The sequence below is a fragment of the Hordeum vulgare genome, chromosome 3H (genome assembly GCF_904849725.1).
Source record: "Hordeum vulgare subsp. vulgare chromosome 3H, MorexV3_pseudomolecules_assembly, whole genome shotgun sequence".
NCBI classification, from domain to species: domain Eukaryota; kingdom Viridiplantae; phylum Streptophyta; class Magnoliopsida; order Poales; family Poaceae; genus Hordeum; species Hordeum vulgare.
Window position 1 is genome coordinate 595,413,025 of NC_058520.1, and position 72,089 is coordinate 595,485,113.

At 43.2% G+C, this 72,089-nt stretch overlaps 1 protein-coding gene and 1 pseudogene across 1 annotated transcript; one reads left to right on the forward strand and one right to left on the reverse strand.

Annotated features, from left to right (window-relative positions):
• Positions 1 to 36,886: 36,886 nt before the first annotated feature.
• Positions 36,887 to 39,486, forward strand: LOC123445480 (annotated as a pseudogene).
• Positions 39,487 to 42,254: 2,768 nt separating this feature from the next.
• LOC123440929 (F-box/LRR-repeat protein At3g58940-like) lies at positions 42,255 to 45,279 on the reverse strand. The gene is made up of 3 exons (XM_045117467.1): positions 44,369 to 45,279; positions 43,229 to 44,080; positions 42,255 to 43,102 (listed from the first exon to the last, which is right to left on the reverse strand). Exons 1-3 carry the CDS (start codon positions 44,402 to 44,404, stop codon positions 42,881 to 42,883), a joined length of 1,110 nt encoding a protein of 369 aa, XP_044973402.1. The 5' UTR covers positions 44,405 to 45,279; the 3' UTR covers positions 42,255 to 42,880.
• Between the last annotated feature and the right edge of the window lie 26,810 nt (positions 45,280 to 72,089).

The following is a 72,089-nucleotide window of genomic DNA, read 5'->3' on the forward strand; positions in this document are numbered from 1 at the left end:
ACTTTTTGTGTGTTCAAAATGCACCATTCTAAGGCACATCATAAAATTTCAACAATTTCTGATTTCATTTGGTATTCTTCATGCATTTACTTATTTTTTTTGAGCTAGTTGCCCCTGAAATTGAAAAGCACTACAAATGAACTATGAAAATGTTGAAAGTTGGCATGCTATCATCATTTCACCCACATAGCATGTGTTAAAAAGTTGAGAGGGCTACGACAAAAACTGGATGCACTTCATGTACAAAACGGACAATCTCTCTCGAAGTATCAGGGTTTCGAACGAGAACTCATCTCTTACAAAGGGATTTCATTTTTTTGAACTTATTTTAACTCCATACTTTTTGTGTGTTCAAAATGCACCATTCTAAGGCACATCACAAAATTTCAACAATTTCTGACTTCATTTGGTATTCTTCGTGCATTTACTTAATTTTTTTTGAGCTAGTTAACCCTGAAATTGAAAAGCACTAAAAATGAACTATGAAAATGTTGAAAGTTGGCATGCTATCATCATTTCACCCACATAGCATGTATTAAAAAGTTGAGAGGGCTACGACAAAAAATGGATGCACTACGTGTACAAAACGGACAATCTCTCTCGAAGTATAAGGGTTTCGAACGACAACTCATCTCTTACAAAGGGATTCATTTTTTTGAACTTATTTGAACTCCATACTTTTTGTGTGTTCAAAATGCACCATTCTAAGGCACATCAAAAAAATTCAAAAAATTCTAACTTCATTTGGTATTCTTCGTGCATTTACTTTTTTTTTGAGCTAGTTGACCCTGAAATTGAAAAGCACTACAAATGAACTCTGAAAATGTTGAAAGTTGGCATGCTATCATCATTTAACCCACATAGCATGTGTTAAAAATTTGAGAGGGCTACGACAAAAACTGGATGCACTTCGTGTACAAAACGGACAATCTCTCTCGAAGTATAAGGGTTTCGAACGAGAACTCATCTCTTACAAAGGAATTTCATTTTTTTGAACTTATTTGAACTCCATACTTTTTGTGTGTTCAAAATGCTCCATTCTAAGGCACATCACAAAATTTCAATAATTTTTTACTTCATTTGGTATTCTTCGTGCATTTATTTATTTGTTTTGAGCTAGTTGACCCTGAAATTGAAAAGCACTACGAATGAACTCTGAAATGTTGAAAGTTGGCATGCTATCATCATTTCACCCACATAGCATGTGTTAAAAAGTTAAGAGGGCTACGACAAAAACTGGATACACTTCGCGTACAAAACGGACAATCTCTCTCGAAGTATAAGGGTTTCGAACGAGAACTCATCTCTTACAAAGGGATTTCATTTTTTTGAACTTATTTGAACTCCATACTTTTTGTGTGTTCAAAATGCACCATTCTAAGGCACATCACAAAATTTCAACAATTTCTGACTTCATTTGGTATTCTTCATGCATTTACTTATTTTTTTTTTGAGCTAGTTGCCCCTGAAATTGAAAAGCACTACAAATGAACTATGAAAATGTTGAAATTTGGCATGCTATCATCATTTCACCCACATAGCATGTGTTAAAAAGTTGAGAGGGCTACGACAAAAACTGGATGCACTTCGTGTACAAAACGGACAATCTCTCTCGAAGTATAAGGGTTTCAAACGAGAACTCATCTCTTACAAAGGGATTTCATTTTTTTGAACTTATTTGAACTCCATACTTTTTGTGTGTTCAAAATGCACCATTCTAAGGCACGTCACAAAATTTCAACAATTTCCGACTTCATTTGGTATTCTTCGTGCATTTACTTATTTGTTTTTTTGAGCTAGTTAACCCTGAAATTGAAAAGCACTACAAATGAACTATGAAAATGTTGAAAGTTGGCATGCTATCATCATTTCACCCACATAGCATGTATTAAAAAGTTGAGAGGGCTACGAAAAAAATTGGATGCACTTCGTGTACAAAACGGACAATCTCTCTCGAAGTATCAGGGTTTCGAATGAGAACTCATCTCTTACAAAGGGATTTTTGTTTTTTGAACTTATTTGAACTCCATACTTTTTGTGTGTTCAAAATGCTCCATTCTAAGGCACATCACAAAATTTCAACAATTTTGACTTCATTTGGTATTCTTCGTGCATTTATTTATTTGTTTTGAGCTAGTTGACCCTGAAATTGAAAAGCACTACAAATGAACTCTGAAAATGTTGAAAGTTGGCATGCTATCATCATTTCACCCACATAGCATGTGTTAAAAGGTTGAGAGGGCTACGACAAAAACTGGATGCACTTCGTGTACAAAACGGACAATCTCTCTCGAAGTATAAGGGTTTCGAACGAGAACTCATCTCTTACAAAGGGATTTCATTTTTTTGAACTTATTTGAACTCCATACTTTTTGTGTGTTCAAAATGCTCCATTCTAAGGCACATCACAAAATTTCAACAATTTTTGACTGCATTTGGTATTCTTCGTGCATTTATTTATTTGTTTTGAGCTAGTTGACCCTGAAATTGAAAAGCACTACAAATGAACTCTGAAAATGTTGAAAGTTGGCATGCTATCATCATTTCACCCACATAGCATGTGTTAAAAAGTTGAGAGGGCTACGACAAGAACTGGATGCACTTCGTGTACAAAACGGACAATCTCTCTCGAAGTATAAGGGTTTCGAACGAGAACTCATCTCTTACAAAGGGATTTCATTTTTTTGAACTTATTTGAACTCCATACTTTTTGTGTGTTCAAAATGCACCATTCTAAGGCACATCACAAAATATCAACAATTTCTGATTTCATTTGGTATTCTTCATGCATTTACTTATTTTTTTGAGCTAGTTGCCCCTGAAATTGAAAAGCACTACAAATGAACTCTGAAAATGTTGAAAGTTGGCATGCTATCATCATTTCACCCACATAGCATGTGTTAAAAAGTTGAGAGGGCTACGACAAAAACTGGATGCACTTCATGTACAAAACGGACAATCTCTCTCGAAGTATCAGGGTTTCGAACGAGAACTCATCTCTTACAAAGGGATTTCATTTTTTTGAACTTATTTTAACTCCATACTTTTTGTGTGTTCAAAATGCACCATTCTAAGGCACATCACAAAATTTCAACAATTTCTGACTTCATTTGGTATTCTTCGTGCATTTACTTAATTTTTTTTGAGCTAGTTAACCCTGAAATTGAAAAGCACTACAAATGAACTATGAAAATGTTGAAAGTTGGCATGCTATCATCATTTCACCCACATAGCATGTATTAAAAATTTGAGAGGGCTACGACAAAAAATGGATGCACTACGTGTACTAAACGGACAATCTCTCTCGAAGTATTAGGGTTTCGAACGACAACTCATCTCTTACAAAGGGATTCATTTTTTTGAACTTATTTGAACTCCATACTTTTTGTCTGTTCAAAATGCACCATTCTAAGGCACATCAAAAAAATTCAAAAAATTCTAACTTCATTTGGTATTCTTCGTGCATTTACTTTTTTTTTGAGCTAGTTGACCCTGAAATTGAAAAGCACTACAAATGAACTCTAAAAATGTTGAAAGTTGGCATGCTATCATCATTTAACCCACATAGCATGTGTTAAAAATTTGAGAGGGCTACGACAAAAACTGGATGCACTTCGTGTACAAAACGGACAATCTCTCTCGAAGTATAAGGGTTTCGAACGAGAACTCATCTCTTACAAAGGGATTTCATTTTTTTGAACTTATTTGAACTCCATACTTTTTGTGTGTTCAAAATGCTCCATTCTAAGGCACATCACAAAATTTCAATAATTTTTTACTTCATTTGGTATTCTTCGTGCATTTATTTATTTGTTTTGAGCTAGTTGACCCTGAAATTGAAAAGCACTACGAATGAACTCTGAAATGTTGAAAGTTGGCATGCTATCATCATTTCACCCACATAGCATGTGTTAAAAAGTTAAGAGGGCTACGACAAAAACTGGATACACTTCGCGTACAAAACGGACAATCTCTCTCGAAGTATAAGGGTTTCGAACGAGAACTCATCTCTTACAAAGGGATTTCATTTTTTTTGAACTTATTTGAACTCCATACTTTTTGTGTGTTCAAAATGCACCATTCTAAGGCACATCACAAAATTTCAACAATTTCTGACTTCATTTGGTATTCTTCATGCATTTACTTATTTTTTTTTGAGCTAGTTGCCCCTGAAATTGAAAAGCACTACAAATGAACTATGAAAATGTTGAAATTTGGCATGCTATCATCATTTCACCCACATAGCATGTGTTAAAAAGTTGAGAGGGCTACGACAAAAACTGGATGCACTTCGTGTACAAAACGGACAATCTCTCTCGAAGTATAAGGGTTTCGAACGAGAACTCATCTCTTACAAAGGGATTTCATTTTTTTGAACTTATTTGAACTCCATACTTTTTGTGTGTTCAAAATGCACCATTCTAAGGCACGTCACAAAATTTCAACAATTTCCGACTTCATTTGGTATTCTTCGTGCATTTACTTATTTGTTTTTTTGAGCTAGTTAACCCTGAAATTGAAAAGCACTACAAATGAACTATGAAAATGTTGAAAGTTGGCATGCTATCATCATTTCACCCACATAGCATGTATTAAAAAGTTGAGAGGGCTACGGAAAAAAATTGGATGCACTTCGTGTACAAAACGGACAATCTCTCTCGAAGTATCAGGGTTTCGAATGAGAACTCATCTCTTACAAAGGGATTTTTGTTTTTTGAACTTATTGGAACTCCATACTTTTTGTGTGTTCAAAATGCTCCATTCTAAGGCACATCACAAAATTTCAACAATTTTTGACTTCATTTGGTATTCTTCGTGCATTTATTTATTTGTTTTGAGCTAGTTGACCCTGAAATTGAAAAGCACTACAAATGAACTCTGAAAATGTTGAAAGTTGGCATGCTATCATCATTTCACCCACATAGCATGTGTTAAAAGGTTGAGAGGGCTACGACAAAAACTGGATGCACTTCGTGTACAAAACGGACAATCTCTCTCGAAGTATAAGGGTTTCGAACGAGAACTCATCTCTTACAAAGGGATTTCATTTTTTTGAACTTATTTGAACTCCATACTTTTTGTGTGTTCAAAATGCTCCATTCTAAGGCACATCACAAAATTTCAACAATTTTTGACTGCATTTGGTATTCTTCGTGCATTTATTTATTTGTTTTGAGCTAGTTGACCCTGAAATGGAAAAGCACTACGAATGAACTCTGAAAATGTTGAAAGTTGGCATGCTATCATCATTTCACCCACATAGCATGTGTTAAAAAGTTGAGAGGGCTACGACAAAAACTGGATGCACTTCGCGTACAAAACGGACAATCTCTCTCGAAGTATAAGGGTTTCGAACGAGAACTCATCTCTTACAAAGGGATTTCATTTTTTTGAACTTATTTGAACTCCATACTTTTTGTGTGTTCAAAATGCACCATTCTAAGGCACATCACAAAATTTCAACAATTTCTGACTTCATTTGGTATTCTTCATGCATTTACTTATTTTTTTTGAGCTAGTTGCCCCTGAAATTGAAAAGCACTACAAATGAACTATGAAAATGTTGAAAGTTGGCATGCTATCATCATTTCACCCACATAGCATGTGTTAAAAAGTTGAGAGGGCTACGACAAAAACTGGATGCACTTCATGTACAAAACGGACAATCTGCCTCGAAGTATGAGGGTTTCGAACGAGAACTCATCTCTTACAAAGGGATTTCATTTTTTTGAACTTATTTGAACTTCATAATTTTTGTGTGTTCAAAATGCACCATTCTAAGGCGCGTCACAAAATTTCAACAATTTCTAACTTCATTTGGTATTCTTCGTGCATTTACTTATTTTTTTTTTGAGCTTGTTGACCCTGAAATTGAAAAGCACTACAAATGAACTCTGTAAATGTTGAAAGTTGGCATGCTATCATCATTTCACCCACATAGCATGTGTTAAAAAGTTGAGAGGGCTACGACAAAAACTGGATGCACTTCGTGTACAAAACGGACAATCTCTCTCGAAGTATCAAGGTTTCGAACGAGAACTCATCTCTTACAAAGGGATTTCATTTTTTTGAACTTACTTGAACTCCATACTTTTTGTGTGTTCAAAATGCACCATTCTAAGGCACATCACCAAATTTCAACAATTTCTGACTTCATTTGGTATTCTTCATGCATTTACTTATTTTTTTTGAGCTAGTTGCCCCTGAAATTGAAAAGCACTACAAATGAACTCTGAAAATGTTGAAAGTTGGCATGCTATCATCATTTCACCCACATAGCATGTGTTAAAAAGTTGAGAGGGCTACGACAAAAACTGGATGCACTTCGTGTACAAAACGGACAATCTCTCTCGAAGTATTAGGGTTTCGAACGAGAACTCATCTCTTACAAAGGGATTTCATTTTTTTGAACTTATTTGAACTCCATAATTTTTGTGTGTTCAAAATGCACCATTCTAAGGCACATCACAAAATTTCAACAATTTCTGACTTCATTTGGTATTCTTCGTGCATTTACTTTTTTTTTTGAGCTTGTTGACCCTGAAATTGAAAAGCACTACAAATGAACTCTGAAAATGTTGAAAGTTGGCATGCTATCATCATTTCACCCACATAGCATGTGTTAAAAAGTTGAGAGGGCTACGACAAAAACTGGATGCACTTTGTGTACAAAACGGACAATCTCTCTCGAAGTATAAGGGTTTCGAACGAGAACTCATCTCTTAAAAAGGGATTTCATTTTTTTGAACTTATTTGAACTCCATTCTTTTTGTGTGTTCCCCTTCAACTAATCAAAATTGTTTCACTACAACTATTTGAAGGGAACCAACTTTGATTGAAACAAATAAACTTACAATGTCATTATCTTGGATCAAAGAAAGCCTCAAAACTTACCTCGCCCATTGGAAGATCAAGACATGGCGTGCGAAGCATAGTTGGATGACGGCAACACCGTGTTGATCGGCCGCGTACTCCAGATCAAGCCCCAAGAACTTCTCATGCTCCATTGCGTCGTCAAACCATTTTTCCTTCAACTGTTCAAGAAAACACGTCACCTCCCTGCTCTCGTTCGTGTACACGACATCGAGCTTGGTCGTGCCATGTGCGAGCACCTTAAGAAAGCGACTTGGCATGGTGGAAGAAGAGAAGGGAAGAAGAGAGGAGAAGAACAGAGAGGGAGAGCGAGAGAGAAGAAGAAACAGAGAAATGGCGACTGTGCTTCGGTTCGTGCTTTTCATCGCCCGAAACGACGCGGGATGCAGACCGTTTGGGTCTTTAGTCCCGGGTTGAGCCACCAACCGGGACTAAAGGGGGATATGAACGGTTGCCACCACTACGGCAGGCCACGTGTTAGTCCTTTAGTCCCGGGTTGAGCCACCAACCGGGACTAAAGGGGGATACGAACGGTTGCCACCACCACTGCCCGCCGCGTAGCCCTTTAGTCCCGGTTTGGGACACGAACCGGGACTAAAGGCTCCTTACGGGCCGGGACTAAAGCCTCGAGGGAGGCATTGAGAAATGGGCGACGTGGCCGGGCCTTTAGTCCCGGTCCAGAGGCAGGCCGGGACTAAATGGTCCCGGCCAAAGGCCCGTTTTCCACTAGTGTACTACTCCTTTCCCGACGCAAGTGTGTGGGCAATAGCCAGATAGCCCAGTTTCTCTCGAGAGACGCTCGAGTTTAGTTCACTAAACTAGCCTGAGAAACAGTGCCTCCGGGAAGGGAGTTTGAAGCTGAAGGATGGCCCGGTTGAAGCCTGGAGACTAGACGTATCATGATAAATTACACCGGAAGCATAAATTAATTTTAAGACCAATTATGGATTGACGCCAAAAAACTTGATTCTATTTGGACACAGAATTTTTATGTAAGTTTTTTGGTTTTTCTAAGCATAACTCTCGCAATACAACGCCAAATGCCTTTAAAACATCGACTATATTAATGTGGGGCTGTGACTAGAGCCGAAACCACCGAAAGCCAATGTAATTCATGGAGTTCTCGACAAAACATTCTGGGATATTGCTTTTATATGCATCGGTTTCGAATCGTGTCTTTATCAATAGTTGGGTCGTCCGGCTCCTGTGCTTACGCCTTATGTTCCTGATTGCTCGACTAATGATAAAGGGAGAACCACTACGATTGTATTATCGGTTTAACTGGTCAAGTACGTGAGGAGAAAGACGAAAACTGTTACCATTTTTGAAGATATAGAACAACACTAGCCACATTCATCCTCTTACCCCAAATTGACTGGAACGGAGGGGTGTGGTAGAGCCGTAGAGGTATCGTGAAGGAGAGTGGATTTTTAGCTCCCGGGTGCCTAGGCACCCATATGAACAGTAAAATCAAAAAATTAAAAATCAAAATCAAATAATTCTGAAACTTTGCAGCATTAATGATGATGAAACTTTGTAGGTATTTACAAATTTTCATGCGAAAAAACTATTCGTGAAGCTCTACACACGAAAAAGATTTCAGTGCTTGAAGTTTTGAGTACTTTTAGTATGAAAATCTGAAATTTGTTTGTACATTTTTCTCTACAACATATTTTGGCATGATAATTTGCAAAAATGTACAAAGTTTGATCATCTTTAATTCTGCAAAGTTTCAGATTTTTTTGATTTTGATTTTTATTTCTTTTGATTTTACTGTTCATAGAGGGTGCCTAGTCACCCGGGTCGAGGTAGAGCCGCCCGGATATCCCCGTTGATCCGCGTCATCAAAGTGTTCAGTGGCGCGATTGCGATAACTTCAACGTCCATGAACATAAGGGCACCAACGTATTCGACTGAACTTGTTGTTCGTGTTTGTTTTCCCATATAGGTTTATTTATTTTCCCATAGTTTTAGTAGGTTCATGTTTGTTTTCGAGTGAACTTGTTGCATTCTTACGCATGTGCCGTGTCTGTTAGTCACTTAATGCATGTGTGCCTTCGCATTTTGGATCAGATTAGCACATAGAATTTGGCAGGAATGATGGAGTGATCAGCGGATTGGATCGTTTGGCCGTTTATCCATGCATCTAACTGTCTATCCAACTTCCCATTCAATCCAACCGTGCGGAAAGGGGCTGATTGCATTTGATGAAAAGTTGATAGAACACACATGCAATCAGTTCCTTATGAGTTACGCAACGCTTCTGAGCTTACTGGCTGACAAGCTGATCGAGAGCCGGTGATTAATGGCGTTGCGAACTCTCTTGTTCCCGGCCTCTCCTTGACGTGGAAAAATATTCTCCTTTCTTTTTACGGAAAGAATGGGACTGCGGGATACTTCTCCTTTCTTTTTTTAAACGGAAGATTGCCCCCGGCCTCTCCTTGACGTGGAAAAATATTCCGGTCAAGAGATTTAAGTTTTTGTTTGACTTAAAAGCTCTTTTGTACAATCCAGCTCTCGGGTTAGCGGGAGAAATTGTTAGGATTACTGAACTTGCATGGCATTGCCGCCGTGGCACATATCAGAGCTTTCGCTCTGTTTCTAGAATTTCTAGTTTCCTACGTTGGGAAAGTCACGCATGGTTTTTCCAAGGAGAAGAAACTGGTAGAGTGGAGATAAACTTTGTTATCTCCTGATGTCTCACGCATAAATGATCCTGTCCCAGCAATATTTTGGCAGGTTCGTCCATAATCACCTTGTGAGTAATCTTTGAGCTGGACACTTTGCATTCAATAACTGCTCCAATTAGTAAACAGCGGAGGAGTATCATCTATGCTTGGTTCCCCATCTTATGATTCCAGATGAGGCAATAGGTGGCAATGGAAACATCCAATCGTTTGTAGGAAGCCAAAGTTGCTGCCTTCCTCTTTTGACATAGAGTGACGACTGAATCCACCGACAAATGTATCACACCCACTGTACTACATATGTACAGATGTGCTAGTCTGCTTATAGCCTAATATTGTAGTTGAGTCCTCTTTTTTACTTAATGGATAAGTTCTTGTGACGAAGATAATGGTCAGAGTTTGTATCATTGAAGCTAGCAACCTAAATGCAAGGCAGTGAATGAACCACACTCATGTGAAAATCATGTGTCTAACGAGTATCGGTGTAAATGATAAGGAGGACCAACCATCAGCGAAATGATTTGAAAGAGCTAACTGTGCATGTTCACCTTGAGAACTAGATTATATATATTATGTCACCATGCACATGTAAACCATCACCTCTGGGAAATCTCAGCTCTACTTTCTCTATGAAACGAAAAGATGGGCGGTTAATCATTAATATTCACACAAAGATCACACAACAACCGGCCCATGAGTCGCTAGGGATTAATAGGTATCGGGATTTAAGTTCAGATAGTGGTCTTGTGTGTTAGACTTTATGGCTTTGCACCGATTAGAAGGTATCACTGGGATCACAATAAGATCTACGTTTCTCACCTAGTGGTGTATCAAATTGCTCACGAGAATCGGTTATTATGACATCAAGGTCCACAATGAGTAAGTCAACATCTACAATTATGAGGGAAACTTCGTGCTCTCCTGGCAGGATCGCACCTTCTTACCGCCTCCGCATGGCGCGGCCGCTGGTTCGACTAACTGTCTGTAGTCCTGTGTCATCGCTCGCCAAGGAAACATAAACTTATTTTATGATTTCAGTTGGACACTTTGGAACTGTTAATTACTGCTCAAATTAGTGCATGGTCAACTATCATCTATGTTTGGTTCCCAATGTAGTTGTTCCAGAGAAGGCAACATGTTCACCAGTTAGTTCGTAGTCAGACATAGTTGCTGCCTTTCTCTTTGGACATATGCAATGTTTGATCCATCCACGGAATTCTCCTTTGTATTGTCCTTCCTCTTGGAGTTCTCTTGTTCCGGGAAGTTTTGGAACTGTAGTTGACAGTCATTGAGATACGTTCCTTCCTTGCTTACTCGTGACGATCTTCATGGTATCACATATACGAATCCACTGTGAGGTAGTAGCCATGTCGTATCCAAATTCACAGGGAGCTCAACTAGGAGAGAATTCACCTCGGCATTTATGGCACGTGCTTTTCTTAATGCTCCACTTGAAGCTTGTGGGGTTGATGATGAGTTCATGATGATGTCTATTGGCTGCTCTGCACCACCCCTATTCCGGCATTCCCAGTGGGGAGCTATGGGGCTGTATGAAGGGCATGCAATGTGGGCCTACCACTGAGTACGTTGTTTAGTGAAGATATTTTTCTAAATTTTAAAATACTGGTAAAAGGTACACTTTTAGTTGATGTTGTAGCTCAAATAGAAGTGGCAACCACCTAAAATACCCCCAACAAATGATTTTTCTAACTACCACACGTGAAACATGGTTTCGGAGTAACACGTAAAATGACATTGTGTGAACAACCCAGGCCACTATTGCTGCACTATAAATGTGTGCATGTGCTGAAATTGAAGTACACAAACGGGCCGATAAAATGGCACGATATGAGGTGCCTTCACTCACAATGCCCAACTATACATGCAAGTCCGAGATGTCTAATCCGCCTAGTCCTGAACTCCTGATTCCTCTAGAGACGATGGGCATGCTTCATTCAATAATGACGGAGTGGGGACTCCACCAGATCTGCATTAGACACTTAGGCTTCGACGGCATATGAAACTACTCTTCCGCGTCTAAGAGCGCCGTTGGATGTTTTCAATGACCCCATAACCCTGGAAGTTGCTTATGTAGTGGTTGCCAAGGAACTGCAGCCTATGGCGTCAAATTGATCGGCCTGTTTCAAAGTTTGCATTTGTTCGTATAAGCACGTTATCCACGAAAGTGAATAAGTTAAGACATGAGTTTGCTGCAAGAGTGAGGAGCCAAGAGAACACATTGATTATTGCGGATGTTCCAGCTGAGTTCCCGAGACTATCCAAATGTAACATGCATGGCCTGTGATCCTGTGGGTTGTATTCCTCATGAGAACGAGGCCCATGAATGGTTTTAACCGGTGATGCTCCAGTCCGTTCCAGCAACCAAACACACCTTTAGAAGGCATGTAAATTTTTGTGGCGATCTCTATGATCTACTAATTAGGTGCGGAATGCTTCAATGGTGGCCCTAAGCAAACGCACCATTCGTAATTGACAACATTCGTGACACAGAAGTGTGACAAATTATAGATGACAATCAAGCATACACCTGCGTGCATAGGGCACCATAAACATCAGCAAAAGCGTCCAAACCCCAATGAATTTGGTCTTATCGCCGACCTCCCAACTGGAGTTTGTCAGACGAGCGTGATGAGAGTACAAAAAAAGGCTCCTCTCCTTGCCAACAGAACAAACAATGAGAGTAACGTTGAGAGAAGAACAAAACGACAGCAAGGATAGAGTGTCATATCTTGGAAAAGGAGTTGTTTGGAAGGTGAGCGTCATCGACCACTACCCGTTGTTCCCACCCGGTTGTATAGCAACAAAGGTCACGTCCATCACCCAGCCAAAACCAACGGGATGAGATGCGCTGTTTCTTTGTCATTGCTCCCGAGGCTTTTGTCTGGACACTGCACGTTTGTGCGGTTGTGCCGTACTATAGTTGCATGCAAATATTTTCTAGTATCCGTTTTGATTCTATGTTACTTACATCTTGTATACAAGTCCTGACAATTATCTTCACTATGTCAAAACCAATTTTCACTTAGGCACAAACAAGGACGAAGCCAGAAAAATAGAGATGGGGGGGGGGGGGGGGGGCAAGAACTAAAAACATCAAAATCTTTGGATACATAATCACATAACTTAGTAAATATTGAAAGATATAAATAGTCAATGTATGTGTGTTGCTCCACAATAAGAATAAAAATTACATATCTATTAATTTGAAGCTGGATTTACGAAAACCATTATCAAATATCTCAATAATATCGTCGGAGCTAAACTTGGCTGCTATTTCCTTCTCAATGTAGACTATAGTGCAATGACGCAGAAAATCATCTCCCATTTTACTTTGAAGACGTGTCTTGACAAGTTTCATTGCGGAAAAGGCTCGCTCTGCTGTTGCAGTTGACACCGGAAGAGTTATTACTAATCGTAACAACCTCTCAACCATAGGATAATCAGAAGACTTGCCCGTTTTAATTATTCCTTTTATCATATCAGCAAGTGATTTGCAATTTTTGATCTCTGGATGGTTAAATATATCAAGCTGAAAATGTGGTAATTCACACTCCAACCGATCTCTTTGTTGACAAGAAAAATCAGCAGGATAGAATTTTTCCACTAGAGTGCAGATCTTTGACTTGTCGAAGGCATCATGTCTAGGGTCCAATGATGAACAAAGATCTAGAAGCTCTGTAACTTGAGAACTGAATCGATCATTCAACTCTACCACTTGTTGATCTATTGCAACATTAAACACGTCTACTTTGTAATGATGGATAACGGTGGTGTTGTCATGCTTATTTCTTGATTTTGTTACATCAACATACCTATAATTGCAATATATATGAAAAACATGAATTAGTTGCATGATTTAGACAATCATGAGTAAGTTTGTAAGTGACTAAATCTCTACATTGGAATTTAATGAACATAGAGATAGGGAAAGAGACATACCTTTGATCCACGTTCGAGATATCAATCTCATGTTTCACACAAAATGATTTGACATCTTCAAAAAGGCTTTCCCATCCATCTTCTCTCAGTTCAGCAAGCAATGACTTTGTGTTAGAAACACAATCCAGTGCATTAGCAATATCCAAACTTTTATTTTGAAGTTTAACACACAAGATATCCGTGAATTTCATAATTCTTTCCATTAGGTGCAGAATGAAGACAAAATCAAATGTGTTTAATATCTTCAGGGCACCCGCAGCGTCTCCTCTTGAATTCCTTGTAGCTGAGCGATCAGTTGCTACACTTCTTAGAACTGAAACAGTTGCATCAAACATCTTGAGCAAACTTTTGATTGACTTATAGTGTGAACTCCATCTCGTGTCCCCGGCCCTTTGTAAAGATCCTATTTGATTAGCCCCTCTTCCAGTGTCAAGCTCTCCCAATTCAATCTCTAGCAATTTCAGCTGCCTGGTTTTCTAGTAACTCATCATTGCGTTTGGGAGATGCACTAACTGTATTCACAACAAAATTTGCATGTTGGAAAAAATTGTGAACCTCATTTACCTCCCTTGAAGCGGCAACCAAAGCCAATTGGAGTTGATGAGCTAGACAATGGATATAATAAGCATAAGGACACTCTTGGAGAATTAGAGCCTTTAGCCCATTCCACTCCCCTCTCATATTGCTTGCTCCATCGTACCCTTGGCCTCTAATATCTTGCACATTCAACCCATTATCAACTAGGACGACAATGATTTTATTCTTGAGAGTCAAAGCACAAGTGTCACTAACATGAACAAGATCAAGGAAACACTCCCTTATCAAACCTTCTATGTTCACAAACCGAAGAACTACTGCCATCTGCTCTTTTTTAGACTCATCCCGACATTCATCAACCAGTATTGCAAACTTGCTATTACCCATTTATTCTTTAATTGAGCTTTTCACTTTTCGTGAAATTATGCTACCAATTTCCTTCTGAATAGTTGAGGAGGTGTACTTTGCATTTTTAGGAGCATTCTGTACAACTTCTTGTACATCCTTATTATAAGAGGACAAAAGCTTAATCATTTCCTTTAAATTACCTTGATTCTTGGAATCCTCAGATTCATCGTTTCCTCTAAATGGACATGCTTGGAACATTAACCACCTGATGCAATCAATAGAGAATAATTATTAGATATAATGCATCAAGAAAATTGTCTCAAATTAAATATTTGTTGCTTACCTCATGGCATCAATAGAAGTCTTAAGCCTCAGTCTTGCATCAAGAACCATTTGCTTAGTTTGCTTTTTCATCACCTTGTCAATATGAGTTGGATTATTTTTCAGATTTTCGTAACACCGAACTGCAAAGCTATGAGCCGAGCTGGGAGTAGTGCCCATATGTTTGAGAAAAGCACATTCTTTTCCATTGTTAACCTTCTTCCACTTATCAAATCCTTTGACAGTGAATGTGTCCGAACCACACTTCCCAACTGGCTTCTTTAAAAAGAGAAAACAAGGCAAGCAATAGGCACATTTTGTATCGGTCAAATATTCCAACCACCAAAAATTTGTGTACCAATCTTTTTGGAATCGCCGAATATTCATAATTTTCCAACTCGGGCTGATAGGCCCCCTCGCATATATAAAAAGGCCTAGCATCATCTTGCTTTTCTGGAGGGAGTTGCCAAATTTGAGGGCGCCTCCCTGGGTCTCGACCATATTTTGTGGTTATAATTGTAGCTTCTTCTATAACTTCTCGCACTGGAACATCTTGAGCATCACCTTCAACATGACTAGGGTTGTTCTCTTCGCTAGGTTGCACATCATTTGTATTAGCACCATCACCATGTTCACATGGCTGAGAGCTTGAACCAATTGGCTTGAAAGAAGTATGGATTGATTGAGCTCTCTTCCTCTTCATGTCTACAAAATACAATTGGACAATAAAAAAATCTAATTAGTTTTTAATGTCTATATGCTTACAATTATGTTCTAAGACAGAAATTAATCAAATATTGGTGCTGCAAAAAAAACTGACCTTTATTTCTTATTTGGACGCTCATCACTCATCAGTGTGGTCGGCCGACCGGAATACGTCGGGCCGCAAGGGAGTGTACATAACACAATTGCTATTCAGAAGCAATTTCCTTCGGAATACGTCGGGCCGTCGGGGTCTCACTGTCTCAGGAACGGTTGATGGATCCCTTGTCCCTTCTCAACAGGCTGCTTCTCAATGGAACGGATGGATCCCTGTCAATGGAACGGATGGATCCGTGTCTCAGGAGATTAGAATGGCCCAGCCGGAATATGGCACGAGATTAGATAGAGGATAGAGGCGGCTGATACGTCTCCAACGTATCTATAATTTTTTATGGTTCCATGCTATTGTCTTGTCAACTTTGGATGTTTTATATGCATGAATATGCTATTTTATATCTTTTTTGGGACTAACCTATTAACTCAGTGCCAAGTGCCAGTTTCTGTTTTTTTTCGTGTTTTTGGCCATTTTCAGACGGAGTCCAAATGGAATGAAACTTTATGATAATTTTTTTGGACCAAAAGAGACCCCCAAAGCTTCGGGAGAAGGCCAGATGGGCCACGAGGGAGTCACAAGCCCTCACGCCGCCGCCACCCCCCCCCCCCCGGTGGTGGCGCGCAGGCTTGTGACCTCCTCGTGGGCCCAACTGACGCAATTCCACCGCCATAAATTCCTATAAATTCAGAAACCCCCAAAAAGAAACCTAGATCAGGAGTTCCGCCGCCGCAAGCCTCTGTAGCCACCAAAAACCAATCTGGAGCCCGTTCCGGCACCCTGCCGGAGGGGGAATCCATCTCCGATGGCCATCTTCATCATCCCGGCGATCTCCATGACGAGGAGGGAGTAGTTCTCCCTCGGGGCTGAGGGTATGTTCCAGTAGCTATGTGTTTGACCTCTCTCTCTCGTGTTCTTGAGATGTCTTGATCTCGATGTACCATGGGCTTTGCTACTATAGTTGGATCTTATGATGTTCTTCCCCCTCTCCCTCTTGTAATGAATTGAGTTTCCCCTTTGGAGTTATCTTATCGGATTGAGTCTTTGAGAACACTTGATGTATGTCTTGCATGTGTCTATCTGCTGTGATCAACTTGCGGGTTTGTGAAAATTGGGAACCTATGCATATGGGTTGGCACACGTGGATTCATGTGAGTACTTGATGTATGTTTTGGTGATCAACTTGCGGGTTCGTGACATTGGGAACCTATGCACAGGGGTTGGCACACGTTTTGACTCTCTGGTAGAAACTTTGGGACACTCTTTGAAGTTCTATGTGTTGGTTGAATAGATGATTCTGAGATTATGTGATGCATATCGTATAATCATGCCCACGGATACTTGAGGTGACAATGGAGTATCTAGATGACATTAGGGTCTTGGTTGATATGTATGTTAAGGTGTTATTCTAGTACGAACTCTATGATGGATCGAACGGAAAGAATAGCTTCGTGTTATTTTACTACGGACTCTTGAATAGATCTATCAGAAAGAATAATTTTGTGGTGGTTTCGTACCCGACAATAATCTCTTCGTTTGTTCCCCGCTATTAGTGACTTTGGAGTGACTCTTTGTTACATGTTGAGGGCTAGTTATATGATCCAATTATGTTATCATTGTTGAGAGAACTTCACTAGTTAAAGTATGAACCCTAGGCCTTGTTTCCACGCATTGCAATACCGTTCGTGCTTACTTTTACCATTTGTTACCTTGCTGTTTTTGTAATTTCAGATTACAAAAACCTATATCTATCATCTATATTGCACTTGTATCACCATCTCTTCGCCGAACTAGTGCACCTATACAACTTACCATTGTATTAGGTGTGTTGGGGACACAAGAGACTCTTTGTTATTTGGTTGCAGGGTTGCTTGAGAGAGACGATCTTCATCCTACGCCTCCTACGGATTGATAAACCTTAGGTCACCCACTTGAGGGAAAATTGCTACTGTCCTACAAACCTCTGCACTTGGAGGCCCAACAACGTCTACAAGGAGAAGGTTGCATAGTAGACATCAAGCTCTTTTCTGGCGCCGTTGCCGGGGAGGCTAGGTAAGCGGCACTAACATCCCGTCAACAAAGCTCTTTTCTGGCGCCGTTGCCGGGGAGGTTAGCGCTTGAAGGTATATCTTTAGATCTTGCAATCGAATCTTTTTGTTTCTTGTTCTTTCACTAGAAAAGTACAAAAAAATGGAATTGAGGATGCCTCATATGCTCCATCTTTTCAATGTCTTTCGTGAGCATGATGGGAAGGAAAATTGTGCTCAAGTGCTGAAAGAAGAATTACATAGAATGCTTGGCATAGAATATGTGAATGATGAGCATGATTGCAATGTTGTTAGCATGAATTCTATGAATACCCATGATGCTAATGATATGCAAAGCCACAAGCTTGGGGATGCTATATTTGATGAAGATGATCTTTTTAGTTCTTCCACTTTGAATGATCAAAATTATTTTGATGAAAGCATGCCCCTATCTATGATGATTATTGTGAGGATACTTATGCTTTAAAGAAAAGGGATGATAAAGCTTGTCATACTCTCGAGAACCCTTTTGCTGAACCTTGCTTTTTCATTGTGGACACAATTGGTAGTGCTCAAGTCTTTTACGATACTCCCACTACTATTCTTGAGAATAGATTTCCTTATGTAGAGAGTAGTAAAATTTCTATGCTTGTAGATCATGAAAAGAAAGCTTTAGGTGCTGGTTATATTGTTGAATTCATTCATGATGCTACTGAAAATTACTATGAGAGAGGATCATATGCTTCTACTTATTGCAATAGTATCAAGCTTCCTCTCCATATGTTGAAATTTTTGAAGCTATGCTTGTTTTGCCTTCCTATGCTAGTTGATTCTTGCTCCAATACATTGTTTGATCACAAAATCCCTATGCATAGGAAGTGGGTTAGACTCAAATGTGCTAGCCATTTGCTCCATGATGCTCTCGTTGTGTTTCAATCCTTACCTTTTATGTGAGCATCATTGAAATCAATGCCTAGCTAAGGGCGTTAAACGATAGCGCTTGTTGGAAGGCAACCCAATGAATAAATTTTTATTTCCTTTTTCTTTCTGTTTTGTGTTTTCCACACTTTCATAATTCTGTTATGATTGTGTTTTTTGTGTTTCTTTTTGTGTTTGTGCCAAGCAAAACCGTTATGATTAGTCTTCGTGATGATTGTTTGATCATGCTGAAAAAAGACAGAAACTTTCTGCTCACGAAAAGAATTTTTATTTTTATTATGTAAGAGATTTTGAGTTGATTCTTTTTGCTGCAGATTTCTATGCAATTTCTTCATACTGTCGTAATTTTTCAGATTTTTTGAAGTACCAGAGGTATACGAAATATACAGATTGCTACAGACTGGTCTGCTATTAACAGATTCTGTTTTTTGTTGTGTTGGTTGCTTATTTTGATGAAACTATGGATAGTATCGGAGGGTATTAGCCATGGAAGATTGAAAATACAGTAATTCAACATCAGCATAAGTAGAATTTAAGTTTGCTACAGTACCTAAGGAAGTGGTGGTTTGCTTTCTCATACTAATGGCAGGAGATTAGATAGAGGATAGAGGCGGCCGGCGGCAGCGAGCACCTGAGTCCTGCCTGAGTTTTTCGGATCGCATCGCAAGAATGAGCAGGTTGACGGTGCTGCCTGTGCGTAGGTCGTGGCCAGGGAGCTAGGCGTCGTGCGTATTGCTGCGGCGCTGCCTGTTTGGGCCTTTGGACTGTTTGTGACTTTGTGTATGTACATGACTCTGGGCCTCTGCAGCATGGGAGGGGGGTGAGACAACTAAATTTGTACGCGTACGAAGAAAAAATTCGCTGGATAACGAGATCGTTGGGGGAGGGCCCCCCCCCCCCCCCCCCTAAAATCGTCCCTGATGGAACGGATGTGTCTCAGGAGATTAGAATGGCCCGGCCGGAATATGACAGGAGATTACATGAAGGATAGAGGCGGCCGTCGGTAGCGAGCACCTGAGTCCTGCCTGAGTTTTTCGGATCGCATCGCAAGAATGAGCAGGTTGTTGGCGCTTCCTGTGCGTAGGTCGTGGTCAGGGAGGCGTCGTGCATATTGCTGTGGCGCTGCCTGTTTGGGCCTTTGGACTGTTTGTGACTTTGTGTACGTACATGACTCTGGTCCTCTGCAGCATGGGGGGGGCGAGACAACTAAATTTATACGCGTACGAAGAAAAAAATCGCTGGATAACGAGATCGTTGGGGGGGGGGAGCCCCCCCTTAAAATCGTTCCTTATGGAACGGATGGATCCCTGTCTCAGGAGATTAGAATGGCCCGACCGGAATACGGCAGGAGATTAGATAGAGGATAGAGGCGGCCGTCGGTAGCGAGCACCTGAGTCCTGCGTGAGTTTTTCGGATCGCATCGCAAGAATGAGCAGGTTGACGGCGCTGCTTGTGCGTAGCTCGTGGTCAGGGATGCGTCGTGCATATTGCTGTAGCGGTGCCTGTTTGGGCCTTTGGATTGTTTGCGACTTTGTGTACGAAGAAAAAATTCGCTCGTAACTAATCGCTATCAAGGGATAACGAGATCGTTGCCCCCCCCCCCCCCCCCCCCCCCCCCCCTTAAAATCGTCCCTGGGTACAAAGAGGGCATATATGATTTTTACCTCAAAAAGGCGCATTTCATGGAAGTCTGGATATTGCCAACAACGAAAGTTGGTAACTGCATATGTTTTGTCATGTGCCTAGCTGATCGAGAGGACATATGATTATTATACCAGTATGATCCAGTCAGTGGTATTGCATGACGGGATCGAACTTGCATGTGTAGCCGGATAACTAGTGTTGTGTATGCTGAACTTGTTTGTCTGCAGAGATTATAGTGTCATATTTTCCTTTCAGGTAACAAGGACCCGCGTAAGCTGCTATCTGCAGAGATTATAGTGTGATCTTTTCCTTTCAGGTAAGTAATTCTCCACCAAAATAGCGCACCATGTGCTATCTACTCAGCTCTTTGACCCACAGATATATAGCTCAAGCGCCCCGTCCAAGATCAAAGTATTCGAAAGCTCCTGCATCTTGATCGGCTAAACACCAGCTGTGTCTTGTACTCTTTTTTTGCTACCCAAGGAAGCACGAATCTAGAGGAAAACTGGAATTCAACCGGCAACGTACCCCTTCGAATGTATTTGGGAAACCACGGACCCTATGGGGCTGCCATCCACTATGACAACCTTTTTTCATACTGAGATTGCTCGTGAAAATTTGGAACATGATGAATGCTAGGATATTTTGCCAACAGAGCGTAATGGTGGCGGGTGTATATAATAAGAAACTCTTTCTCTATGGTAAAACCGCCTAAAAACAGTTGAACTAAAAGCCTGATGGTGGTTGATGTATATAATAAGAACTCTCGAGTGCAATGTGCTTGTGAATTGCTTTGAAATATTTTCAGATTGGGGGGGGGGGGGGGGGGGTTGGAAGTTTGGAAGACAGTTATTATAAATATTCCACGAATAAATGAACATCGTCGTGACGTCGGTGCGAATTGCAAGTGATTACAAATATGAGAAGCAGATATATATCCCTAATATAGACAATGCCAAATGTCATGTTTTGTGGTGTAAAAGTACGAGGGTTGATCTGCAATGTTTAGTGGTTTCTCCCCGTAATTATTATGCAGTTTGGTTTGATATGAGTACACCACTAAGTGAGACCATTGAGAAATCAGTAGCAACATCATGTAATATTACTCTAGAGATGACAAATGTATTAATTAAGAAGAAAATCAAATAAAAATAGTGTAAATATTTCTTGCTTCTGCTAAACGATGGGTTGTGCTACTAGAGTATGTTATAAAGGGATATTGCCTTGTTCTGTCAGCATGGACAAACTTCTATTTTTTTTCCTCTACTTGTAGGCGTCTGAGAGCAAAGATGTCGATGATACCGTGATCTGTCAAATGCACTTGCCCAAGAAGACACAATTGTGTCTTGCGACTGCTTCTGCAAAAGCAAGTGTCTAGAATATTATTAGCCATGTAAAACTAGATCCATAATTAGTTGATTAATTCAAATGAGGTCGTATTAAATAGTTGGACTGCACTAACCTCTGTACATTTCCCATATATTCTGAAAATCTCGATGTTGATCATAACACTCCTGATGAAAATGCTAGGAATAGTTCCACTTTCCATGCCTCCTAATCCTATGCACAAGCCATATGCATGCATCCTCACACTGTTCCACTATCTATAATTACCACCCAAAATTCACAAGACGGTTTGTGGAAGACGTGTTGAAGCATGCGTGTTATTTGTGAGGACTAGATTCATGAGTTGTCTAATTTATACTCGAGTTCTGTCCTATCTAGGTGATAAATTCGGGTGGGTAGATTTTTTTTCTTTTGCTTTGGCGAAGTACTGATTTTTCCACTTTACATTGGACGCCCCTGCATCATTCTTTAAGCATGACTAACAGTAGAGCCAACTGTCGGTTTTTTTTATTGTCAATATTCTCTGGAGTTAAGTTAGGCCCTGTTTGTTTCAGAAGTCGCATGACTTTTTTTAGTCCCAACTAAAGTCCCTAGTCCCTATCTGTTTGTTTTCATGGACTAAACAGGGACTAGAGGTCATTAAATGACATGCAAAAAGACCATGTTATCCCTAGTAATATACTAGAAGTTATTAAATGACATGCTAAAAGTAGGGGTAGTGTTGAAAAAAGTCCCAAAAAGACCCTTCCATAGTAACTTCTTCCTTTAGTCTCAAATACCCCTTTTTAGTCCCTAAAAGTCCCTCCTGTTTGTTTCACATGGGAATAAAAGGGACTTTTTTTAATCCCTACACCAAAAAGTCCCTGAAAACAAACACCCCCTTAATAGCCCATTCATATTTGGCTCTTTCTTACTGCCATGTTACCGAGAGTCAACATAATGGTTCGTGCTCGTTATCTTTTTTTTAGTCTAAACACACTTTATTTAATGATCCTAGTACAAGTACGTTGGGATACAATTAAAGTGTAGAGATTCTAGGAGCCACAAATGACGTTCTAAAGAAAGGCCTAGAGTGCGCTTAATGAGGCTATGTGCCTCAATATTAGTCTCACGTCCCGGGAAGGTGGAAGTACATGACGTGAAATGAGCTGAAGTTGCTTTGATCTCCTTGGCGATGCTATCATACAAGCCTGCTGCATTGATCTTGATATTTGTAACAACCTCTTGGCAGTCGGCATAAAGCTATTATCACAAGTGTTAGAGAGTGATCCTGGGCCAAAGAAAGGGCTTCACGGAAGGCTAACGCCTCCAAAGTTGCTGGGTCAGCTATGCCAGCACATTTGATAGCTGGAGCGCCCATATATTTTCCATTTTTTCACACAACACTGAAAGATCTGCCAGCCAGTTTTCTTCTTATCACTAGTGGGGACAGGGCCTATAGCCCCGGCCCGTAAGCGGCTTTAGTCCCGGTTCACCAACCGGGACTAAAGGGGCGGGACTAAAGGCCTAACCTTTTCGTCCCGGCCCTGTTACAAACCGGGACTAAAGATGCTCCACGCGGGCGCCTCGTAGCGCCCCAGGGGCAGGCCCTTTAGTCCCGGTTCATTACACAGACCGGGAGTAAAGATTTTCAGATTTGGCTGGTTTTTGGGTTTTTTTTTGAATGAAATTATTTTTGGGTTTTAGGGTTTAGGTGTTCGGGAGATTAACGTGATGCCTCGTTTGGTGTTCGGGAATTAGTTTTCATATAATTTAAATAGAAATAATTATGCATATATATATATATATATATATATATATATATATATATATATAAGATTAACTTATCTTACAAGCGATCATATATATACAATTATATGGAGATCTGAATTATCGGGACTAGAGCCCGTCTATTCGATTACATGGACGAACATCAGTAATGGTCCTTAGCTACACTAAATCGTCATTTGTCTTCTATAGCTTCCGTCCTCAGAAATCCCGCAAGCTCCTCTGCAACAGCAATCGCGCGTTGCTGTGGTAGGACCTTCGTCCTCATGGCCGTGTGCTATATAAGAAGAGGAGATGAATATGAATATCAATCATGATAACAAAGAATGACGGGTAAAAATAGAGGTGTGAATGTTCATTGCTTACGTCGAATCTGTGATCCTTGAACTCAGAGGTAAACGTGCGAATGGTCTCGCAAACATAGTATCCGCATAGATGCATTCCTCGTGGCTGCTGGTCGCACTTTACGAGAATAGAATATATATAATCAAAATAATAATCTTGCATCATAAATGTATTGAAAATTAATAGAAGTATATCATACTACTACTTACCTGAGCCGCTCTAAAGGTCAGCTTCTCATGAAAGTTACCGGTAGTCACGCACTTGAACCGTTTCCAAACCCTGCCCGACAAGGATAATGATTTGCTAAGTTTTTCATTAAATTATATATCATAAAATCATTGAAAGAGACCGATAGAGCGCAAGAATGATTAAAATTACCCTTGAAGCATGTCCTGCAGGCTTTGGAACTGTTCCAAGGGTCTCGATAATGGGTCGAAGGCATCAACTCTTCCCTTATCAATTTGAATGTCCAACAGAATCCAATGTGTGTGTGTGTGTGTCAGTAACTTATCAATTACACTTATAAGTGAATGGACACAACAGAGCAAAGACCCTCACCTGAAGTTGTATGGAAACAGTATGTGGTCATAGAAATTCTGATCTGTTAGAAACCTTAGAAGGTTTTCCTCCGTCTCCTTGGGTTTGTCAGTTAGCGTCGCTATATGTATTTTATCTGGGTCAATAAACCCAATATTTAGGATCCTCTTACTTTTACACTCCAGAATCTTCATTCTGCATAACAGAGTACAAGTTATATATAGACAATGAATTGAAATAACTAAACAAGTTATATGTAGACAACGAATTGAAAAACTTACAAACAATATCAACTCATAAGCGATTTGTCGAGGGCGTCGCCATTGTACATCTGGAAGAGTTCATCAAAGTCGATATGGATTTCTTCGGAGCGGTCGTAGTACTCCCGTGGGACACTCAGCACGATCATCGTTCTCCCATTCTTTGATTCACTTAAGTACCATTGATGCAAGTAACGCATATTTGTTGGGAGATCATCTTTGCTGACCAAAGGCTCTCCCATGACAAACTGTGGCTTAGGGGCTACCACAGCCTTGGGTATCCTGTCGTCTTGGGAAGCCAGCAAATCTTCAACCGAGATACCACATTCATCCGCCAACTCCTTTGCTCTTTCAAAAGCTTGCCCCTGCACCGGAGGGGGAACATTCTCGGTTAACACCTTGAGGGGTGGGATCGACTGTTTGGCCTGTTGTCCAAGCTGAGGAACGTCTGATTTTTTCTTGCTTGTAGTTGAACTTGATTTGCTCCCACTTGCACTTGCACGTCAGCTGCTCTTTTTCACTTCCTTCTGCAATGTGCGTGTATAGTCATCAGGCTTATAGTGTAAGTCATACTGTGATGGAGTGGTTATGAAGTCTTTTGCCCATGCTATGTGCTTCTCGGTGTATTCCGGGCGGGGCTCGGGTTCCTTCCTTTTCATCTGCGCATCATGTTGTTCCTTTGCCATCTTGTCGTTTTCCTCGAGGGTACGATCATAAGGTCTGATAGGAAGATTAGCATGAGGTACCTTTGGGAGGGGCGACAGTTTGCGCTTTGGGGAGCTCCGTCGCTTAGAAATCTTCGACGGAGCGTTCTTGCTGGCACGCTTCCGCTTAGTATCATGTGCGGGCGGCGGCCGAGACGGACGACCCAAGTCCGGCGGCGGTGATCGAGATGGACTCGTGTTGCGCTGGCCGACGTCATGTGGAGGGCTTGGAGGTAATGAAGGTGTAGGTGACCCGCGACGACTCGGAGGCGGTGTTGTCCTTGGGGCCGAGCCTGGAAGCTTGATGTAGTTCTTGTCCCATAGGATGACTCCACCTAATACTTCTCCAAGTGTCCTCTCATCTTCGGGTCCAGCTATGTCGAGCTCCATATCATTAAACCCCGTCATGATTTCATCCACCCCGACTTTAGCAAAGTCAGCTGGAATCTCACGGCCATGCCAGCGTGCATCAGGGCCAGAAGGTAAAGCTTGTCCGACGGCCACCTTCATGGATATGTTCTTGAATTTCTAATGGAGTTTACATGATGTTGACTCCTTGATTCCATCCACGGGGTAGCCGGGACCGCCCTCTATCATTCTTCGTTCATTGTCGGGCGGGGCCTCAGATTCAGCCATGCCGCTTTTCCGCTTAGATGGGCTGGTAATATCAAGTGCAGGATCTTCCTGGCGCGGTACTCCTCTAAGCTCATCAATCTGCTTCTGTTGCTCGTTAATCCTGGCAAGCAACTGGTTGAACTTGTCATTCTCCTCATCCTGCTGCCGCTTCTTTGCTCTCTCTCGGCTTCTGTAAGTGTCTTGGTCTCTGGCAAACCCAAGCCACCACGGGTAAGAAGGACCGAAGCCTCGCGTTCGTCCTCCATGTTCGTCATTGCCGAGGACCAGTGTGAGCAAATCTTTATCTCTATCTGCAGTGAACTTTCTTTGTCCCTCCTTAATTTCTTTCACTATCCTTTTCCAATTCTCCCTGGGTATCCTAAGCTCGTCATTGCAGATGAGGTCCCCTGTTGTTTCATCGTACGACCCACCATGCGCAAGGAACCAATTTCTTGCTCTCAATTCCCACTCATCACAGAGTGGTTCAGGTACGATGCCTTTATCTATCAGATCTTGCTCTTTCTTATCCCACTTTGGGATGGCAGTCTCATAGCCCCCTGGCCCCAGCTTGTGGTGATATTTCTTCTTGTCGGCATTTATCTTGTTCTTTTCTGATAATGCCTGGGCATCTTCTGACTCCTTGTACTCTTGAAATGCCTTCCAGTGATTCGCCTGCTTGGCTAGATACCCCTCGAATACTGGCACTTTCTGTGTCTTCAGATAGTTTTTCCATAGCTTCTTCTTCCAGCTACGGAATAGTTCGGCCATGTTCTTCAGAGTCCACTGCTTGACTTTGGCCCTCAGTTTGTCTGCGGCGTCTTCATTCTCACATTCTGGCAGGTTGAAATGTGACATGAGATCATTCCAAAGATTATCTTTGTACCTTTCGGCGACATAGTCACTATCGGCTGCCCCTTTGCGCTTGTTCCACTCCCGAACGCTGATCGGGACGTGATCCCTAATGAGAACTCCGCATTGCTTCTTGAATGTGTCAGCAGCATTCTTAGGAAGCTTGGGTTCGCCCGTAGTAAATATCACCTCAAATGTGTAATGCGTCCGTGCATCCAACTTTCTAGTCGGGCCTCGTTTTGTAGTTTTGCTCGATGTGGAGACCTAAGAGGGAGAAACATTCGTCAAATGAATGTATATGTATACAATATAGAGCTATCTCCAATATTTTTCACATATTACAAGTGATTGTCGAACTTCATATGTATACCTCGCCGGACTTCTCCTCTTCACCGGCTTCTCCATCAGTGGAGCTATCACCTTCTCCGTCATTGGACCTATCTCCTACCCCATCGGCTTCATCTTCGTGTCGCTCGACCTCCATTCCAACGTCCTGGATTAGATATGACGACGGAGATTCAGCTGGTTCAACGTCGGGGACGTCTTTGATTATATCTTCGAGAAGTTCTTCCTCTTCGAGGTTCCTGATATGTGGATCCATAGTTCTGCAAAAAACGGATTCTCTTAACCTTTGTACCAAAAGAGAATTATTCTATCAGGAACTCCGTTCCAAAACAACTTAAGTCCCGGGTCGTGGCTCCACTCGGGACTCCTAGATTTCTGCATAGTATTCAAAGTAGGAGTACTTTTCCAATTTGAGCATTCAATAAGCAAAACCAAATCATAAAATAAAGTAGTATTCAAATTAGCATGCATTCAATTATAAGCTAATACATCATCACTTTTGTCCGTACATCGTCGAATATTATCAGTAATACTCCTCGAATATTGTCATACATATAGCATCACTAATACATCTAGAACCGTAGCGCCCGACGGGTATCGGCGCGGGCGGTGGACACCCAAAGAGAAGGAACCATCACAGGATCATAGCTCCAGTGAGATCCCCGAAGAACCTGCCAGGTATGCTCGAACCTGCCCTCCAACGCAACCATGTAGCGACGGACGTGCTCATCCTCCTCGCTGACACGGTGACGTAGCACCTCCGCGGTGTCCGGAAGCCTCGGCACCCTCACTGGCCCACGCGACCGCCACCAAACAAGGATCGGGTCAACGACGGGCTGGCTCCTCACCAACCTACGCCTCCCGAAAGGTAGCACCTCCTAATACCAGCCGGGCGGAGCCCAGTCCCGGACAGGGCCCCTCTGATCAAGCAGGTGTCCTCCGCCGAGTCGACGACGAGGATGCGGGATAGGCATCGTAAAATGAACTAAAAAAATAAACTAGTTCTATTAATTTTCTTGCTAAAAATAAACTATTAACACTTAAGCATATACAATAGCAAAATTAAACTATTAACACTTAAGCATATACAATAGCAAAATTAAGCAATAATCTAAGAAACACTATTAACACTTAAGCATATACACTATACAATAGCAAAATTCCTCCTCTTCTTATTTTCATTTTACTTCTCCTCCTCTTCTTTTCTTCTCTTCTCCTCCTCTTCTTTTCTTCTTTTCTTATACACTATACACTATATACACTATAGCAAAATTCCTCCTCTCCTTATACACTATACACTATATACACTATACACTTAAGCATATACACTATACAATATACACTTTTTCTTCTTTTCTTCTCCTCCTCTTCTTATTTTCATTTTTCCTAATCTTATTTTCTTATTTTTGTTCATATTTCTTCTTCTTGTAACCCTAACCTAATTCTAAATATTACTAACCCTATAATCTAGCACAAACCTAATAACAATATGAATTAAATGACAAAAAAAATATTTTTCTTTTTCTTCTTTTCTTCTCCTTTTTCTTCTTTTCTTCTCCTTTTTCTTCCTTTCTTATCCTTTTTCTTCTTCTCTTCTCCTTTTTCTTCTTTTCTTCTATACTGGCCGGAGTGTTGGGGAGGAGGGGGTGGGGGGCTTACCGGCCGGAGGTGTCGACGGCGCGCGGCGAGGAGGACGGCGCGACGGCTAGGAGGACGGCGCGGCGGCGAGGAGGACGGCGCGACGGCGAGGAGGACGGCCGACGGCAAGCAGGACGGCGGGTAGCCTGACGGCGTCGGTTAGTTCGTCGCTGTGCCGCGCCGCGTAGGAGAACGAGAGGAAGAAGAAGAGAAATGGACGAATTGGGTTGGAAATTTTCGAAGTCCCGCTTATATAGGTGGATCTATAGTCCCGGTGCGTGGCTCCAGCCGGGACTAAAGACCCCCTTTAGTCCCGGGTGGTGCCACGACCCGGGACTAAAGGCCTCTTTTCGGGCAGACCAAGAGGCGGGAAGCAGGGGGTCTTTAGTCCCGGTGCGTGGCTCCAGCCAGGACTAAAGGGGGTCTTTAGTCCCGGGGCGTGGCTCCACCCAGGACTAAATCCCCTCCTCGGCTGCACGATAAGTTTAGTCAAACCTCGGCCAGCGAGGGGGACTAACACTCGTTTATAAGCCCCGTCGCAGCTTGTCCATCGAGCTCCTCTCTAAAGCAGGCTTACGGGCCTAAACTCACTGAAAATTGAAACTATATTCGAAATTGTAGGGAAAATTCAATCTAAATTCAAATGAGAATTTAGATTGAATTTTCTCTATGATTTCGAATATAGTTTCAATTTTTTTCAATTTTCATAATTAATAATTTTGACTATCCAAACTATTATCTATTTTGTTATTTTCAATTAAAAACTATGTTTATTAAAAATTCTTTTTGCATATTTGAGAATTTGACAAAACTATGATAATGAAAAGTGTTTCAAATTGAATAAATAATGCAAAACTATTTTTTATTTTCATAATTAATAATTTTGACTATCCAAACTATTATCTATTTTGTTATTTTCAATTAAAAACTATGTTTATTAAAAATTCTTTTTGCATATTTGAGAATTTGACAAAACTATGATAATGAAAAGTGTTTCAAATTGAATAAATAATGCAAAACTAGTTTTTATTTTCATAATTAATAATTTTGACTATTCAAACTATTATCTATTTTGTTATTTTCAATTAAAAACTATGTTTATTAAATATTCTTTTTGCATATTTGAGAATTTGACAAAACTATGATAATGAAAAGTGTTTCAAATTGAATAAATAATGCAAAACTCTTTTTTATTTTCATAATTAATAATTTTGACTATCCAAACTATTATCTCTCGAAGTCGCAGGGTTTCGAACGAGAACTCATCTCTTACAAAGAGATTTCATTTTTTTGAACTTATTTGAGCTCCATACTTTTTGTGTGTTCAAAATGCACCATTCAAAGGCACATCACAAAATTTCAACAATTTCTGACTTCATTTGGTATTCTTCGTGCATTTACTTTTTTTTTTTGAGCTAGTTGACCCTGAAATTGAAAAGCACTACAAATGAACTCTGAAAATGTTGAAAGTTGGCATGCTATCATCATTTCACCCACATAGCATGTGTTAAAAAATTGAGAGGGCTACGACAAAAACTGGATGCAGTTCGTGTACAAAACTGACAATCTCTCTCGAAGTAGCAGGGTTTCGAACGAGAACTCATCTCTTACAAATGGATTTCATTTTTTTAAACTTATTTGAACTCCATACTTTTTGTGTGTTCAAAATGCACCATTCAAAGGCACATCCCAAAATGTCAACAATTTCTGACTTCATTTGGTATTCTTCGTGCATTTACTTATTTTGATTTGAGCTAGTTGACCCTGAAATTGAAAAGCACTACAAATGAACTCTGAAAATGTTGAAAGTTGGCATGCTATCATCATTTCACCCACATAACATGTGTTAAAAAGTTGAGAGGGTCACGACAAAAACTGGATGCAGTTCGTGTACAAAACTGACAATCTCTCTCGACGACAAAAACTGGATGCAGTTCGTGTACAAAACTTACAATCTCTCTCGAAGTAGGAGGGTTTCGAACGAGAACTCATCTCTTACAAATGGATTTCATTTTTTTGAACTTATTTGAACTCCATACTTTTTGTGTGTTCAAAATGCACCATTCAAAGGCACATCACAAAATTTCAACAATTTCTGACTTCATTTGGTATTCTTCGTGCATTTACTTATATTTTTTGAGCTAGTTGACCCTGAAATTGAAAAGCACTACGAATGAACTCTGAAAATGTTGAAAGTTGGCATGCTATCATCATTTCACCCACATAGCATGTGTTAAAAAGTTGAGAGGGCTACGACAAAAACTGGATGCAGTTCGTGTACAAAACTTACAATCTCTCTCGAAGTAGGAGGGTTTCGAACCAGAACTCATCTCTTACAAAGGGATTTCATTTTTTTGAACTTATTTGAACTCCATACTTTTTGTGTGTTCAAAATGCACCATTCAAAGGCACATCACAAAATTTCAACAATTTCTGACTTCATTTGGTATTTTTCGTGCATTTACTTATTTATTTTTTGAGCTAGTTGACCCTGAAATTGAAAAGCACTACAAATGAACTCTGAAAATGTTGAAAGTTGGCATGCTATCATCATTTCACCCACATAGCATGTGTTAAAAAGTTGAGAGGGTCACGACAAAAACTGGATGCAGTTCGTGTACAAAACTGACAATCTCTCTCAAAGTAGCAGGGTTTCGAACGAGAACTCATCTCTTACAAATGGATTTCATTTTTATTGAACTTATTTGAACTCCATACTTTTTGTGTGTTCAAAATGCACCATTCAAAGGCACATCTCAAAATTTCAACAATTTCTGACTTCATTTGGTATATTTCGTGCATTTACTTTTTTTTTGGAGCTAGTTGACCCTGAAATTGAAAAGCACTACAAATGAACTCTGAAAATGTTGAAAGTTGGCATGCTATCATCATTTCACCCACATAGCATGTGTTAAAAAGTTGAGAGGGCTACGACAAAAACTGGATGCAGTTCGTGTACAAAACTGACAATCTCTCTCGAAGTAGCAGGGTTTCGAACGAGAACTCATCTCTTACAAAGGGATTTCATTTTTTTGAATTTATTTGAACTCCATACTTTTTGTGTGTTCAAAATGCAGCATTCAAAGGCACATCACAAAATGGACAATCTCTCTCGAAGTAGAAGCGACCCCCACAATAAGAGACGACATTCTTCTTCTCTCATATATGGTGGACACTAGCTCACCTGATTTTTCATCCGTCGATGATGGTCGCTACTCCTACTTCCCCTAGTGCATAACCAATATCTAGCACAAGGAGAATAAGGAGAAGCGACCCCCATAACAAAAGTGGTTCCGCGGCACGCCACGTGGTTCCGTTGCACGCCACGTGGTTCCGGTGCACGCCACATGGGACTAATGGTCTTTCATTTTTAAATGATTGTTTTAATCAAAAACAGATCTGTTACAAAAGGGATTTCATTTTTTGAACTTATTTGAACTGAAGACTTTTTGTATATATATGTGGTCGAAATGCATGATACCATGAAGTTATAAAGGGCTAAACCATTCAAAAGTAGCAAATGAAGTTAGAAAGGGCTAAACTATTCAAATTTGGAAACTATAATGGCACAAACAGAAACTAGACATATATAAATTGGTCCAAGAAGTACATGATACTAGTCCAAACAGTACATAATAATAGCTACCATAGATATATATACAAGTGTTCGACGTTAAGAACAGTACTCGTCTGAATCATCTAAATCAGAATGTCCACGTTCCTCGAGGTGACGCTGGCCATAGTTGACGACTCGAATCTTGCGGTACAACTCGTATGAAACGTATGCATCTTTTGCTGCATACTCAATGTTGATATCATCAAGTGGGCCCTTCTCCCAAAGTCTGTGCTGAGACTTTGGGAAACTGGTCTTCATATCACCATATGACTCGTCGATCAAGGCAACTGCCATATGAGCCATCGAAGTCCTGTCATGTCGAAGCCTGAATATCGTTTGGAGATCAACGAGGCAACCAGCTGGTATCTCAATACCGAAGTTGTGCCTCATCTTCAGCTTGTCGTTCCTTATGTCAACGGAAGCAAAAGTGATGCCGCTGCGAAGGAACTCCATGAGTTCTGGACAATGCTTGTCACTCCTGCAACAGAAACAAATTAAAATGGAACAAATGTTACATACTGCTGCAATAAGGAAACATGTTTCACTACAACTAAAGAGAAACTTATCTTTAGGATTCAAATAGAACATATGCAATGGAAACTAGAGAGATCACTATAGCTATCCAATGGAACCTAGAGAGATCACTAGCTATATGCAATTTTCATGACTATGACATATCATATTGATATCCAATGGAACCTAGAGAGATCACTAGCTATATTCAATTTTCATAACCTTGGATCAAAGAACACTGCATAAAATTGTATCACTACAACTATGATTTCAATGGAACATATTGAACCAATCAGATTTTTCAGATTATGGAACACTATTCCAATCAGATTGTGTTTCCTTCAACTAATCAAAATTGTTTCACTACAACTATTTGAAGCGAACCAACTATGATTCCAATGAAACATATTAAACACTAGTTGATTCTAATACGATTTTTCAGTTTATGGAACACTATTCCAATGAGATTGTGCTCCCCTTCAACTAATCAAAATTGTTTCACTACAACTATGTGAAGGGAACCAACTATGATTCCAATGGAACATATTAAACACTAGTTGATTCTAATACGATTTTTCAGATTATGGAACACTATTCCAATTAGATTGTGCTCCCCTTCAACTAATCAAAATTGTTTCACTATAACTATTTGAAGGGAACCAACTATGATTGAAACAAATAAACTTACAATGTCATTATCTTGGATGAAAGAAAGCCTCAAAACTTAGCTCGCCCATTGGAAGATCAAGACATGGCGTGCGAAGCATAGTTGGATGACGGCAACACCGCGTTGATCGGCCGTGTACTCCAGATCAAGCCCCAAGAACTTCTCATGATCCACTGCGTTGTCAAACCATCGTTCCTTCAACTGTTGAAGAAAAAACGGCACCTCCCTGCTCAGGTTCGTGTACACGACATGGAGCTTGGTCGTGCCATGTGCGAGCACCTCATGAAAGCTAGTTGGCATGGTGGAAGAAGAGAAGGGAAGAAGAGAGGAGAAGAACAGAGAGGGCGACGCGAGAGAGAAGAAGAACAGAGAAATGGCGACTGTACGCTTCGGTTCGTGCTTTTCATCGCCCGAAACAACGCGGGATGCAAACCGTTTGGTCCTTTAGTCCCGGATTGAGCCACCAACCGGGACTAAAGAGGTATACCAACCGTCGCCACCACTACGGCAGGCCACGTGTTAGTCCTTTAGTCCCGGGTTGAGCCACCAACCGGGACTAAAGGGGGATACGAACGGTTGCCACCACCACTGCCCACCGCGTAGCCCTTTAGTCCCAGTTTTGGACACGAACCGGGACTAAAGGCTCCTTACGGGCCGGGACTAAAGCCTCGAGGGAGGCATTGAGAATTGGGGCGACGTGGCCGGGCCTTTAGTCCCGGCCCAGAGGCAGGCCGGGACTAAAGGGTCCAGGCCAAAGGCCCGTTTTCCACTAGTGTATTATCTGCAGTCAAGCTAGAAAGTATCACCCAACAGGGCCTTGTGAGCCCACTTTGATATGCAACTGAAATTTGTGAACCATCACTGATTTAGGCCAATCTATGGTGGTTTTTGAGAATCGACGAAAAAGGATTCCCCTGCCCCCGCTTTATATTCCAAAGCAAACGACGCCGATACAACCACTGATAGGTGCTGGGAGCCTGAGACGGAAACAACACAGTCACTTCCAAAAGAAACTAAAAATAAAATACAAAAGGAAAAAATGTCGACAGCAGCGGGTCAACCAAAAAGCGGAGAAGCCTCATGACCGCTGCGGCCACCAACGATCTCCCGCCAAGCTCCCAGACTCCGAATCACTGGTACCAATAAACACCTCCAAGAAGGGAGCGACGATGACGATGCTGTTGCCAAGGGTTTCCCCCGGTACTTGGCGAGGGGAAGGAAAGGGTAACCCCGATGCCCTCCAGGAAGGTCTGGCGGCACCCTCTTGCGCCACCACCGAGCAGGAGCGCATCTCCATCCGACCGAAAGCAGCACCGCCAGAGGACCGAGTCGGCCCGTCTAAAATCCAAATGGGGCCCAAGGGCCCAGATCTGGGGCGAGGGGGGATGCACCGGACCAGCACACCGGCCACCACCACGCCGCCAAGGGGCAGCTCCACCGTGGACATGCCACCCGGAGATTACCGGACCACGTGTAGACCGAGGGGCACCACCATCCGTATGCTGCCCCGAGCGGGAGGCCAGGACGACCGAGAAAGGGAGGTCCCGCCACCGCCGACACCACCCGGGCCTTGCCCAGCGGCGGCTAGGAGGGGCGGGGAGGAAGGGAGCTGGCGGCTAGGCGACTGGTCTTTGATCTAGTTCAGATATTTTTACACTGGAGTTGTACTAGCTCTATAGTCTAGTTCAAATAACTTTACAATAGAGTTGTACTAGCTCTATAGTCTAGTTCAAATAACTTTACAATAGAGTTGTACACTTGTACTACCTCTATAACCTAGTTCATATAATTTTTACACTAAAGTTGAACTAGATCTAAAACCTTGTTCAAATATCTTTACACTAGAGTTGTACCAGGTCTTTGACTTAGTTCGAATAATTTTACACTAGAGTTGAGCTAGCTTTATAAACTAGTTCGGATAATTTTATACTAGGTTTCTGCTATTCCAAAAGATACCTTTCATATATCATCATGGATTTTTTTTCTTTTGTTTTACTCTCACACTCCTACGAATTGTCGATGTAGGATAAACCTTCCTCTTCCAGGTTATGTTAGGTTTATCCTCCATCACCATTGCGTCCTCATGACTAGTGACAATGGTATAAATGACATTTGGTTGCAAAGGGGCCATATACCCCTCTGTAACCACATCCACATGCTCATTTTGTAAGCCCTCTGTGGATAATAGATCCTCACAGAGACTTTCTAACGCTGTAACCCCAAGAATATTAATATTGGAATCGTTCATAGATTTTACTGCCGCTATGTTTCTAATTAAATCTGAAGCTTTGTCTGCTTCTAAATCTAATAGACCATTAATCGTTATGGTGGTTTCTTTGCCATTACTACCAGGAGATATCCCTAAGTTGGAGGCTTTATCAATAATTTCATGCTCAGAAAAGTGAAGAATAGAACAGCTATTATTTACCAACATACATGCATTTTGCTCCAGTATCTCAAAGCTTGACGACCCTCATAGCACGCCCCAGCTGTATGTCGTCTCCATCCAACTAGGCTTGAATTCCATGACTAAAGCGCCTGTCACCGGACATAGGGTCCGGAATCCCTCCAAAAGCGACCACATCCTCCATTCCATAGAAATGCTGCTCGGGATATGGTTGCCTACCATATGGCTAAACGGGGTCAATGCACTGGGAGATATCGACCTCCTAGGCTGGGCTGCCGGCGCGCCATCCACCCTGATGTCTGGTGCGCTAAGCTTAGTCGATTAGCCCTCCACACCAATCAACACGTATATCTCGTGTGTCGTATTGGTCGGACGTGGTGAGGTAGACCGAGGTGAAGGTAATGGCGTTTTTTGTAGGGCTAACATTCAATATTTTTTGTATATGTATTTATTACAATTCTAAAATAGTTGATTGACATTTTTTGAAATGTAAGGTTAACATGTTTTATTAGATGGTCAATTTTTTTAATACACATTTAAACATTTGTAAATGCTTGATTCATATTTCAAAGGTACAAGATTAACATTTTTTAAGACACGATCAACATTTTTTCTATATACATTTAACATTTATCATATTTGAAATTCAAGATATAAATGGTGATTTTTTAAACATTTAACATATTTGAAATACTTGATTAACATTTTTTAAATTCTTGTTTTTTCAAATGCTTGATAATTTCTAATACATAATCAAATATTTTTGTATACGTTATATTTTTATACGTGATAACATATTATGTACGTACATTTGACATTTTTCAAATGTTTGGTTAATTTTTGTTTTCAAATATATTTATGTAAATAATTGTTTAAATATGCATTTGTAGAATATTTGGAAGTAAGAAAAAAAAGCACTGAATGAAAATAAGAAAAATGAAAATCTCCCCTAATAATAAAGCGCGGAGCGCTTCTGCCGTCCGTCGTGGCAATTTTGTAGAAAAATCCCTTTGTTTTGTTGAAATCAACCCGCAGCCCCTTATTTTAGTGGATTCAGAGAAAACGTTTCACTTTTATTAAAAAAACCTGCACCGCCGCCTGCAGGTCATCCTGCCCGAGCTCCCCTTGCGCCCGCGCGCCGCCTCGCCGGTGACCCCACACCGCCGCCACGCCCCGTCGGACCTCCGGCCGCTCTGCCGCCTCGCCCCTCTCCCTTCTCCTTCTTCCTCTCAATCTTCTCGCATCTCTCCCTCTTTCTCGCTGAACAGGGACCTCCAGGAGGGCCATGGCGCCGCCGGCCCTCAATCTCGTCGGATCTGGCCGTGTCCACGCCAAATCCACCGGAAATGGATCCACCCCGGCCAGATCCGACCGGATCCGACCGGGCCCTACCGTCGTCGCCACCATAGGGCCATCCCGCTCGATCTGCAGCGCCGCCGCTGTATGTCCTTGCCCGCGTCTGCACGAGGACGACGCTCGTCCCGCTCGCTCGCAGGAGCTCAGTATAATATTTGTATGCAGGAGTACAAACTAATGTTGTACTTTTACTGTCTTTCAGAAATTTATCGAGACAACCCGTGAAGCAAGTCCTACTTTTATCATTGGGAAGTTTGATGGTATACTTGGGCTCGGATTTCCTGAGATCTCCGTGGGAAGCGCCCCTCCAATTTGGTACATATTCAGACCTCTGAACAGATTATCATGATGTCATAATCTCAGTAATGTTGTTGGCTGAATACCCTTTCCTGTGTTGCATGAACAAACAGGTAGAGCATGCAAGAGCAGAAGCTGATAGAGAAGGACATCTTCTCCTTTTGGCTTAACCGTGACCCTGATGCATCCGCGGGAGGTGAACTTGTGTTCCGGGGTGTTGACAAAAAACACTACAAGGGGAAACACACATACGTTCCGGTCACTCGCAAAGGCTACTGGCAGTTTGACATGGGTGATCTTCTCATTGGTGGCGAGTCAACTGGCTTCTGTGCCGGTGGTTGCGCTGCAATTGTCGACTCAGGGACCTCACTGCTCGCTGGCCCAATGGTATGTGTTCTTGCTTGGATCGAACCATATTTGCTAGATGCGCATTTAGACAACTATGGTATATAACTGGGATATCCATTGTACATTTGTATTTTATACCGCTCTTAGACCATAGTGGTTCAAGTCAATCATGCAATTGGGGCTGAGGGGATTATCAGTACAGAATGCAAGGAAGTAGTGATAGAGTATGGAGAGATGATCCTAGAGATGCTTGTAGCACAGGTTTGTCAGTTGCTCCTGTTATCTTGGCAATTGGATTATTGTTATTACAATCTTCTCACCGATCTTGAATTCACTAACCAATTACAAGAATACTAATACTAAGTTGACATTGAGCAGACAAGGCCACAAAAAGTGTGCAGTCAGATCGGTCTGTGTGTATTTGATGGTAGTCACTCTATCCGGTTAACACAATATACGCATGCAGCCGTATTTCCCATTTCCACACATGTGTATCTCAATGTTTTCATAACAGTTTTGCTTTCATGAATGACTATGCAGTAACCAAATCGAATCTGTCGTTAATAAGAAAGAGAAGCGAGGCTCTGATCTTCTCTGCACTGCTTGTGAGATGACTGTTGTCTGGATGCAGAATCAGCTCCGTAAAAACCAAACGGAAGAGCTCATCTTGCAGTATGTGAATCAGGTCAGTATCACAAGTATTTTCTAATTGTCCAATGGTGAAGAGTGTGATAATGGTCCGATTCCAATGCGAATTGCAGCTCTGTGAGCGTCTCCTGAGCCCCAACGGAGAATCAGCCATCGACTGCCACCAGATCTCAGAGATGCCTGATCTTGATTTCACCATAGCAAACAAGACTTTCACCTTGACGCCAGAGCAGGTGAGGTGCCCCCCTAAGTTACACCTGGGTCATTGTTCAAATTTGCACTGATTCTGTGTTATCATATTCTTAGGCTTCATAACGAGTCATACCTCCGGTTAAGATAGTCAATGCCCAATCTGAACTGATGTTGGTTTTATTTATACCAACTGCTACCTACGTGCCTTAGTCACTCTTCACAGTCTACTTGCTACATATATGCCGTCTAAATCTTTCTCCTTTGTGCTGTGGTACGTAGTGAAGCTGGCATCAGTGGGTTCATGGCATTCGATGTGCCACCCCCTCGCGGCCCGCTCTGGTATGCGTCCTAACAGTCTCCAGTCTTCACCATCCCTTGCTTGTTTTCTCCTTGCAATCCGTCTGATTGAGGTTTCGTGCTGCGGAATCGCGGGATACTTGGAGACGTCTTCATGGGCGCCTATCATACCGTTTTCGACTTTGGCGAGAGCGGGATTGGGTTCGCCAAGTCTGCGTGAGGACTTGTGAATCCCATCATCTCCCGTGTATGAGGGCTCAGGGCCGGTATGTATATACTGCAAGCACGTGTGAGTTGCAAGGTCAACAAGAAACTTATTAGTAGAAAGGAACAGATGAACTTGCTACCAGCATTTGTATAGCTATTTGCTATGTATGGCTTGATATGGACCTGCAGACAGCACACACGGTACGAGGTTGATGTAATAAGCACGATGGGAATCATCCTTTATAAGGCCACTCCCAATGCACCGTCTCTTAACACGGTCTCATGAGCAGTAGATATTTAGAGACAATTGTCCTAATGTATTTTCTTTTGAGTGTTGTATCTAAATTAGTTTCCGTTCAATAGATTTTTGGATCATTTTTACATTGTGGCCTATATTCATGGCAAGAACTAACTCGTTTGTGGTTTTTATACACGAGAAGAATATAATAATGAGCTTTTTTACGGTACCTTATCTCCCCTAATAATAAAGCACGGAGCGCTTCTGCCGTCCGTCGTGATAATTTCGCAAAACCCCCCTTTGTTTTGTTGAAATCAACCCGCAACCCCTTACTTTAGTGGATTCAGAGAAAATGTTTCACTTTTATTTAAAAAAACTGCACGGCCGCGTGCAGGCCATCCTGCCCGATCTCCCCTCACGCCCGCAGGCCGCCTCGCCGGTGACCCCACACCGCCGTCACGCCCCGTCGGACCTCCGGCCGCTCTGCCGCCTCGCCCCTCTCCCTTCTCCTTCTTCCTCTCAATCTTCTCGCATCTCTCCCTCTTTCTCGCTGAATAGGGACTTCTAGGTTTTTATTTCTGTGAGAAACACTACTGATACAACCATTTACATGCCAACTATTCGGTCAATTGACCAAACAGACCGGAGGTAAAAGAACTGTTACATTTTTTAAAAAAGCAGCTAAAATGGATCACAAAATTTTATGAATTATCTTCGAAAACAACATGTGTTCAAAACAATGTTATTACTGATATTTATCAGAATTGCATATTAAAAATGGCACGTAATATCACACGAAGCAAGTTTTACGATATTTTTTGCAACAGCGTAAAGTTATTAATGATATTTATCAGAATTGTATATTAAAGATGGAACGTAATATCACACGGAGCAGGTTTTACCATATTTTTTGCAACAATGTAAAGTTATTACTGATATTTATCAGAATTGTATATTAAAAATGTCACGTAATATCAAACGAAGCATGTTTTAAGATTTTTTTCGTCCGTTGCAACGCACGGACATTTATACTAGTTCAGATTAAAAACGCAACAGAAAAAGGATAGATGCCTACCTGGCACCGCACACTCCCATGTCAGCCGGCGCCTGATCTCCTGCCTGCCTGTTGTGTTCATGTGCATCTTTCCTGCACATGTCTCGGCTTCTAACCATCTGATTGATTTAAATTCCTTTAGAGCGACTTCAATAGGCGACCCATTTCGTTCGTCGCCATCCGTTTGAGTCGACGCGGGCAAAAATGATGATCCAACGCGCCGATTCATTTTCGGTTCAAATTTGAGATTGAAATGCGTCGGCGCGGACGCGCGCGCCCCCTCGGTGTCCGCCCTCAACCACCGAGGTCAACATAATTTATGACGGCCGTCATTGTTGGGTCTACGCGTCGACGACTGCGGCCGGCCTTTTTTAATCCATATGTGCGGTGGGTTCCGCCATCTACTTTCAGAACTCGCCCCGTCCACATCTCGCCACCTCCTCGGCGACCAAGCGACCAAAACCCTAGCCCACCATGGTCGGCGGCTTCCCAAACAAGGGCAAGGCCCCGCTCTTCCCCCACGCCACCTCCTCGTCGTCGTCTTCCCACCGGCCTCGCTAGCGCGTGAGCGTCCCGATACACCAAACGTGGTGACACTGGGAGCACCGCGTGGCACTCCCTTACCCCGACGTCATGCTGCCGCACGGCTGGCATCTGGATCCGGAGAGGATTCCGGTGTCGGCCGTGCCGCGGTCGACGCGGGTGGATACGGAGGAGGTGACCAAGTGACGGTGTCTGCTAACAAGGGAGCAGCGATGAGACCTCACATACGCGGCCGACTCCCTTAACTGGGAGGTGTGGTTCGCGATGAAGCACGAGGGGCAGCGCCGCCGTGACGTGCGCCAAGTGCAGCCAGGAGGCCCTCCGCCGCCCCACATGTCATCAGCGACGAGGACGAGGAGGCTGAGGCCGCCTACCAGGCGACGCTCGCTGGTGTCCTCCGCGACAGCGAGGAAGAAGCGAGACGCATGGCCGAAGAGGAGGCAGTGTACCAGCAGCAGCTAGCGGAGGCGATGGCACTGTCGGCCGCCGGCGACTGCGTCGTGCCACCTTCACCGGAGCCCGAGCTGCCACGAGAGGTCTACCAGTGGACCGGCGTCGTCCAGGAGTTCGTCAGCGCGCCGCCCATCTGGCTGGGCGTGACCCCGCTGCAGGAGCAGGCCTACCTCAAACACTGAAGGTCGGTGCACCTGCAGGCGAAGCGCGCCAAAGGCCTGCGGCTCATGGAGCTGAAGAAGGAAGAGGAGGAGCGACGGAAGGCGGCGGAGGAGGAGCGTGCTCGTGCTGCTGCACTGCCACCGCCACCATCACAGTCCATGCAGACGGGGCAGACGACGGAGACGCAGGCAGCTGTGCTCTGAAACTTGACGTTCCCCTGGACCGGCCCTGCGCCAACGCTGGTCGACCTCACCGGCCCCGACGACGAAGCTGCCGCCTAGGGCTGCATGGACGCAATTTTATGCATTATGGTTTTTTTTTCATCGGCAAAAATGGGTCGAGCCAGCGTTGGGCGCACGAGCCGACCCATTTACGAAAGAGAACGTTCGTGTCCGCCTGGCCGACCCAAACGGACAAAAAGCAGAGGAAATCGCTGTCCGTTTGGGTCGGCCCATTAAAATTTCTCTTATGATATGCATGGCAATATAATAAGTCCATCTCTACCTGCAAAAAAATATAAAATTAAATGACCTCTTCACTGACATCTGCATTTTCGAACAAAAACCTAACAAACAAAGTCAAATGCACTTCATCCTACCTGGGTGTGCACCTGACCGCCTCATATGAGGCTCGCCCCACATCCACAAGCAATACCATCGTTTAGCACATCAGCACCTTCAAGTCAAGATATACACCATATGGCTAAACTAGATTGCAGAAATGTAAATATATATACCTTCAATACAAAAACTGCATTATAAAAATATATGGTTTCGTGTGTGCTATAGATGAGATGCATAAAGGAAGATCTATTTATGGGTACCAAGATTAAACATGCAATATTGACGGAATTCCTTGGGAGTCTAGGCAAAGATAAACCACCCTGACAATGATCTACTGGCTGCCGGTATGGCATCGACTACAGGGCTCCAGGAGCTCAAATTGAACAGCCAATGGAACTCTCCCAGCTATGTATCTATCAACAGTCTTCACAGCTCTATGAGCTTCGTCAATAACTACCTTGCTCATCGGCCAACACTGGGCAGTCTTACTTGAGATCGTGCATTTGCCAATGGTACGAGGCCCTTGATTGTAGTCGTAGGTTGTGTCCAGCGTCAAGCGCTCCAGCGAGTGTGTGCTCTCAAGGATGTGGACGGTGAGCTCAACCAAGCACTTGGCTGAACAGAATCCCGTGATCGTCACGTGTCTGAGGCAGTTATGCGAGAAGTCCAGCTCCCGTCTCAGGCATTCGTCATCATCTCCAACAACAGGATAATGTGTCATGGCATACTTGCTTACCTGCATATACATATGTAGGATTAACATCAAATATCAATCTTGAAGTGTAATATGTTAATATCATTAGATACATATGAGAGATATGGATAGTGACTTGCGTGTAGGGTGAAAGACTCCAAGGCAGGAGAAGCATCAAGAAAAGAAACCAAAGAAAAGACGTCATAGCTTGTGGGGCAGCCTGCTCCGAGTCTAATTTCCAAGTTCTTGAGGTGGGGTAGCTTGGATTGTAGCAACGGAGTGTTGGCATTCTGAAAAAAGACAAATCCCAAGATTAATCATGTGTTCTTGCATCAAACAACTCTTATATACTGTTCCCTATATATTTGAATGGTCCCAATAATTTGATCATTATATAGGATGGGAAATGCACATACCTCGCCACAACCAACCAAAATAAGACTCTCAACATTCCGTGCGATGGATGGAAGACTAGTGCGAGCATAAAAAAGAACACCAGATGGGCGTGCAGATGATAACTGTACATGCTTAAGTTGAGAACGATTTCTGACATAGATTTCAGGCAAAGCACTGTCGTACTTAAAATAGCAGAGGTTTGGAGCATCAATCTCTACAACCCGCGGCATGTTGAAAGATTGAACATCAAGAATCTTGAGATGATGCATCGTACAAGGTATTTTCAAGCAAATTATCCCATTACATGCGAATATCCTGAGCTCCTCTAAGGTAGAAGATTTTGAAAGCAGGTGCTGCAATCCTTCCTCGGTAATATGGACAAAAGACAAACTTAAAATTTTCAACCTTCCCATGGAGCCAAGTGTTGATGTGGGACGAAAAGCGCACGACCCAATTTTAAGAAACTGAATTGAACTTGCGGCTCCCTCATCAGACAAGACTGAACACGGGAAATTGTAAATTTTCTTCATGGATAAAGGCATCTCCAAGTAAAGATCTTTGAACCCAGACTTAACGGTTCTTCGGAGCCACCTGTCCAGGTAGGAGGCTTTGATATTGGTGCAAGGGGTAAGAATAAGGTTAAGTGTCTCCACCTTCACCCCTTTATCATGATGGTTTTTAAGAATTTTGTCAACTCTGTCAATGAAATAGATTTTCCTTTCCTCAAATTTTATGTGAGTCAACCGAAGCGTAGAGTCGTTGAGTGTGAGTTTGGTATAGCATCTCCAGGAATGCAGAAATGCATGAGACACACAAGCAGCACAAGCAGCGTCTTGTACTGGTAAGAGAGAATGTATACGATGTAAGATGTCCTGCAAAAACAAGGTTCATCAATTAGATTATAGCTACTAGCTGACTGCAATAATAAGCATAATCAAAGACTAGTAAAGTAATGAATGAAGACGATAGTACATCAATAGAGCCAAGTACATGTAAATATCGTTGGAGGATTTACGATGCACATGCAAGCCAAGCCGGTCTGGTTTTTTTTCTTATCGCCAAAATCTTATGCCTAAATGTAATATGTATTTTTGTGCGAGCAGTTGTAATAAAGAACTACTTGTACCTGAATACTTGGTTGACAGCAAAGTGAAACATACCTCTGGAAGTTTCTCAAAAGGAGATTGAGGATTCATATTGTCAGCACCTTGAGAAATATCAATACCTGTTTGATGAATATTTATTTGAGTAGACAAAGCCTTTGATCCACTACTATCTATAATGCAGCGTAATATGTAAAAAAAATTGCTCGAGCTACTCAAATCGAACAAAGAAAGGTAAAAATGTGGTGCACAGAAGCCGAAATAATGAGTCCGACTATGAAGAGTTAATAATCTGAAAAATTGTTTACGTGGGCTCTTAGAGCACTATATTTTTCTTCACATTCACATAAAAGAGTACAGTACTACCCTGCTACGCCGAGATGCATCTAGGGTGTCTAATTTATATTTAGTCCAGAAGCTTATTGATGGTTAAAACTGTTTAGGATATAAGAAATAACAGACAGAGATCAGCATGTCAGGCCGTAGCATGGCGGCTGGACCGAAAACCAACAGGCCAGATCACATGCTGTTCATCGGTGACATGTCACTGTATCTCAGTCCACAGGTTACGGTACTGTTCATCGGTGACATGTCACTGGATCTCAATCCAGAAATAACCGGGGAGAGAATACGTACTTGCAGCAGCCGTGTGACGTTTCCGCAGCCAACGCCGGTGCCGATGCTGTGCGTCAAGGATTGCCACAGATCGAAATCGAAAAGAACATAGGTGCCGACGAGGGGGCGACATGGCTGGAGGCGACGGCTGCTCGAGGGGGGAGAGACCGCGGCGGCTTGAGGAAGGAGGTCGCGGTGAGATCTGGCGCGGCGACGGAGGAAATTAGGTTAGGCACTTGAGGATCCGCCGACCACCGCTCTATATTTCTACTTGAGGATCCGCCGACGCGGTAATATTCACAGGAAAGTGAATATTAGGCCAATTCCGGCACCGACGCTAGCTTTTGGCACATGCGCGGCCGACCGAGTAATCGCCGTGTCCAGCCGTCCAGGCAACGGTGTTGATTGTGCAGGCCGGATTACTATACGGTAGCTGAATTCCGGAATTTACAAAAGTGATCCCTCAATCGTCCGTGTACGGGTCCGAAAACGACCGCGGAAACTGATGGGACACATCTAAAAAAAAACTATTGATGTGGACATATTAGATTAGATTTTACAAATCTATAAAAAACATGTAAACATATAGACCTATCTATTACATACAAATTATCTACTTCATCCATCTGTCTCAAGCTTAGTACAACTTTGTACTAGAGCTAGTAAAAAGTTGAGACACTTATTTTAGGACGGAGGGAGTACTTTTTGTCGGAGATTTCGATGATCTATGTATCCAGCGAGTTCAAGCCCGCGGCATGGATCTCCGGGTCATCCTCCCCTCCTGTTTGTCCTCCATCATGGCCTCCGGCACCTCTTCCACCTTCTCCTGTGTTTCCAGCGAGTCCCGAGGGAGACCTGCAACGATCTGCATCCAGCGCTCCAACGTGAGCTAAGCATAAGTGGTTATCCTACGGCGGACCATACCGAGGCCGCAGAGCAAGGGAGAGGAGGCGGATGGGCTCGGGTGGCGACGGAAGGAGGGAGGACGTGGATGTGCTAGGACCGGGCGACGTCGACTGGCTTAAAAAGTCGGCTATGCCTCGGGCGGCAAGCCGGAGCGGCGCCACATAGCGTTCACATCGCGGCAATGGTCGAGGCGCCCATCAGACCTTCGGGTTTTCGGGCAAGTCGGTGTGGGGCCACGACGTCAGGCCAATATGGCGGGCGTGTCCACACGCGTCCGGGCTCCCCCATATCCGTGACATACTTGGGCTGGATATGAGGGGTACCGGTTAGCCCGAGCGTTTGAGGCTCATTTAATTGAAGGGCCCGGTTGTATCAATTTCTTGTGATTGAACAGTGATCGGCCGGCGTGCCGGACGCTTGAGACTGATATAACGGGTCCAGATGCTCTTAAAGTCAATTCCTATGCACCACTGTAAACGGTCGTGGGTTTTATTCAGATTCTATTTGTTTGCATCGACAAAGCCAACACAAGTGTCCTTTGCGGTTGTTCATCGTCGATGCGTCCAACCGGCCTGGGCATTTACAAATAGCGTCCGCATTTGAAACTTAAATTCATAGGACAGTATAATTTGAACGATAAATATATTACATTAACTTCAAAAGTCACAACGAGACTGTTCAACATTCATTAAATTTGAACTTCGAAGAACCTTAGATTGCAGGGCGCCGACCATGAAGCGGGAAGTGCATGGCGGGGCAGGAGGGTTTTGAGAAAGAAGCGGAGAATGAGAAAGTTTATGTCACCGACGGACGGATCAAGAAAGGACAAGGATGTGCGTCTTGCTCATCCGTGCCTTCTCTGTTGAGCGTAAACACGGGCCAATATTGATAAAGAAGTGTTTAGACCGTGTATAATAGACGGAGACTTTTTGCGGACGTGTGTTGAATCATGATTTATGTCCATTTTGATCGGAACGGACGACTGCTAGACAAAATGAGATCGGGCGTTGAATTCGTCGGTGAATGTGAGTACAGGGTGTAGTGGTGACCACTGAAAAACTGGCTGATGACTTATCGATACGCACACACCGTAGTAGCCGTTACTCGAATTTACTAGTGGGCCCTGCGAAAGCGCTATGTGCTTGACCTCGCACAGGAAAGTGAATATTAGGCCTCACCATGAGTATGTATGTATGTATGCAATGCAACCGAGTAGAACTCAAGCAGTATGCCTCACCATGAGTATGTATGTATGTATGCAATGCAACCGAGTAGAACTCAAGCAGTATGCCTCACCATGAGTATGTATGTATGTATGTATGCAATGCAACCGAGTAGAACTCAAGCAGTATGCCTCACCATGAGTATGTATGTATGTATGTATGCAATGCAACCGAGTAGAACTCAAGCAGTATGCCTCACCATGAGTATGTATGTATATATGCAATGCAACCGAGTAGAACTCAAGCAGTATGCCTCACCATGAGTATGTATGTATGTATGCAATGCAACCGAGTAGAACTCAAGCAGTATGCCTCACCATGAGTATGTATGTATGTATGCAATGCAACCGAGTAGAACTCAAGCAGTATGCCTCACCATGAGTATGTATGTATGTATGCAATGCAACCGAGTAGAACTCAAGCAGTATGCCTCACCATGAGTATGTATGTATGTATGCAATGCAACCGAGTAGAACTCAAGCAGTATGCCTCACCATGAGTATGTATGTATGTATGCAATGCAACCGAGTAGAACTCAAGCAGTATGCCTCACCAAGAGTATGTATGTATGTATGCAATGCAACCGAGTAGAACTCAAGCAGTATGCCTCACCATGAGTATGTATGTATGTATGCAATGCAACCGAGTAGAACTCAAGCAGTATGCCTCACCATGAGTATGTATGTATGTATGCAATGTAACCGAGTAGAACTCAAGCAGTACGTGCAATCCCAACTGAGAGTAAGCCATTGTCTCGACCTTCCACCAATCTCGGACGTTGTATGAGGCCATCGTCTTGCTGGAACCCCGCCGTCTCACCATGAGTCTGCCACCATGTGCCCGTGCCGTTATTATATGCCCATCTTGGCAACATCCACCCATGCGGAACCTCGACGAGAAACTCCAACGTCATCATGTCGTATGTAGTTTCCTTAGTATTCCCTCCATGAACGAATATAAGATCGTTTAGATAACTATCCCTATCAGACCATTTAGATCAGTACTTTAGTGATCTAATTGTATTGTCTACGAAGGGAGTACTCCTCTGTCCCAAAATAAGTGCCTCAACTTTATACTAACTTTTTAAGACGGAGGGAGTATATTGCTAAAAAGAAGATTTGGCCAGAGTTAACATGATGATAAGTAGCAAGCAGCTACATTCATATACTCCTGAATCGTTGTTCTTCTCGTATAACCTGGGCATACATGCTAGTGAAACATAGCTATCACGACATATAACCTGGATATACATGCTACTGAAATATGGCTAAAGAAAATCAACGTGCATCTTTAGTCTTTATCCTAGAAATATGATGGTTATACTTTGGACCCGGTCCATACACCTAGATTAAATAAACATGTGATCATGGCATCTGTACAAAGCATCAACAATAAAATGGAAATTCCCAGGAAGAATTCTATATTGTATTTTCAGAGATGTACATTAAACCTTTACATCCATCAGTCAAAGATAGGCATGCCAGCAGCTAGTAATAATAATGAGCATGTGGCCTCCTATGAGCGGGGATGGTCTATCTGATGGTCGGCTTTACGCGAGCGAACCTCTTAATTGGCGCCTTCTGCATCAGTTAGAGGTTCATGTGCCCACATGGCTGCATATATGGGCGCCCCATCTCGTGCGACGTGATTGCTCGTTCTGCTCAACAGAGGGCATCACATACACTTCGAACCTATGGTTGACCAGTTGACCGGTCAACTACAAATATTAAGACAAACTAAAAATGTATGAGAAAAATAAAATTAAAAAAATCGGGAAAATGTTTTGAATAAATTTTAGTTCACAGATTTGAAATAAAAAAAATCGAAAAAGTTCATGAAATACGGAAAAGTTAATGATTTGGAAAAAAAGTTCAACAATTTGAAAGGAGCACAAAATTGAAAACGGTTCATGTGTTTGGAAGAAGTTCATCAATTCTCGTAAAAAGGTTTCACTAATTTCATAAAAGTTCGTCAATTTGCAAAAAAAGATTGTTTCCAAAAATCATCAATTTTGAAGAAAAATCACTATTTTTTATAGAAGTTTACCGTCTTTTCAGGAAAAATCATGGAATTTTATAAAGGTCATCAATTTATAATTTAAAAACCACTAATTTGAAAAACAAATCATCAATTTTGAAATAGCTCATGGATTTTCAGAAAAGGTTCATAGAAACTGAAAAAGTTCATGAATCTTAAGAAAAGAATTAAGTAAAGAAAAAAAAAACTTAGAAAAGACTGCCAAAACCGGATAGAAAACCCATACACGGTCTCCATGTTGGCGCAGTGGTTAACGGCACTGTGATGTTATGTGCCGGAGCCAAACAGTTTTTCGAACGTTAGAATGAAGAAAAAAAAATAGGCCGAGCTCAGAATGACAGGGCATGTGCGCCAAGTAGCAAAAAGTATTACAATGGACGATATAGGAATTGCCATAAGCGTGAAAAGGGGCACCCCAAAGTACTCTCCTTTGGGCACAGATAACTGTAGTGGTCATGAGGGAATTGCCATAAGCGTGAAAAGGGGGCACCCCAAAGTACTCTCCTTTGGGCACAGATAACTATAGTGGTCATGAGGGAATTGCCATAAGCGTGAAAAGGGGGCACCCCAAAGTACTCTTCTTTAGGCACAGATAACTGTAGTGGTCATGAGTCATGACAGTTGAATAGATTGATTCCTTGACAAGTGTTACAAAGGGTTACAAGAGATATATATGAGGGGAGAGCCACGTCCTATACAAGTGGCTAGTGGCCAACGTGGTCTTCCCCTGATCCTACTTACAAGGAGATAATACAAGTGCTCAAGTAATCTAACACCCCCCGCAGCCTGAACACCGTTTGGAAGGATGTTCAGGCTGTACCGAAAATTTGTGAACACTTGTGATGGTAAACCCTTTGTAAATACATCAGCAAATTGAGAACTCGATGGTACGTGGAGAATGCGGACTTCGCCAAGTGCCACACGATCACGTGCGAAGTGTAGATCGATCTCAATGTGCTTGGTTCGTTGATGTTGTACTAGATTTGAAGCAAGGTAGGAGGCACTGATGTTATCACAATACACCACGGTTGCGCGTGTTGGCGGCAGACGAAGCTCATGGAGAAGTTGACGTAGCCAGCACGATTCCGCCACACAATTTGCCACGCCACGATACTCAGCTTCGACACTGGATCGGGATATGGTTGGCTGGCGTTTGGAGGACCAGGAAATGAGGCTCGATCCCAAGAAAACACAGAAGCCCGAGGTGGACTTGCGAGTATCTGGACAACCTGCCCAATCGGCGTCCGTATAAGAATTAGCTCACGAGAGGGCGACTGGTACAGCTGAAGACCATAGTGTGATGTGCCCTGGAGATATCGTAGAATGCGTTTCACGAGTTGCATGTGTGTGTCACGAGGGGCGTGCATGAACAAGCAGACTTGTTGAACAACATAGACGATATCAGGTCGTGTGAGAGTTAGGTACTGTAGGGCGCCGGCCAAGCTTCGGTATTTGGTGGGATTAGAGAGAAGGTGGCCGTCATGGGAAGAGGTCTTGGAGCTAGTGTCGATGGACGTGGAGACCCGCTTATAGTTGAGCATGTTCGCACGATCAAGGATCTCTAGTGTGTATTGCTGTTGACATAGGAAGAGACCGGATGTATTGGTGGTGACATTCACTCCCAAGAAGTGATGGAGAGAACCAAGATCCGTCATGGAGAACTCGGCTTTGAGGGAGGCGATGACGGAGGAGAGTGTTGCGGAAGAGCTGGCTGTAAGGATGATGTCGTCGACATAGACTAGCAAGTAAGCAACAGAGGTGCCGTGATGCATAATGAAGAGAGAAGAATCGCATTTGGATGCGTGGGATCCCAAGGAGAGGAGGAAGGCTTGGAACCTGAGAAACCATGTGCGTGGAGCTTACTTGAGACCATAGAGCGACTTGCGGAGAAGACATACATGGTCGGGGCGCGCTTGATCAACGAAGCCGGAGGGTTGAGAGCAGTAAACTGTCTCGTGGAGGTCGCCGTGGAGAAAAGCGTTCTTGGCGTCCAGTTGGTGAATTGGCCATGAGTGGGAAGTGGCAATGCTTAGAACCACACGAATGGTAGATGGCTTGACCACCGGACTAAAGGTTTCGCCGTAGTCCACGCCTTCTCTTTGAGTGAAGCCACGAACAACCCATCTTGCCTTGTAGCGCGCCAGGGAGCCGTCATTGTGGAACTTGTGATGAAAGATCCATTTACCCGTGACGACATTCACACCTGCATGCTTAGGCACCAAAGACCATGTAAAGTTATCCATTAGGGCATTATATTCATCGAGCATAGCTTGTCGCCAATGGGGGTCTTTGAGAGCGGACTTGTAGGTGGGTGGAATGGGTGAGATGGCGGTGGAGGAAGCAACCGTGAGAAACAAATGTTTGGGCATGAGATAACCAGCCTTGGCACGTGTGGACATTCGGTGTGCATTGTGGGGTGGATGTACTGGAATGGCGTGTGCCGGTAGATGTGGCGTATGGGGTGTGGCTAGAGCGGAAGGCGAGGCTGATTCTGTGGGGCCCTCTGGTTGTTGGGCGGTAGTGGCCGGCGAATCTGGTGATGACTCCGAGGAAGGAGCAGAGGAGGTGGCAGACGAATCGGGCACGGCAGCCGAGGTGGATAGGGGAGGCGCGTGATTCGGTGGGGCAGTTTTACAGCCCGATGCCGACGTTCCAGAAGATTCCCTTTCCTTTCCGTTTTCGTCTTGTGTCTGTTTTATTTTGTCGCATCATCATTGCATCATTCGCATCATCTGCATTGCATCGGCATCTCCGTTGCCGCCAGTTTTCAAACTTGCATCCGTTGTTAGTTGCCGGTTCACGTTGTTGTTCGTTCCGAGCCTGACCGCATTCGCACGCGCCCGCGGCATCGTCGTAACCCTGTTTTAAAGCGTGTATAATACTTTCTCTGATCGGGTTGAGATTTGACGTGCGGTGTTATTTTATTATAGCTAGGCCGCCTGTCGAATTTCGTCGCGATCGGAGACCGTCTGGTACCCGAACGATCGCCCGTAGCGGCACCGTATTCGGTCTACCGTCGGACGTTTGTCGGTGTTTTAAAAATTCGTCGCCGCGCCGCCCGTTTCCCCTCTCATCCCTACTTAGCCCATCTACACAGCCCATCAGTGCCACCTAGCCACTTCCTCCGTTCGTGGTCATCGGATCGCGATCGGACGGTCGAGGATCCCCCTCGAGAGACCAATCCTATATAAGTAGCACCCCCTAGAGAGAACCCTCTCACTTCACTAGGGTTTCCCCTAGTCATTTTTGCAGCCACCCCCCTCAAAAAAACCCACCGGCTAGGCCTAACCCTCTAAATCCCGCAGTCCAAACCCTCTGACCAAATCTGGCCATTGGATTTGCATCTAATGGCTCAGAATAGACCCAAATCCCACCTACCAGACAATGTCCACCCAAGTGGACAATGTCCGGGCGACCACAAGGGATTTCCCATGCCCGCAGATCCTCCCGTCCATGGCAGCGCCTCCTGTGCCCGTGCTTGTGTGCCCCTCCTGCCCCGAGTTCCCCATCGCAGCAGCAGCAGCCGCTCGCCGGAGATTCCTCAGGCCGCCTCGCCCTGCTCCTCTACTCCTCCTCTTTCCGCGGTTCTCTTGCTTCTCACCTCTTTCTCTCTCCCGTGCAGGTGCCGGGCTGATCTGCGCTGTCCTGAGCCGAGGCTCGCAGCCGCCGTCGGGGTTGGGGCTCCCGTGCCCGGATCCATCCAGATCTGGCCGGCCCCCCCGGCTCCCCTTCCCTCGCAGCCAGGCAGCACCGCCTCCTTCTCTCGGTTCACGGGAGAACCAGTGCCGCCTCCTCCTCTGGTTCGAGGAGAACGACCGGGCCCGGGGGAATGCAGCGCTCGCCTGGTCGAGTGGGCCTCCTGCCCGACGAGCCGCCGACCCACTCCGCCTCGCGCCCCAAGCTCCCGGCCCAGCAACCGACCCCCCTCCAGCGCCTCCTCTCCAGGCCGGCCCAAGAAGCCCATGGTGAGCGCCTCCGCTAATCCCCGCCCGTAGCGCTATTTAATTATCTTGCGCTCAAAGCCCTGTGTAGATTCTGCCCGATTCGGTTTTTCTAATTATCTGCGATTTAATATTTTCGGGGTTATGCTAGGTATTAAAACGCCCGTAGATTACTATCCGTAAGTCGGAACGAAGCGAGTAATATATGTATTTCGTGTAGTTTCTCGTGTAGAATACGTTGGCGCAACTTGTATACTTGTTTGACATCATTTAGCGTGCCGTATGCCTAGAATAACGTGATGTGTATATTGTTACGTCCCGTATTTAATTTTCGTGCAAGTCCGGATTGCTCGAGTGCCGTATTAGAAATGCCCATGTTTTAGGGACCATTTTCCCATGCATTTTAGAGCGGTCATTTGTATTTTTGCGTGTAGGGAATTGCCTCTAGTTTATTTTCCCGTATTTAGGTTATTTTCCCGCATTAATGGGTGGTTTTATTTGGTGTTGCAAACCCCACATATTTTATATGTTTCCGGGGTAGAAAAATTCATTGGATTTTTCTGTGCAATTAGTTTTAGCTTTTGAGCAAGTTAGTTCGTAAGATATTTTGCCGTGATGTCCTTTTGTTTAATTTGTAGGATTTAATCCGTTCTTCATTTGACGGAGTTGTCAACTAGGGAGTTCTTCTTAGATGTTTTGTTTAGCCCCTGGTATTTTTTGTTGCAATAGAAATGCATGTTTAGGTGTGGTTTGATTGCTCTCAAATTGCTAGAAATAGTGCTGATTTGGACGAGCTGAAATATTTCTAAGTCTGGAATCTGCTATTATTTTGTTGCTGTCTTTTCTAGCTTGCATCTTGTGATATGTAGCTCTTTTGAGGTTGGTCCAATGGAGTTAGTTGTACCCCTTGTGTTTCTCTAGCATGCTGTAAATTTTCATGCCATTTGGAGTCCTGTAGCTTATGGTTTTGCTGCTGTCAATATGGCTTCAGATCGAAAACTGCACTTTCATGAGGTGTAATTTTTCAGTAAGTCTGAAATAGTGTGTGAGATGCCATTTTGTGACTTCTTTCCCTAGTGTTCCTTGCTGCCATGCTAGTTGTTGTTAGTTGTTCGTAGTAGTGCTTTTTACCCTCTTTAGTGTCATGCCTTGCTTGAGTTTATCGGAGTTGTGTAGCACGTAGTTGTGGGGTGTAGAAAATGCTATGTGGCTGATTTTGGCAGATTGTATTGATTTCTTGTTTTGCTCGTAGTTGTTGAACCGTAGCTCCGATTTGATCGTATCCTACATGAAACTTGCTTAGAATCTCGCGTAGTTTCATTTTCTCTTGCTGGTTGTATGTTTTGAAGTGCTCGTGACCATCGTTGCATACATATTGCATTCAAGCCATCATATCTTGCGGTGCTTGTATCTTTTGAACCGTAGCTCCGTTGGAGATGTTCTTTATGTGTAGATTGCTTGCCTTGACGCGTAGAATCACGTGAACCTATTTGTTTTGCTGTTTAACAACTAATTAAAAGCATTAGTACAGATCTGGACAGAATTGTAAATTAACATATGAGGTCGTCTCGGAGATGCTATATGTCATTTCCGACCTCATTTAAAATGCCTAGATAGATAGTTTAATTACTCTTCACCTCTTGCCATGTTTAATTATATTTAATATTGCCGTGTACCTAATCGGGATAGAACTAAATAAATAAACGTGGAGTTTCGTCAATATGCAACTCGTTGCATATTGAACTTCACTTAATGTGTAGTGTTTGATTGTGTGAATTGTCTTGCCGTGACTTGTTTGCATTCAGCTTGTCCATGCATCATATGTGTTGTGCATCATGTGGTGTATTCGTGTGTTGATGCTTGTTTCCGGTTTGCTTCGTCTCGATAGAGTTCCGCAAGTGTGTCGGATGTGAGGACCCGTTCGACTACGTTGGTTCGTCTGCTTCACGGAGGTATTCTTTTCCAAGCGGGATCTCAGGCAAGATGATCATTTCCCCAGATACCATTACTACCATTGCCATGCTAGTTTATCGCTTCTATCGTTTATGTCTCGTTGCCTACCTCCTGTTAAATATCAGCCTCTCAACAATGCCATGATTACCTTCAACCTGTTCGACCTAGCAAACCACTGTTTGGCTATGATACTGCTTGCTTAATCCTGTTGATAGCGTTGCTAGTTGCAGGTGCAGTTGCTTCCATGTGAAAGCATGGGTTCCTTGTTATATCACCATATTAAATGCTATTTAATTAAATGCACCTATATACTTGGTAAAAGGTGGAAGGCTCGGCCTTTCTAGCCTGGTGTTTTGTTCCACCTTTGCCTCCTTAGTTTCCGGCTACCGGTGTTATGTTCCATAATTGAGCGCTCCTAACACGATCGGGGTTGTTATGGGGACCCCCTTGATAATTCGTTTTAGATTAAAGCTGGTCTGGCAAGGCCCAACATTGGTACTACATTTGCCTAATCACCTAATAAAATTGCATAGGGACTTCTCGGGCCCCGAGGATAATTTAATCAACCCCCGGGCCAGTGCTCCTCATGAGTGTTGGTCCAAAACAAAGCAGCTTATTAACGCTACCGGGGCAACTCGGCGTTTGGCGTGGTAACCATCGCTCATCCGTCGTGTCCTGAGAACGAGGTACGCGACTCCTATCGGGATCGTCGACACGTCGGGCGGCCTTGCTGGATTAGTTTTACCTTTGACGAGATATCTTTTGCATCGGGATTCCAGTGATGCTTTGGGTAATCTCAGAGTTGAGGTTTTCCACTAGGGAAAACGACGAGATCGCGAGCTTCGTGATTGAGGATTTCTATGCGGCTTGTGGTAATTTGTGATGGACTAGTTGGAGCACCCTTGCAGGGTTAAATCTTTCGGAAAGTCGTGCCCGCGGTTATGTGGCAACTGTTGGAAATATGCCCTAGAGGCAATAATAAATTAGTTATTATTATATTTCTTAGTTCATGATAATCGTTTATTATCCATGCTATAATTGTATTGATTGGAAACACAATACTTGTGTGGATGCATAGACAAAACACCGTCCCTAGTAAGCCTCTAGTTGACTAGCTCGTTGATCAAAGATGGTCAAGGTTTCCTGGCCATAGGCAAGTGTTGTCACTTGATAATGGGATCACATCATTAGGAGAATCATGCGATGGACTAGACCCAAACTAATAGACGTAGCATGTTGATCGTGTCATTTTGTTGCTACTGTTTTCTGCGTGTCAAGTATTTATTCCTATGACCATGAGATCATATAACTCACTGACACCGGAGGAATGCTTTGTGTGTATCAAACGTCGCAACGTAACTGGGTGACTATAAAGATGCTCTACAGGTATCTCCGAAGGTGTTAGTTGAGTTAGTATGGATCGAGACTGGGATTTGTCACTCCGTGTGACGGAGAGGTATCTCGGGGCCCACTCGGTAATACAACATCACACACAAGCCTTGCAAGCAATGTGACTTAGTGTAAGTTGAGGGATCTTGTATTACGGAACGAGTAAAGAGACTTGCCGGTAAACGAGATTGAAATAGGTATGCGGATACTGACGATCGAATCTCGGGCAAGTAACATACCGAAGGACAAAGGGAATGACATACGGGATTATATGAATCCTTGGCACTGAGGTTCAAACGATAAGATCTTCGTAGAATATGTGGGATCCAATATGGGCATCCAGGTCCCGCTATTGGATATTGACCGAGGAGTCACTCGGGTCATGTCTACATAGTTCTCGAACCCGCAGGGTCTGCACACTTAAGGTTCGACGTTGTTTTATGCGTATTTGAGTTATATGGTTGGTTACCGAATGTTGTTCGGAGTCCCGGATGAGATCCAGGACGTCACGAGGAGCTCCGGAATGGTCCGGAGGTAAAGATTGATATATAGGAAGTCCTGTTTTGGTCACCGGAAAAGTTTCGGGCTCATCGGTAGTGTACCGGGAGTGCCGGGAGGGGTGCCGGGGACCATCGGGAGGGGTGTCACGCCCCAAGGGGTCTCATGGGCTATGGGAAGAGATAAACCAGCCCCTAGTGGGCTGGAATAAGTTCCCACTAAGGCCCATAAGGTTTGAGAAGGAAAAAACACAAGGTGGAAAGAGTTTCCAAGTGGGAAGGTGGAATCCTACTCCAAGTAGGATTGGAGTAGGACTCCTCCACCTCCAATTTCGGCCAAACCTTGAGGGTTTGAGGCTTCCTCTTCCCTCCCCCTCCCTCCTATATATACTGAGGTATTAGGGCTGATTTGAGACGCTTTTCTCACGGCTGCCCGACCACATACCTCCATAGTTTTTCCTCTAGATCGCGTTTCTGCGGAGCTCGGGCGGAGCCCTGCTGAGACAAGATCATCACCAACCTCCAGGAGCGCCGTCACGCTGCCGGAGAACTCTTCTACCTCTCCGTCTCTCCTGCTGGATCAAGAAGGCCGAGATCATCATCGAGCTGTACGTGTGCTGAACGCGGAGGTGCCGTCCGTTCGGTACTAGATCGTGGGACTGATCGCGGGATTGTTCGCGGGGCGGATCGAGGGACGTGAGGACGTTCCACTACATCAACCGCGATCTCACATCGCTTCTGCTGTACGATCTACAAGGGTACGTAGATCACTCATCCCCTCTCGTAGATGGACATCACCATGATAGGTCTTCGTGCGCGTAGGAAAATTTTGTTTCCCATGCGACGTTCCCCAACAGTGGCATCATGAGCTAGGTTCATGCGTAGATGTAATCTCGAGTAGAACACAAAAGTTTTTGTGGGCGGTGATGTGCTTTTTGCTGCCCTCCTTGGTCTTTTCTTGATTCCGCGGTATTGTTGGATTGAAGCGGCTTGGACCGACATTACTCGTACGCTTACGAGAGACTGGTTTCATCGCTACGAGTAACTCCGTTGCTCAAAGATGACTGGCAAGTGTCGGTTTCTCCAACTTTAGTTGAATCGGATTTGACCGAGGAGGTCCTTGGATGAGGTTAAATAGCAACTCATATATCTCCGTTGTGGTGTTTGCGTAAGTAAGATGCGATCCTACTAGATACCCATGGTCACCACGTAAAACATGCAACAACAAAATTAGAGGACGTCTAACTTGTTTTTGCAGGGTATGCTTGTGATGTGATATGGCCAACGATGTGATGTGATATATTGGATGTATGAGATGATCATGTTGTAATAGTTAATATCGACTTGCACGTCGATGGTACGGCAACCGGCAGGAGCCATAGGGTTGTCTTTATAACTAACGTTTGTGCTTGCAGATGCGTTTACTATTTTGCTAGGACGTAGCTTTAGTAGTAATAGCATGAGTAGCACGACAACCCCGATGGCGACACGTTGATGGAGATCATGATGATGGAGATCATGGTGTGATACCGGTGACAAGAAGATCGTGCCGGTGCTTTGGTGATGGAGATCAAGAAGCACGTGATGATGGCCATATCATGTCACTTATGAATTGCATGTGATGTTAATCCTTTTATGCACCTTATTTTGCTTAGAACGACGGTAGCATTATGAGGTGATCTCTCACTAAAATTTCAAGACGAAATTGTGTTCTCCCCGACTGTGCACCGTTGCTACAGTTCGTCGTTTCGAGACACCACGTGATGATCGGGTGTGATAGACTCAACGTTCACATACAACGGGTGCAAAACAGTTGCACACGCGGAACACTCGGGTTAAGCTTGACGAGCCTAGCATGTGCAGACATGGCCTCGGAACACATGAGACCGAAAGGTCGAGCATGAATCGTATAGTTGATATGATTAGCATAGAGATGCTTACCACTGAAACTATTCTCGACTCACGTGATGATCGGACTTGAGATAGTGGATTTGGATCATGTACCACTCAAATGACTAGAGAGATGTACTTTTTGAGTGGGAGTTCTTAAGTAATATGATTAATTGAACTAATTGTCATGAACATAGTCTAATGGTCTTTGCGAATTACGATGTAGCTTGCGCTATAGCTCTACTGTTTTTATATGTTCCTAGAGAAAATTTAGTTGAAAGTTGATAGTAGCAAACTTTGCAGACTGAGTCTGTAAAACCGAGGATTGTCCTCGTTGCTGCACAGAAGGCTTATGTCCTTAATGCACCACTCGGTGTGCTGCACCTCGAGCGTCGTCTGTGGATGCTGTGAACATCCGACATACACGTTTCTGATTACTACACAATAGTTCAGTGCAAGATACTTAATGGCTTAGAAGCAAGGCGCTGAAAACGTTGTAAAACGTCATGGAACATAAGTGATGTTCTAAAGAGATGAAATTGTGATTTCATGCTTGTGCCCTTGTTAAGAGGTACGAGACCTCCAACAAGATTCTTTGTCCACAAAGTAAAAGAGAAAAGCTCAATCGATGAGCGTGTGCTCAGATTGTTTGAGTACGACAATCACTTGAATCAAGTGGGAGTTAATCTTCCAGATGAGATAGTGATGGTTCTCCAAAGTCACTGCCACCAAGCTGTGAGAGCTTCGTGATGAACTATAACATATCAAGGATAGATACAATGATCCTTGAGCGATTCGCGATGTTTGACACTGCGAAAGTAGAAATCAACAAGGAGCATCAATAGTTGATGGTTTGTAAAACCACTAAGTTTCAAGAAAGGCAAGGGCTAGAAGGGATACTTCGTGAAACGGCAAAACAGTTGCTGCACTAATGAAGAGACCCAAGATTAAACCCAAACCCGAGACTAAGTGCTTCTGTAATGAGGGGAACAGCCACTGAGGCGGAGCAACTCTAGATACTTGGTAGATAAGAAGGCTGGCAAAAGTCGAAAGAAGTATATTTGATATACATGATGTTGATGTGTACTTTACTAGTACTCCTAGTAGCATGAGGGTATTGGATACCGGTTCGGTTGCTAAGTGATTAGTAACACGAAATGAAAGCTACGGCATAAACGGAGACTAGCTAAAGGCGAGGTGACGATACGTGTTGGAAGTGTTTTCAAGGTTGATATGATCAAACGTCGCACGCTCCCTCTACCATCAGGATTGGTGTTAAACCTAAATAATTGTTATTTGGTGCTTGCGTTAAGCATGAACATGATTGGATCGTGTTTATTGCAATACGATTATTCATTTAAAGAGAATAATGGTTACTCTATTTTCTTGAATAATCACCTTCAATGGTTTATTGAATCTCGATCGTAGTGTTACACATGTTCATGATATTGGTGCCAAAAGATACGAGGTAATGATGATAGTACCACTTACTTGTGGCACTGCCGCTTGAGTCATGTTGGTATAAATTGCATGAAGAGGCTCCATGCTGATGGACCTTTATACTCACTTGATTTTGAATCACTAGTGACATGCAAATCATACCACATGAGCAAAGCCTTGTTTTCATTGAGATGAAACAAGATAGTAACTTGTTGGAAGTGATACATTTTGATGTATGCAGTCCAATGGGTGCTGAGGCACGCAGTGGATATCATTATGTTCTTACTTCAATGACGATTTGAGTAGATACAAGAGTATTTACTCAATGAATCACAAGTCTGAAATATTGAAAAGTTCAATTCTGTTTCAGAGTGAAGTTCATCGTAACAAGAGGATAAACGATCTACGATATGATCATAGAAATGAATATCTGAGTTGAGAGTTTTTGGTACACAGTTAAGACAATGTGGAAATTGTTTCACAGTTCATGCCACCTGGAACATCATAGTGTGATGATGTGTCTGAACGTCATAGCCACGCACTATTTAGTATGGTGCATGTTGTGATGTCTCTTATTGAATTACCACTATCGTTTATGGGTTATGCATTAGAGACAACCGCATTCACTTTAAATAGGGCACCGCGTATTTCCGTTGAGATGACACAGTATAGACTGAGGTTTAGAGAAATCTAAACTGTCGTTTCTTGAAAGTTTGGGGCTTCGACACTTATGTGAAAAAGGTTTCAGTCTGATAAGCTCGAACCCAAAGCGGATAAATGCATCTTCATAGGATATCCAAAACAGTTGGGTACATCTCCTATCTCAGATCCGAAAGCAAAGTGTTTGTTTCTAGAAACGGATCCTTTCTCGAGAAAAGGTTTCTCTCAGAAGAATTGAGTGGGAGGGTAGTAGAACTTGATGAGGTTATTGAACCATCACTTCAACCAGTGTGTAGCAGGGCGTAGGAAGTTGTTCCTGTGGCGCCTACACCAATTGAAGTTGAAGCTGATGATGGTGATCATTGAGCTTCGAATCAAGTTACTACAAACCTCGTAGGTCGACAAGGTCGCGTACTGCTGCAGAGTAGTACGGTAACCCTGTCTTGGAGGTCATGTTGTTGAGCAACAGTGAACCTACGAGTTATGGAGAAAGCGATGGTGGGCCCAGATTCCGACAAATGGCTGGGAGCCATGAAATCCGAGAGAGGATCCATGTGTGAAAACAAAGTGTAGACTTTGGTAGAACTACTTGATGGTCATGGGACTATTGAGTAAAATGGATCTTTAAAAGAAGACAGACGATGATGGTGATAAGTCACTATTAAGAAAAGCTCGACTTGTCGCAAAGATGTTTTCGACAAGATCAAACAGTTGACTATGATGAGTCTTTCTCACTCGTAGCGATGCTAAAGGTCTGTTAGAATTATGTTAGTAGTTGCTGCATTATTTATGAAATATTGCACGTAGGATGTCAAAACATTGTTTCCTCGACGGTTTCCTTGAGTAAACATTGTATGAGATACAACCATGAGGTTTTGTCGATCCTAAGGATACTAACAAGTATGCAAACTCCAGCGATCCTTCAATGGACTGGTGCAAGCATCTCGGAGTTGGAATAAGCACTTTGATGAGATGATCAAAGATTTTGGGTGTGTACAAGGTTTATGAGAAACTTGTATTTCCAAGGAGGTGAGTGGGAGCACTATAGAATTTCTGATAAGTATATGTGGTTGACATATTTTGGATCAGAAGTAATGTAGAATTTCTGTAAAGCATACAAGGTTGTTTGAAAGGAGTTTTCAAAGGAATACCTGGATTGTGCTACTTGAATGTTGAGCATCAAAGATCTATGGAGATGGATCAAAAGCGCTTAATGAAAGTTTCAATAAGATGCATGCCTTGACAAGTTTTTGAATGAGTTCAAAATAGATCAGCAAAGGAGTTCTTGGTTGTGTTGTAAGGTGTGAATTTGAGTAAGACTCAAAACCCGACCACGGCAAAATAAAGAGAATAGACGAAGGTCGTCTTCTATGCCTTAGCCGTAGAATCTAAAGTATGCCATGCTGTGTACCGCACCTGATGTGTGCCTTGACTCAAAGTCTGTTGAGGGTACAGAGAGTGATCCATGATTGAATCACTAGCAGCGGTCAAAATTTATCCTTAGTAACTAATGGACTAAGGAATTTTTCTCGATTATGGAGGTGGTTAAAGAGTTCGTCGTAAAGGGTTACGTTGATGCAAGCTTTGACACTAATCCGAATAACTATGAGTAGTGAAACGGATTCATATAGTAGAGTAGATATTTGGAGCATTTCCGAATAGCACGTAGTAGCAGCATCTATAAGATGACATAAAGATTTGTAAAGAACACACGGATCTGAAAGTTTCAGAACCGTTGACTGAAACCTCTCTCATGAGCAAGATGTGATCAGACCCCAGAACTATATGGGTGTTGGATTCGTTGGAATCACATGGTGATGTGAACTAGATTATTGACTCTAGTGCAAGTGGGAGACTGTTGGAAATATGCCCTAGAGGCAATAATAAATTAGTTATTATTATATTTCTTAGTTCATGATAATCGTTTATTATCCATGCTATAATTGTATTGATTGGAAACACAATACTTGTGTGGATGCATAGACAAAACACCGTCCCTAGTAAGCCTCTAGTTGACTAGCTCGTTGATCAAAGATGGTCAAGGTTTCCTGGCCATAGGCAAGTGTTGTCACTTGATAATGGGATCACATCATTAGGAGAATCATGCGATGGACTAGACCCAAACTAATAGACGTAGCATGTTGATCGTGTCATTTTGTTGCTACTGTTTTCTGCGTGTCAAGTATTTATTCCTATGACCATGAGATCATATAACTCACTGACACCGGAGGAATGCTTTGTGTGTATCAAACGTCGCAACGTAACTGGGTGACTATAAAGATGCTCTACAGGTATCTCCGAAGGTGTTAGTTGAGTTAGTATGGATCGAGACTGGGATTTGTCACTCCGTGTGACGGAGAGGTATCTCGGGGCCCACTCGGTAATACAACATCACACACAAGCCTTGCAAGCAATGTGACTTAGTGTAAGTTGAGGGATCTTGTATTACGGAACGAGTAAAGAGACTTGCCGGTAAACGAGATTGAAATAGGTATGCGGATACTGACGATCGAATCTCGGGCAAGTAACATACCGAAGGACAAAGGGAATGACATACGGGATTATATGAATCCTTGGCACTGAGGTTCAAACGATAAGATCTTCGTAGAATATGTGGGATCCAATATGGGCATCCAGGTCCCGCTATTGGATATTGACCGAGGAGTCACTCGGGTCATGTCTACATAGTTCTCGAACCCGCAGGGTCTGCACACTTAAGGTTCGACGTTGTTTTATGCGTATTTGAGTTATATGGTTGGTTACCGAATGTTGTTCGGAGTCCCGGATGAGATCCAGGACGTCACGAGGAGCTCCGGAATGGTCCGGAGGTAAAGATTGATATATAGGAAGTCCTGTTTTGGTCACCGGAAAAGTTTCGGGCTCATCGGTAGTGTACCGGGAGTGCCGGGAGGGGTGCCGGGGACCATCGGGAGGGGTGTCACGCCCCAAGGGGTCTCATGGGCTATGGGAAGAGATAAACCAGCCCCTAGTGGGCTGGAATAAGTTCCCACTAAGGCCCATAAGGTTTGAGAAGGAAAAAACACAAGGTGGAAAGAGTTTCCAAGTGGGAAGGTGGAATCCTACTCCAAGTAGGATTGGAGTAGGACTCCTCCACCTCCAATTTCGGCCAAACCTTGAGGGTTTGAGGCTTCCTCTTCCCTCCCCCTCCCTCCTATATATACTGAGGTATTAGGGCTGATTTGAGACGCTTTTCTCACGGCTGCCCGACCACATACCTCCATAGTTTTTCCTCTAGATCGCGTTTCTGCGGAGCTCGGGCGGAGCCCTGCTGAGACAAGATCATCACCAACCTCCAGGAGCGCCGTCACGCTGCCGGAGAACTCTTCTACCTCTCCGTCTCTCTTGCTGGATCAAGAAGGCCGAGATCATCGTCGAGCTGTACGTGTGCTGAACGCGGAGGTGCCGTCCGTTCGGTACTAGATCGTGGGACTGATCGCGGGATTGTTCGCGGGGCGGATCGAGGGACGTGAGGACGTTCCACTACATCAACCGCGATCTCACATCGCTTCTGCTGTACGATCTACAAGGGTACGTAGATCACTCATCCCCTCTCGTAGATGGACATCACCATGATAGGTCTTCGTGCGCGTAGGAAAATTTTGTTTCCCATGCGACATTCCCCAACAGCAACGTGGAAGCTTTGTTTAACACTGGTTCTAGATAACTTGAAGTTAACTTAATTAAAACATGCCAACTGTGTGCGTAACCGTGACTGTCTCTTTCGTGAGTTCCTTCTCCGATCGAGGACACGGTGGGGTTATGCATGACGTAGGAAGGTGTTCAGGATCATTCATTTGATCATCAGTAGTTCACGTCCGTTATGCGTAGGTTTTCCCCCTCTTATCTCTTGTACTCGCAAGTTAGCCACCATATATATGCGTAGCCGCTGCTGCAACCTCACCACTTAACCATGCCTCACCCATTAAGCTTTGCTAGTCTTGATACCTTTGGAAATGAGATTGCTGAGTCCCCTGTGGCTCACATATTACCACATCACCAGTTGCAGGTACAGGTAAAGGTTACTTGACGTGAGCGCGTTGATTGTTCATTTGGAGTTGCTTCTTCTTCTTCTTCTTCTTCATCGATCTAGGATGGTTTCCAGGCCGGCAGCCTGGGATAGCAAGGATGGACGTCGTTCTTATTTTTCTCTTTTGTTTTCGTCCGTAGTCGGACTCTGCTCTTACTCTTGATGATTATATAATGTACTGATGTGACTCTGATGTAGCTTGTGGCGAGTGTAAGCCAATTCTTTTATATATCTCTTCTTTTCAGTACATGTACTTGTAACGATATCCATTCTTACGACACGACGAGATGCGCTTCTATCCCTGACGAGGCCCCCGTGCCAAATTGAGGATAGGGTCGCATCTTGGGCGTGACAAGTTGGTATCAGACCAGTACCGACCTAGGAGCCCCCTTGATTGATCGAACTTGGCCGAGTCGAGTCTAGTGAAAAACTACTTTGAGTCTAGTTATATATCGGAGAGTAGGATCCTTTTTTCTCCTCTTCTATGCTCTCGTGAGGAATCTTGACGTAATAATTTATTCTACTCCTCTTCCCACTCAAAATTTATTTAGGATCACGCGGATATTTTTGGAATCTATATGATGCCGATGTGAAGGAGTTCTGTCTTGGTGCCTCCTGTCTGACTTGATTTTCTTCCGGGGAGTTGAGCTCCAGGGGATTCTCGAGCACATCGTTATCATTCAGATTTCTTAGTATCTCAGTACGAAGGATGTTCGTAATTGCTTCAATACTAGTAGTGGCGAGATAACCCCGATGTCCCCAGTACTGGTGCAGATTGTTCGGGAGTACTGCCATACTTTGTATCATTGTGATCACGAGGGTCTGTTGTAGATGAAGGTCCGAGATTCTGGCCGTGTGTTGATGGATGTGATACAGGTGACGGGTTAGTATAGGAGTTGTGTGATATTACTCCTTGTATCCGTGTACCAGATTGCATGACCAGATATTTCGGGAATTCATAGGTGGGAATTCAAGTAGTTTCTTATAGGACAATCTTCCAACAAATGCATGATGTTAGGTTGGGGTTCGACATCTAGTGGATTCATTTGTTCACGGTCGACTTACAGCGGTACACGTTGTGTCTTAAAGAGTCCTTGTAGCTTGCTACGACTCGGGGACGCTTCGTATGTCGGGTGCACTGCCTTGCACTTGATGGCTACTGTAAGGTTCGATCCCGTGCGATCCTGTCCACGAAAATATCGGACGAAATATTTCTCATGAGTTTGTTCTGGCTAATTGTAAGCCGCATCCTTGTTTTTGTTGGAATATGGTAATTCAGTTGCTTTGATGTCAAGTGGTGATTTGAGATCTTTTCTAAGAAGTGTTCTCATATTCATATGAGAGTGCTAATCCTTTTTCTCAATCAGTTGTCTTATCAATTCTTGTCAACCGGAGTCATCGTATCAATTCCATTCAACCGGTGTGCTTCTCTCCAAGTGGATTCAATCCTCTCCAATTTGTCAAGAGCATTCTCTTATTCCATCCGGAGTTCATCTCATCCGTCCCAAGTTGTCTTTGTTTTCCCCCGCCCTCCCTCCCTTTTCTTTAGTAATTGGATTTCATCCAAGTGCATTTTCATTTCATTGTGGCTTCCGCTATCTTTTCTTCCGTGTCCTATCCGGTGTTCATTGTGAAGATTCTCAGGAGATTCGTGCCATATTTGTTCATTCTTGTCGTCCTTACCGGTGCATTTAATTCAGTTGTCCGTGTTATCATATCCTTTTCATCCTTGTAATTCTTTCCTATGTTGGAAATTTTTATCAGTTTATCTTCTTGGTGTCATTTCTCTCTATTCTATCCGGAGCGTTGAAGTTATATCAGAATTCTTGTTCTCAATTCTTTAGTTATTTCGAGGTGCTAACCTCATCTAGTTTTCTTGTACCGGTGCAATATCTCTCGTTCTAGCAAGCTTTTCAAGGGTGGTTTCTTTGAGTGGGCCCATAACCCACAGGTTCTTTCCCAGGATCTTTCTTGGCTCTTTTAATATTTTTCCGGAGATCATTAAATCCTTCAACTATGATGTAAGTATGATTTTCATCAGTCATATTCCTTCTCTAAGATCTATTTGAATTAATTCTCATATGGCTCAACCTTTCATTCTTTCCTATTCCGGAGTATCTCTTTATCCTTGGTGCTGTTTCTCGTCATCATTCTTGGCTTGCAATCTGAAGGAGTGTTTCTCTCGAATCTTGGCCCATTCTCTTGGAGATTCATCATTTCAGCTTCTTGCATCCTCTCAATTGTTGTCAATCATGAGTATCCCTTTCATGCTATCCGGTGCATTTCTGAATTGTTTCATTCTCGATCCTCCGAAGGCCATCATTTTAGAAGATTCTTCGTTCTCAGCTTTCAGCTTCATCCTCAATTCTTCTTAATTGTTGTCTCTTCGTTCGTCACTCGTTTATCCGGTGCCTTGTTCAAGTTTTCTCAGGTGGCTCATGATCTCTTCATTCTCGTGTATCTCCATTCATTCATGGTTGCCTCGTTCATTTCAATTCTCACCGGTGTTTCTTGCTACATTTCTTCTAGTTTGTGATCATATATCGCTCCTAAATCATTTCTAGAAGAATAAGTGGTATGCTAAATCCGTTGATTGTCATCAGTTTAACTTGATGAAGGATAAGCATAACATAATTCTTATTCTTGTTCATAGTAATCTGAATTCTTCTCCGGAGCGGCTCATTATGTCAATTCCTTTTTCTCAAGTGTTCTTAGCTTTTCTTTTGCAGAATTCCAAGTTTCTCAAGTATCTCTTTGCGAAGATGAGTATCTCTTTGCGAAGTTGCATCTAAATCTTGCCAAGGTCATAATCTTATTCTTTTCTACCTTCATATCTTTGCATCATTCATTTGCATACGGAGGTCCTTCTTGGTGGTTCATCAAGATTTCATTCATTCTCAAGTGTTCTTCAAGATTCTTGTTGGAGAACCTCAAGTATCCTTTCTCTTGCATTTATATGTGCAATTGTTCTCCCTTTATCATTTGAGGTGGCATTATAGCATTCTTGTTAGTGTAGGAGTCTCGAAGAGATTGCCTCTCAAGACGAGATAATTAAATCCATAAATTCTATAATGGTGAGATATTTCTACCCATGATTTCTTCATTGAGCTATCTTGCTTTGGATTTCACCTAAAGCTTTTCCTATGGATTATGCTATCATGGTGCTTGTCATTAATCCAAGTTCTCAATGTACCCTCTTGGTGTAAGAATTGTTCATATCTTGTTTCTCCCAATCAATCCTTGTTTCTTTTAGTGGTTGGTTGTCACCTCATATTTGTTGAGATGATTTTCATATGCCCACTACCTTCTTGTTCTTTTCGTTGTTGTCTTTCCAACAACTCCATCCAATTCTTCTTGCAAGAATGCTTGTCAAGTTCATTGGAGTTAGTAGTTGTCATTCTCTCTTCATTCTCTTCTTCCGTATGAGCTAGTTCCTATTCTATTGTTTCGCAGGCTTTGTGATGTTGCTCATTTGGGTCAATCTTGTTGTTCTATCAAGATCATGGTGTCCCTTGCTCTATTTTACTTGTTTGTTGTGAATATTGTATAATTCTCTCTTCTTATCGAATTTTTTGTCCCATTTTCCTACCGAAGTGCTGCCGAAATTTTCCGTGAATTCTTGCTTCCTTCTCTTATCATTCTCATCTCTTTGTAACCTTCAAGGATCGTTGGTTTCACTCGTTTGTCAAAGAAGCAACTAAGTTTTACCTCTTGTTCTTTCTCATCCTCTCCCCCTTTCATTCTTGGATCTCGGGGCGAGATCTTCTTGTAGCGTAGGAGCGTTGTGACAGCCCGATGCCGACGTTCCAGAAGATTCCCTTTCCTTTCCGTTTTCGTCTTGTGTCTGTTTTATTTTGTCGCATCATCATCGCATCATTCGCATCATCTGCATTGCATCGGCATCTCCGTTGCCGCCAGTTTTCAAACTTGCATCCGTTGTTAGTTGCCGGTTCTCGTCGTTGTTCGTTCCGAGCCTGACCGCACTCGCACGCGCCCGCGGCACCGTCGTAACCCTGTTTTAAAGCGTGTATAATACTTTCTCTGATCGGGTTGAGATTTGACGTGCGGTGTTATTTTATTATAGCTAGGCTGCCTGTCGAATTTCGTCGCGATCGGAGACCGTGTGGTACCCGAACGGTCGCCCGTAGCGGCACCGTATTCGGTCTACCGTCGGACGTTTGTCGGTGTTTTAAAAATACGTTGCCGCGCCGCCCGTTTTCCCTCTCATCCCTACTTAGCCCATCTACACAGCCCATCAGTGCCACCTAGCCACTTCCTCCGTTCGTGGTCATCGGATCGCGATCGGACGGTCGAGGATCCCCCTCCAAAGACCAACCCTATATAAGTAGCACCCCCTGGAGAGAACCCTCTCACTTCACTAGGGTTTCCCCTAGTCATATTTGCAGCCCCCCCCTCAAAAAAACCCACCTTTTAGGCCTAACCCTCTAAATCCCGCAGTCCAAACCCTCTGACCAAATCTGGCCATTGGATTTGCATCTAATGGCTCAGAATAGACCCAAATCCCACCTACCGGACAATGTCCACCCAAGTGGACAATGTCCGGGCGACCACATGGGATTTCCCATGCCCGCAGATCCTCCCGTCCGTGGCAGAGCCTCCTGTGCCCGTGCTTGTGTGCCCCTCCTGCCCTGAGTTCCCCATCGCAGCAGCAGCAGCCGCTCGCCGGAGATTCCTCAGGCCGCCTCGCCCTGCTCCTCTACTCCTCCTCTTTCCACGGTTCTCTTGCTTCTTACCTCTTTCTCTCTCCCGTGCAGGTGCCGGGCCGATCTACACCGTCCTGAGCCGAGGCTCGCAGCCGCCGCCGGGGTTGGGGCTCCCGTGCCCGGATCCATCCAGATATGGCCGAGCCCCCACCGGCTCCCCTTCCCTCGCAGCCAGGCAACACCGCCTCCTTCTCTCGGTTCACGGGAGAACCAGCGCCGCCTCCTCCTCTGGTTCAAGGAGAACGACCGGGGGAACGCATCGCTCGCCTGGTCGAGTGGGCCTCCTGCCCGATGAGCCGCCGACCCACTCCGCCTCGCGCCCCAAGCTCCCGGCCCAGCAACCGACCCCCCTCCAGCGCCTCCTCTCCAGGCCGGCCCAAGAAGCCCATGGTGAGCGCCTCCGCTAATCCCCGCCCATAGTGCTATTTAATTATCTTGCGCTCAAAGCCCTGTGTAGATTCGGCCCGATTCGGTTTTTCTAATTATCTGCGACTTAATATTTTCGGGGTTATGCTAGGTATTAAAACGCCCGTAGATTACTATGCGTAAGTCGGAACGAAGCGAGTAATATATGTATTTCGTGTAGTTTCTCGTGTAGAATACGTTGGCACAACTTGCATAATTGTTTGACGTCGTTTAGCATGCCGTATGCCTAGAATAACGTGCTGTGTATATTGTTACGTCCCGTATTTAATTTTCGTGCAAGTCCGGATTGCTCGAGTGCCGTATTAGAAATGCCCATGTTTTAGGGACCAATTTCCCATGCATTTTAGAGCGGTCATTTGTATTTTTGCGTGTAGGGAATTGCCTCTACTTTATTTTCCGTATTTAGGTTATTTTCCCGTATTAATGGGTGGTTTTATTTGATGTTGCAAACCCCACATATTTTATATGTTTCCGGGGTAGAAAAATCCATTGGATTTTTCTGTGCAATTAGTTTTAGCTTTTGAGCAAGTTAGTTCGTGATATATTTTGCCGTGATGCTCTTTTGTTTAATTCGTAGGATTTAATCCGTTCTTCGTTTGACGGAGTTGTCAACTAGGGAGTTCTTCTTAGATGTTTTGTTTAGCCCCTGGTATTTTTTGTTGGAATAGAAATGCATGTTTAGGTGTGGTTTGATTGCTCTCAAGTTGCTAGAAATAGTGCTGATTTGGAGGAGCTGAAATATTTCTAAGTCTGGAATCTGCTATTATTTTCTTGCTGTCTTGTCTTGCTTGCATCTTGTGATCTGTAGCTCTTTTGAGGTTGGTCCAATGGAGTTAGTTGTACCCCTTGTGTTTCTCTAGCATGCTGTAAATTTTCATGCCATTTGGAGTCCTGTAGCTTATGGTTTTGCTGCTGTCAATATGGCTTCAGATCGAAAACTGCACTTTCATGAGGTGTAATTTTTCAGTAAGTCCGAAATAGTGTGTGAGATGCCATTTTGTGACTTCTTTCCCTAGTGTTCCTTGCTGCCATGCTAGTTGTTGTTAGTTGTTCGTAGTAGTGCTTTTTTCCCTCTTTCGTGTCATGCCTTGCTTGAATTTATCGGAGTTGTGTAGCCCGTAGTTGTGGGGTGTAGAAAATGTTATGTGGCTGATTTTGGCAGATTGTAGTGATTTCTTGTTTTTCTCGTAGTTGTTGAACCGTAGCTCCGATTTGATCATGTCCTACATGAAACTTGCTTAGAATCTCGCGTAGTTTCATTTTCTCTTGCTGGTTGTATGTTTTGAAGTGCTCGTGACCATCGTTGCATACATATTGCATTCAAGCCATCATATCTTGCGGTGCTTGTATCTTTTGAACCGTAGCTCCGTTGGAGATGTTCTTTATGTGTAGATTGCTTGCCTTGACGCGTAGAATCACGTGAACCTATTTGTTTTGCTGTTTAACAACTAATTAAAAGCATTAGTACATATCTGGACGGAATTGTAAATTAACATATGAGGTCGTCTCGGAGATGCTATATGTCATTTCCGACCTCATTTAAAATGCCTAGATAGATAGTTTAATTACACTTCACCTCTTTCCATGTTTAATGACATTTAGTATTGTCGTGTACCTAATCGGGATAGAACTAAATAATTAAACGTGGAGTTTCGTCAATATGCAACTCGTTGCATATTGAACTTCACTTAATGTGTAGTGTTTGATTGTGTGAATTGTCTTGCCGTGACTTGTTTGCATTCAGCTTGTCCATGCATCATATGTGTTGTGCATCATGTGGTGTATTCGTGTGTTGATGCTTGTTTCCGGTTTGCTTCGTCTCGATAGAGTTCCGCAAGCGTGTCGGATGTGAGGACCCGTTCGACTACGTCGGTTCGTCTGCTTCACGGAGGCATTCTTCTTCCAAGCGGGATCTCACATCATTTCCCCAGATACCATTACTACCATTGCCATGCTAGTTTATCGCTTCTATCGTTTATGTCTCGTTGCCTACCACCTGTCAAATATCAGCCTCTCAACAATGCCATGA

Bases quoted from the DNA above. Each gene is read 5' to 3' on its own strand.
- LOC123440929 (XM_045117467.1), bottom strand. From the start codon at position 44,404: ATGAATCCTCAATCTCCTTTTGAGAAACTTCCAGAG. The intron at 44,081-44,368 runs GTATGTTTCACT...TTGTTTTTGCAG, and splicing joins CTTTTGAGAAACTTCCAGAG to GACATCTTACATCGTATACA. The intron at 43,103-43,228 runs GTATGTGCATTT...GTCTTTTTTCAG, and splicing joins TTTTGGTTGGTTGTGGCGAG to AATGCCAACACTCCGTTGCT.